Source organism: Trichomycterus rosablanca, chromosome 19 (genome assembly GCF_030014385.1).
Source record: "Trichomycterus rosablanca isolate fTriRos1 chromosome 19, fTriRos1.hap1, whole genome shotgun sequence".
NCBI classification, from domain to species: Eukaryota; Metazoa; Chordata; class Actinopteri; order Siluriformes; family Trichomycteridae; genus Trichomycterus; species Trichomycterus rosablanca.
Window position 1 is genome coordinate 11,565,510 of NC_086006.1, and position 72,089 is coordinate 11,637,598.

General features: G+C 40.7%; 3 protein-coding genes across 3 annotated transcripts in view; 1 reads left to right on the forward strand and 2 right to left on the reverse strand.

The window, feature by feature from the left end:
* Positions 1–8,078: 8,078 nt before the first annotated feature.
* Positions 8,079–19,977, forward strand: LOC134333752 (transmembrane and death domain protein 1-like). Its single transcript, XM_063015893.1, has 5 exons — positions 8,079–8,155; positions 11,159–11,338; positions 13,097–13,216; positions 15,522–15,677; positions 19,622–19,977. Exons 1-5 carry the CDS (start codon positions 8,089–8,091, stop codon positions 19,903–19,905), a joined length of 807 nt encoding a protein of 268 aa, XP_062871963.1. The 5' UTR covers positions 8,079–8,088; the 3' UTR covers positions 19,906–19,977.
* Positions 19,978–29,397: 9,420 nt separating this feature from the next.
* On the reverse strand, positions 29,398–37,385 carry hrct1 (histidine rich carboxyl terminus 1). Its single transcript, XM_063016043.1, has 9 exons — positions 37,322–37,385; positions 36,413–36,602; positions 36,276–36,323; positions 36,021–36,189; positions 34,968–35,092; positions 34,806–34,863; positions 33,762–33,944; positions 33,583–33,663; positions 29,398–30,068 (listed from the first exon to the last, which is right to left on the reverse strand). Exons 1-9 carry the CDS (start codon positions 37,383–37,385, stop codon positions 29,634–29,636), a joined length of 1,353 nt encoding a protein of 450 aa, XP_062872113.1. The 3' UTR covers positions 29,398–29,633.
* A 14,881-nt stretch (positions 37,386–52,266) lies between these two features.
* Positions 52,267–72,089, reverse strand: part of LOC134333875 (solute carrier family 26 member 9-like) — a 25,114-nt gene continuing 5,291 nt past the window's right edge. The window contains exons 6-20 of the mRNA XM_063016044.1: positions 71,228–71,380; positions 70,013–70,095; positions 69,789–69,936; positions 68,266–68,379; positions 65,958–66,035; positions 65,739–65,834; positions 65,501–65,607; positions 65,313–65,382; positions 63,943–64,035; positions 61,466–61,621; positions 61,126–61,371; positions 60,883–60,937; positions 58,081–58,217; positions 52,362–52,424; positions 52,267–52,278 (exon numbers count right to left, since the gene is read on the reverse strand). Of these exons, the coding sequence (XP_062872114.1) occupies positions 52,267–52,278; positions 52,362–52,424; positions 58,081–58,217; positions 60,883–60,937; positions 61,126–61,371; positions 61,466–61,621; positions 63,943–64,035; positions 65,313–65,382; positions 65,501–65,607; positions 65,739–65,834; positions 65,958–66,035; positions 68,266–68,379; positions 69,789–69,936; positions 70,013–70,095; positions 71,228–71,380 (1,611 nt within the window). The remainder of the gene's footprint in view (positions 52,279–52,361; positions 52,425–58,080; positions 58,218–60,882; positions 60,938–61,125; positions 61,372–61,465; positions 61,622–63,942; positions 64,036–65,312; positions 65,383–65,500; positions 65,608–65,738; positions 65,835–65,957; positions 66,036–68,265; positions 68,380–69,788; positions 69,937–70,012; positions 70,096–71,227; positions 71,381–72,089) is intronic.

Consider the following 72,089-nt stretch of genomic DNA (forward strand, 5'->3'; position numbering starts at 1 on the left):
GTCAGCATCCAGTGAGTGAGCATCCAGTGAGTGAGCATCTAGGCAGTCAGCATCCAGTGAGTGAGCATCTAGGCAGTGAGCATCCAGGCAGTGAGCATCCAGGCAGTGAACCAGGAGCCAATCAGCCAGAATTCAGTCAGCAAGATCTGAAAGAGGAACTGAAAACTGAAAGAGCAATGAGAAGAAGAGCAGAGAGCGCACTGAAACAGCAGAAAAAAATAAATGCAGCACTGAGGCAGAAAAACATTATGATTCAGAAGAAATTTGCAGCATTTTTAACAAAAGATCAAATTACAGCAATTGGACTAAAGAACAAAAGAGGGATGCGGTGGGGAAATGAAACTGTAAAAAAAGCAATAAAAATCCGCTTCACTGCAGGTACCACTGGCTACAAAATGCTCCAGGAAATGCAAATTCCACTACCGGACATAAGAACCATACAAAGAAGGATGCAGCACATTAAGCTGGAGCCAGGAGTATTAGGGGAGGTATTTGAGATGCTAAAACTGAAAGCTGATGGCCTCACAAAGTTTGAGAGGGAGTGTGTGCTTACTTTGGACGAGATGGCCATCACTCCGAGTGTGGAGCTGCATATGGGGACAGGCAAGGTGTATGGGGATGTGACGCTACCCAATCACACAGGAGCTGCAACACATGCCTGTGTTTTTATGTTGGCAGGAATCACCACACGATGGAAACAGATAGTGGCATACCACTACAGTGGTAATTCCACTGATGGGGCAGTATACCGGCCAATCATCCTTACCATAACAGAAATGGCAGCCTCTATAGGGCTTCATGTGGTGAATGTCACAACAGACATGGGCAGCCCTAACCGAGCAATGTGGAAGTCCTTTGGAGTTCACCACAATCAAACATCGGTCCCACATCCAGTCCAGTCGCAAAGGAGGCTTTACTTCATGCCAGATGTTCCACATCTGGTAAAGAACCTGAAAAGTGCTCTGGTCCGTGGACAGACGTTTATCATTCCACCAGATGTGGTTGGAAAGGAAAAACTTTCATCTAATGAGGTTTCCATTGGTCCATTACAAGATCTGGTAATATTTCAAGAGGGGATGCCTTTAAAAATTGTTCCAAATCTTTCCAGAAAAACACTTCAACCCAGCCACTTCGAAAAAATGAAGGTGAGCTCTGCGATGCATGTCTTCAGCAAGGCAACAAGTGCTGGCCTCAAGTACCTGGTGGAAGAGGAACAACGGCCCAAATTTTATCTCACAACATCTTGGTTTCTAGAGCAAGTTGACCACTGGTTTGATCTTATGTCCTCACGCCATGTCATCACAGCCTTGAGCCAATTCAAACCAGATGAGTATCAAAAAGCCATTAGCTTCCTACAGGACATGATCCATCTATTTCGTGGTCTGAAGATCGGTTGTAAGGGAACCTGGAAACCAGTACAAACCGGAGTTGTGATGGCTACATCAACAATACTGGAAATCCAGCAAGACATGCTGAGCCAGGGACACAAGTTTGTGTTGACAAGCAGATTCACACAAGACTGCCTGGAAAACACCTTCAGCTGTATTAGACAGAGGAATCCTGTCCCAACTCCAGTGGAGTTTAGTTATGCACTGCGAGCAATTACAGTTGGACAGTTTCTGTCAACAGTGAAAACTGGAAGCTACCAGGAGGATGAAAGTGACCATTTAGCAGACTTCCTGGAGACAACTGACAGCTTCTGTAGTCCTGGTCTGAGGGTGGAGGAGCTACTGGATTCAAGAGCAGCACCTGAACTAACAAAAACAGACACATGTGTTTTATACCATCTTGCAGGCTACATTGTTAAGAAGGTAATCACTAACTCTACAGTTTGTGAGAAATGCAAAGCTGCAATTACAGGCAACAATGAGAGTCCTGATGGAGAATGCAGCATTTTACTACGACTGAAAGAGTTCAAGAGGGGTGCTCTTTACCAGCCATCAGATGAAGCATTTGATCTCATCTGTAGAGCTGAGCAGCTGTTCCGGGTGAGAACAAGTGTTTCCATCATGGAGCTCCATGATGCAGTGACATTGCTGGAAAGAGAGGCCATGCTCCTGGAAAGCAAGCTTCCCTTATGCCATGATCTAAAAAAAAAAATTATCACCAGGTACATCAGGCTGAGGTTACGAATAGAGTCTAGGTGTATCAGAGCTGCAAGGAGGGAAAAGCAAATTGATGATGGGCATCTTGGAAGTAAGAGTCAGAGCCGAAGGGCAAAGAAGACCAAATATTCTTCAGCACCAACAACTATGACAATTACATCACTGTCAAGTACCTTGATCAATGCCATAAACATTAGTTGTGAACCTGCAGCTGCAGTTTCAAGCTGTGGAGGAACTGGAAGCCTGGTTGCTCCAACAGCCTCATCAACACTCATATAACCTCATAAGTCATGCCAGCCTAGTCGTTGTTATGCCGGGTGGCACGGTGGCTAAGTGGTAGCACTGTCGCCTCACAGCAAAAAGGTCCTGGGTTCGATCCCCAGGTGGGGCGGTCCGGGTCCTTTCTGTTTGGAGATCTGAAAAAAAAAAATGTTAAAAATCCTAATAAACAAACAAACATTGTTATGTCAGCTTCTTCATCCCTTTGGTTTCATGTGTGTTTTATTTTTGAGCCTTTATGATAATGTTCTAATATTTTTATTAATTGTTTTATTAATTGTTTTCTATCATTAATCTAATATTGTTCCATCGTCAATCATTAATACTGTTAATACAAAAATATCCCTTGTGAAAAGGAAGTACACTTAAGAGCACTTAAAGTATATTCTTTTGAGGTGAAGAGTACAATTTTCATTTAACATACTTGTGAAAATACACATGGAGCAGCTTCTCTCACTGTGTCCTCACTCGTTTTTCCTAAGAGGTTGTCTAAAACCAGCAAGCTAGCCAGCTAATGTCAGGTTACCCAAATCAATTTTCATTCATTTTAACACAACCATGCACTAAAACGGCAGTAGTGCAGCTAACATTAAGTGTAAACATAAACCAGTTGATAACCAGAACAATTTAAAATGTAACTTTACCCTACGTCAACAACTAAGAGTGATTTGACTGAAACTCAGCAGTGAAACAACCTCGATAGCTAGCTAACTGGCTAAGCTAAATTCGGTTATACCTATTAATTAAGATAAACATGTAACATTTAGTGCTGAGAAAATGCTAAACAATAACAGTATTAAGTATATTAATGACATTAAATTCATAATTTTTTTAAAACAAAGCAACATACAGCTAAAAATGTTTGATAAGTAGTGGAAATGAATGGGGCTCTATGGGTTGTTTGGAACTATACAGAGCTCCACAACCCGGAAGCTGCACAGAAAATATGTCCCGCCCCCTTTCCAACGGTTCCCTATGGGAGTGTCGCCACTCTGTTCTCTCTACCGCTCTGGCAATTATCCAATGACCGGCGAGTTTCGAAGCAATGAAAAAAACCCTTCCTTGCAGTCCCATTGAAGTGAATGCTCGGCTTCTACGGGCAAATGCATTGACGCTACGGGAATGTATGAGAAGTTAACAAAATCGAGTCAGTCGATTTGTGATAAGTAGCTGATTCTTAACGAACTCGTCTTCGAGATGAACGTGTTCTAACGCATTTGTAGTCAATGAAATGTTAACACAACTGTACATATTTCACCATTTAATTTTTGACATTTTAGGGGAAGCTGAGCTTCCCTTGCAGTCTTAGAGAGATCGCCACTGGAATCCAGCCACATGGCTTATGTTTAGCCAAAATGATTATTATTATGAATCCTCAGGAAAGTGAAGGGAGATTAGTTTATGCAAAAAGCAAAACAAAAAAACTCTTTAATCTCTGTACTGTATATTGTCTCTACTACTTAATGATATCGCATTATGTAATGTATGGTAATATAATGTACTGTGTTAACAAGAACGACCTATTAACAAGTCATTATAAACATCAATCTTCCACTTCATATACCAAATTGACATTAAAGCAGATGCAGTAAATGTAAAGGCAGTTGAAAATACCCAGAAATTGTACAAATTTGTATTATTTAGCGTTTAATATTTCATTCACTGCTGCCTGTCCCATATAAGAACATGACAGCGACCAGGGTCGCTCTTTTACTATCTTTCTCTCTATGATATCGCGCTTCCGAGGAGAGAAAGGTCGCACCGAAGTGAAGAATAAGTCTTTCTTTCCCTGACAGTGGAAATTACTAGTGGTGTGCGATACTGCAAAATTTGGTATCGATCCGATACCAAGCAAATACAGGGCCAGTATCACCGATATCGATCCGATACCGATACTTTTTACTTATAAAGCAGCTTATTTATTTTTATGCAGGGAAGAGCAGTGTGTCATGCTTTATGAGGTGAATGTATCATCAATATGCTATATTAAATAATAATAAATGATTTTGTGTTAATTAGTTAATCATGGGCATGTGAAAAAATTTTTAGGCGAATAAAAAGTAATTTTATTAATGTAATAAACTTTAATGAAGTCTGGGTTTTTTTTGTTGAGAAACAATTATATAATAAGAAAACATAATCCCCTCTGGACGGCACGGTGGCTTAGTGGGTAGCACTGTCACCTCACAGCAAGAAGGTCCTGGGTTCGATCCCCAGGTGGGGCAGTCCGGATCCTTTCTGTGCGGAGTTTGCATGTTCTCCCCGTGTCCACGTGGGTTTCCTCCGGATGCTCCGGTTTCCTCCCACAGTCCAAAAACATGCCACCAGGCTAATTGGAAACACTGAATTGTCCTATAGATACCTAGCCGCTGGATGCACAGACCAGTGCATTGCAGTGTTGGTCCCAAGCCCGGATAGAAATAGGGAGGGTTGTGTCAGGAAGGGCATCCGGCGTAAAAATTGTGCCAAATCGATGCGCGGATCGTGATCCGCCGAGAGCCGACCCCGTAACCGAACGCGACAAAGGCAATCAATAATTTTAATTATCATTTTCAACTGCTTTTTGTGTTCACCATGGCTGTTTTTTTTTATTTTGTTCAAATCTCTGAAATAAATAAGTACAGTGTATCACAAAAGTGAGTACACCCCTCACATTTCTGCAGATATTTAAGTATATCTTTTCATGGGACAACACTGACAAAATGACACTTTGACACAATGAAAAGTAGTCTGTGTGCAGCTTATATAACAGTGTAAATTTATTCTTCCCTTAAAATAACTCAATATACAGCCATTAATGTCTAAACCACCGGCAACAAAAGTGAGTACACCCCTAAGAGACTACACCCCTAAATGTCCAAATTGAGCACTGCTTGTCATTTTCCCTCCAAAATGTCATGTGACTTGTTAGTGTTACTAGGTCTCAGGTGTGCATAGGGAGCAGGTGTGTTCAATTTAGTAGTACAGCTCTCACACTCTCTCATACTGGTCACTGAAAGTTCCAACATGGCACCTCATGGCAAAGAACTCTCTGAGGATCCTAAAAGACGAACTGTTGCGCTACATGAAGATGGCCAAGGCTACAAGAAGATTGCCAACACCCTGAAACTGAGCTGCAGCACAGTGGCCAAGATCATCCAGCGTTTTTAAAGAGCAGGGTCCACTCAGAACAGACCTCGCGTTGGTCGTCCAAAGAAGCTGAGTGCACGTGCTCAGCGTCACATCCAACTGCTGTCTTTAAAAGATAGGCGCAGGAGTGCTGTCAGCATTGCTGCAGAGATTGAAAAGGTGGGGGGTCAGCCTGTCAGTGCTCAGACCATACGCCGCACACTACATCAAATTGGTCTGCATGGCTGTCACCCCAGAAGGAAGCCTCTTCTGAAATCTCTACACAAGAAAGCCCGCAAACAGTTTGCTGAAGACATGTCAACAAAGGACATGGATTACTGGAACCATGTCCTATGGTCTGATGAGACCAAGATTAATTTGTTTGGTTCAGATGGTCTCAAGCATGTGTGGCGGCAATCAGGTGAGGAGTACAAAGATAAGTGTGTCATGCCTACAGTCAAGCATGGTGGTGGGAATGCCATGGTCTGGGGCTGCATGAGTGCAGCAGGTGTTGGGGAGTTACATTTCATTGAGGGACACATGAACTCCAATATGTACTGTGAAATACTGAAGCAGAGCATGATCCCCTCCCTCCAGAAACTGGGTCGCAGGGCAGTGTTCCAGCATGATAATGACCCCAAACACACCTCTAAGACGACCACTGCTTTATTGAAGAGGCTGAGGGTAAAGGTGATGGACTGGCCAAGCATGTCTCCAGACCTAAACCCAATAGAACATCTTTGGGGCATCCTCAAGCGGAAGGTGGAGGAGCGCAAAGTCTCGAATATCCGCCAGCTCCGTGATGTCGTCATGGAGGAGTGGAAAAGCATTCCAGTGGCAACCTGTGAAGCTCTGGTAAACTCCATGCCCAGGAGAGTTAAGGCAGTTCTGGGAAATAATGATGGCCACACAAAATATTGACACTTCAGGAACTTTCACTAAGGGGTGTACTCACTTTTGTTGCCGGTGGTTTAGACATTAATGGCTGTATATTGAGTTATTTTGAGGGAAGAATAAATTTACACTGTTATATAAGCTGCACACAGACTACTTTTCATTGTGTCAAAGTGTCATTTTGTCAGTGTTGTCCCATGAAAAGATATACTTAAATATCTGCAGAAATGTGAGGGGTGTACTCACTTTTGTGATACACTGTATGTCATGTTTATATACAAAGTATGCTGACACCTGACTATTAGCTTGTTAGAAGACGAATTAATACACGAATGTATAGAGCAAAGTGTCTGATGAATTTTAAAAGTGAACTACATTTACTTTCCAAGGGGAAAGATGCATATTATAGATGCAAAATATGTAAGCAGATACCACTCCAGCAAAATACTGGTATATTATCCAATTATTAAATATTAATTGTAATTGATATAAAAATCTAAAATATATATAAAAAAGAAATATATAAATATAAAAAAAGAGATTTACCAATAAAAAAAACTTTAATAAAATTATGATCAAATGATTACTTTTAAATTATCTTTAGAAATAGTCTATATATAGTTTTTAACAGTTACCCATCTTTACGCCAATTATTTAAAATGACAAGTCTGTTCACATTATCTGTATTATTTAGTATTATTTATAACCCTGTCACTGGAAACAGGCACTCACAGGGTACTACAGTAAATCATTTTGCAACAAGTATAGCGTCATGTAAACCCACATTGTTAACTATGTTAAAGCATCTACAGTCCATTGCGATCCATTTGACACCAGTGTTTGTAATGTTCCCACGACGTGTACAGTCCATGGGCATTACATCCAAATTCCTCTGAAATAAAGTTGCCTGACCCATGTTATCGCTACAGTATAAACACAATGTTGCCGTGTTAAAGCAGCGCAAATTACCACAGTGACACATATTTCAAGTGGCACAAACAAAGCCCAATAAAAATAGTTTGATTAAACATTTTAATCTCTATTTTTTTTATCACGTTAATTAACGCAATTAACGACAGCCCTAATATATATATATATACAGTATAAGATTATATATATATATATAAAATAAAAATATAAGACATCTAACAGAACAAAAACTAAAAGAAGGAGAGCCTAAAAGGTGCAGTTATAGACACTGTGTGCAATTTAAAGCTGTGCAAATAAAACAGTACCATGTGCAAACTGCAAATCAAGTAGTACCATTTCCAAGGTTTATTGTCTTTCGTGGGTACTATAGGTTCTGCATCCTTCTCTTGCACCAGTGAGAATCATTATAGGTTGCCACAGCTGTGGGCAGAAATGACTTTTCATTCATTACAATGCATATTTTGATACTTAAAGGATGTATGACAAAAAATCTCACCCTAGAATGTTACTATATTTGCAATATGTAGGATAATACAATTGGGGCGTACGCTAGATGTTTTAATAGCCAAGGTTCATCTATGCAAAGAGCAAGAATTTGCTGTAGAAAGAAGGGCTAAGAAACCAATTCTTGAAGACAGGGCTTTGTGCTTATTACATGCAGTACTGTTACATTACAAATTATTCATTTGTATACAAAAAATAATGACCTTTAATAATCATGGAACACAGAGATTCAAATAAAAATACTAATTGAATGACAACAGGTTTTGATATGATGCAAATCTCTGTACTTTTCCTAATTTCTTTCTTCCTCAACCCCAGTCTCAGTGAAGATGCAGGTGAGAAATGACAGCTTGGCTCAGTTTTTGAATATTTGAGGGGTTTTCTGACGTACTTGTTTAATGCTGTAATTAGGTATTACACCTATGGTGAGATATTGATATGAGAAGGTACAGTGGTACCTGACTCAACGTCAGTTGGTTCTGGGAGTGGCGTTGAGTATTTTCTTCCCATAAGGATGTATGGGAAACCTATTAATGTGTTCCATGGTCCCATAGAACTGCATACATTTTATGCTAATGTCAAATAATGGGGTTGTTTTTGACACTTAAACACTGGAAATAACACAAAACCTGCACTTTACTTCACCAAAGCTTAAAATGACATTGTACTAAAACAAAAAGCAAATTTCATTAGTGGAGAGACTTATGAGCAGTAATAATAAGAGAGGTTTAGTGTTTCTACAGTATGTCGTCCTTTTAATACATTGTCAAGTTAAGCTTTTATTTTAACGATAAACGTTTTAGATCCCAAGTTATAACACAAGTTTAAAAGTGAAACAGGAGAAAAATCCAGCTAAACACAGATACATGGGGATGCTTTCAGAGTGGATTTGATGGTTATTCCACACAAGTGCAGATTCATCTCAAATGCGCACTTTAATGACATCTTACTGCACCGCTCAAGCCGAACGCTGAACAAAGCGACAGTTCGTTTTTAATTTGAAATTAAATAAATGCTAGCACACCAGAGCTGGCATTTCGAATACATTGTATCAAATCTCAGCTCTGCCATCCGGCTGGGCTGGGTGGCTATATGAACAACGTTTGGCTGTTGTTCATACACGGTGGGAGCCGGATAGGGACCTCATAACTGATGCAATTACAACCTCTGCTGGCTGGTTGATGGCGTCTGCACAGAGTAGAGGAATAATGCTGATCAGGGTGTGGCTCTCCGTGCACAGGGCTGATTCGCTTATAAACTCGGCTGGTGCAGGTGAAAAAATGCAGTCGGCTACTGCTCACGTATCGGAGGGGACGTGTGTCAGTTCGCTCTCCTCAGTCAGGACCGGGGGTCAGCACCAGTAGAGAGGAAGCATAATGCAATTGGGTAAAAACTGGACACGCTAAAAATAAGGAGAAAAAGGGAGAAAATGCATTTTAAAAAAGCTGAACATGTTGAGTTTAAGGTAAATGTTGAGTTTAAGGGTACAAATTTCTTGACGAAGAGAGTTGAGTTTCAAAGATTTTGAGTTTAGAGGACACTGAGTTACAAGGTACCACTGTATTACATAGTCACATGATTTACATTTCATAGCTGTAATGTGAATCTGTGCTGCCATGTAATAACAAAGGATGTGATTTTTCAGCTGTAAAAGTAGCTACACTATGAATGAACTAGAATGTGTGTGTGGGGGGGGGGGGCTAATACACCTACAGATAACTTATGTGTAGGAGTGTGTAGTAAACGTTTATTTACTGAGTTTCCTAACCTGTTTTATTTGGGGTATTTTAGTCTGTAACACCTAAAACTGCAATTCCCAGTAAATGACTATATAAATAATGCATTTATTGTGGCCATAGAGAACAGATTTAGGCCATTGTGGCTGCCAGTTGTATCCCAAGTGACAAAAAGGTGGATTCTGCTTTGGTGTACTGTTTCTTTTAAACCAAGAAAAGTTCCTTCTTACTATATTAAAATTATAAAATTAAATTAAAATTATAAGTAAAACAATAACAGACTCTGATTCAATAACAAGTTCTTCCTTTAAATGTCCTTTAATTTTTTCTTTAAACCTAATTCGTGTTCATCTTTAAAATAAATTTGTAAAGATGGTTCACATGAAATCACATTATATGAAATGATTTAGTGATGTATAAAATGTAGTTTAAAAAATGTATATAATATTATTCTAACTCTGATATTGGACTTACACAACAGACATCAGCTGTCATTTCTTATCAACTAAATAAGTGATTCTAATTACATTATTTCTGCCAATATTAAGGGCCAGCCACAATATCTCTCTAAAAGCTTATCCAACATAATTAGGCACTGCATAGAGCTTGGAGGAAGGCAAGATTGCAGAAATTATCTAAGGCTAATTTTTGATTTCATATCCCTGATACATTTTGTGCTGCTTTTCTTCTGCTCTTGCATATTAACCAAGAGTCAGAAGGCATTTTACTCAAGGTTGACGTGTGTTGACATACACCTCCACCTCCTTGTTTCTACACTCACTGTCCATTTTATCAGCTCCACTTACCATATAGAAGCACTTTGTAGTTCTACAATTACTGACTGTAGTCCATCTGTTTCTCTGCATGCTTTGTTAGCGCCCTTTCATGCTGTTCTTCAATGGTCAGGACTCTCCCAGGACCACTACAGAGCAGGTATTATTTAAGTGGTGGATCATTCTCAGCACTGCAGTGACACTGACATGGTGGTGGTGTGTTAGTGTGTGTTGTGCTGGTATGAGTGGATAAGACACAGCAGCACTGATAGAGTATTTAAACACCTCACTGTCACTGCTGGACTGAGAATAGTCCACCAACCAAAAGTACCCATCCAACAGCACCCCTGGGCAGCATCCTGTGAAACCTGATGAAGGTCTAGAAGATGACAACTCAAACAGCAGCAATAGATGAGCGATCGTCTCTGACTTTACATCTGCAAGGTGGACCAACTAGGTAGAAGTGTCTTATAGAGTGGACAGTGAGTGGACACATTATTTAAAAACTCCAGCAGCGCTGAAAATGATCCACCACCTAAATAATATCTGCTCTGTGGTGGTCCTGACCATTAAAGAACAGGGTGAAAGCAGGCTAAAAAGGTGTGTAGAAAAATATATGGACTACAGTCAGTAATTGTAGAACTACAAAGTGCTTCTATATGGTAAGTGGAGCTGATAAAATGGACAGTGAATGTAGAAACAAGGAGGTTTTGGATCCCTGAGAATCCCTGCTGTATTATAGTGTATTACAACCACTGCAGTTTAGTTCTAGTCCTTATACGCATGTGTTGAAGTAAAGAAACTGACAATAACTGTTTACTGGTCTCAGTGGACGAGAACATGGGGACACATCAGCTAATGCGACTGGTGGATCTGCTGACAGTGCATGAGTGTGAAGAGCTTCTCTTGACCCTGTCTCACCCAGAGGAGAACATTTTTAACCAGCTTGACCGCCTGTCTGAGGAGAAGAACGTACTGAGACTGCCTTCCCGCAGACAGAGGGATCTAGGTATAGAGCATATCACAGATAAAATCCATGAACCAGTTGTTCAAATTGGTTTTTAGGATGAAATGTTGCTCATATATCACAAGGAGCTTAAACATTTTTTTTTTAAATACCACTAAACATGTTAAAAATAATTCACACCATATTGTTACAAGTATGTGGACACCCCTGTTTTTTAAGCCACAACAGACGAGCTACTGTAGCTTAAATTACTGAAGAAGTTAATGCTGGTTCTGATAGAAAGGTGTCAGAATACACAGTGCATCACAGTTTGTTGTGTATGGGGCTGCACAGCTGCAGACCAGTCAGGGTGGCAAGCCGGCAGAGGCAGTGTGATGCTTTGGGCAATGTTCTGCTGGGAACACTTAGCTGCGTCTGGAATCGCATACTTCCATACTCAATAGTACGCGAATTGAGGACGCGAGAGCGGTTAGTATGTCCGAATACATAGTATAAATAAATAGGTACGCGAGAAGTACCCAGATGACGTACTTATTGGGCAGCCATGTTTGAGTATGCAAACGATGCACACTTGCGGTCCACTAATGTATCCCATAATGCAACTGGAGCTGCGTAGGCGATTGAAGAGGAATAAGAAACAAGAAAGATAGCGGAAAACGGAGTCCTCTGTTCACAAGTGTAAGTAAGATAAATAAGATACAATTTTTTAAAGACAAATAAATAGCAAAAAGACGATAAATATCCTAAATTTTGGCGAGTGGAGTTTGTAATGAGTCTGTAACTATGGTGATGTTACGTCATCACGTCCTCACGTCATCGCTTGACGTTGGTAAAATGGCGGACGTAGTACGTAGCGGTGTTGTGTGCATACTGCATACTTCTGTACTGAAAGTATGTACTTTTTTACCGGCCGAGTAGTGCATACTTCCTCCAATCTAGTACGTACTCTGTAAGTATGCGATTCCGGACGAAGCTCTTGTGTCATGCCATCCATGTGGATGTTACTTTAACATGTACCACCTACCTAAGCATTGTTGCAGACCATGTACACCCTTACATGGAAACGGTATCATCATTCCCTGATGGCTGTGGCCTCTTTCAGCAGGATAATGCGCTCTGCCACAAAGCAAAAATGGTTCAGGAATGGTTTGAGGAGCACAACAACGAGTTTGAGGTGTTGACTTGGCCTCCAAATTCCTCAGATCTCAATCCAATCGTGCATCTGTGGGATGTGCTGGACAAACAAGTCCGATCCATGGAGGCCCCACCTCACAACTTACAGGAGTTAAAGGATCTGCTGCTAACATCTTGGTGCCAGATACCACAGCACACCTTCATGGGTCTAGTGGAGTCCATGCCTCGATGGGTCAGGGCTGTTTTGGCAGTTTTGGGCATATAGTGTATTTATGTCAGTTAATTGGTCTAACCATGTACTATGTATAAGAATATTTGCAATGTAACAAGACTATTTTAGAACTACACAAAGAAAAGATACAGTTGACCACAAACATTTTAATACAATGTTTTTATTTGTTTGTAAGTTTGTTTCTGTATACAACAATCAGCTATAATAATGCCTTCCAATCATCTACTTAGTGTGACATTGTTACTAAAGTTAATTTGTGGTAAAACGTTCAGCATTATGATTCTATCAATGAACCAATAAAACAGCAGAATTTAGCACAGCAGACAGGAGAAAATTGTTTAATTGTATGAGAGAGCACATTATGAAAAATGTAATCACTACCAGCTTTAATGAGTCAACTATGTGAGCACTTTCTATTCATGTTTATCATTCAGATAAAGACTTCCACTGCCGTCCAGCTCTGATAGACTGGCTCCAAAGTTTTGGCAAGCAGACCTACCTCAACAGACTGTCTCGTGCTCTGCAACAGATCAGAAGGACTGACATTGCCATAGGTCATGTGCACACATACACACACAGTTACAGAAACATTTACCTTTGTACCTGAGCTTAGCTTATTCCTTTTCCTGGGGACTTGGTACAAAGTAGTTGTTTTTTTGGTTTCAATGTTGTCGCTTGTTTTGTATATTTTTTCCTAGTTTTTTTTGTTGTATTTCTTTCAGATATGTAGATTAACCTGAAACATCCAAATGCAGTGTTCCTTACATTTACTTGCAGACAGTTTGAACCCAAGATGTGTCATGTTTTATCTGCTCAACTTTATTTCATTTGTTAATATACCTCCATTCCTGCATTTCAGGCCTGCAAAACATTCCAAAAAAAGTTGGAACGGGGGCAATTTAGGGCTAGTAATGAGGTGAAAAAACAAAATAATGATGTGATTCCAAACAGGTAATTGAGGTGAGGTGTTGACAATGAGGTGATGTCAACAGGTGATTGTAATCATGGTTTGGTACAGAAGCAGTATCCAGGAAAGGCTGAGTCTCTGATGAGCAAAGATGATCAGAGGATCTCCAGTTTGTCCACAAATGCGTGAGAAAATTGTTCAAATGTTTAAAAACAATGTACCTCAAAGAAAGATTGGAAGGGATTTGCATATTTCTCCATCTACAGTGCATAACATCACCAAGCGTTTCAAGGAAGCAGGAGGAATTTTAGTGCGTAAAGGCCAAGGACGCAAGCTTAAGCTGAACGCCCAAGATCTTCTTTGTGATCTTTCCAGTACTGTTGCACATCTTAAGACATGTTTGCAGGAAGAATGAGACAAAATAAAAGCTGAAACACTAAATGACTTGGTATCCTCGGTACCAAAACATCTTTTAAGTGTGGTGAAAAGGAATGACAAATGTCCCAACTTTTTTTGGAATGGATCTGAAATGCAGGAATGGATGTTTATTAATAAATGAAATGAAGTTGACCAGAAAAAACATGAAATATCTCAGGTTCATCCTGTCTGCAATCAAATAAAAGTCAATGTAAATGTAAGAAACTCTGTGTTTTTATATTATTTGCATTTTCCATCCTGTCCCAACGTTTTTCTGATTTGGGGTTGTACTTTGATTGGCATTAGGCTGGATACACATACATGTTTTTGGCCATTGCCGCAATGAAAATGGCTCACTGGATCTGACAACAGGTTTTCTGGAAGTGACAAATGTAGTTAAATTTACTACCCACCATCTGTCTCCATCATCAGCTCCTATTACAAGAAGGGAAAGTAACGTAAGAAAATGACAAAAATGACAGCCTGAGGAAATCCTTTTGTCATAGATGTGTGGAGACTAAAATTGTGTTTTTAGAAATGTATCATGCTGCAAGTACCCGAATTTTAATTGGTGGATAAATAGCTTTAAACAAGAAAGCTCTACCGTGTGTCAAGTCTAAATTTACATCTTTATGCTGCCAAGTTTGAGTCTGTTACTTGTGGTATCTTCATTTTTTGGGAGATTTACAGGGTCTGGCAAAAACTGCTAATTCTACAATCCAAATCAGAAAAAGTTAAAAATGCAGTGTTCCTTACATTTACTTTGACTTTTAATTGACTGCAGACAGGATGAACCTGAGATATTTCATGTTTTGTCTGCTCAATTTCATTTAATTTATTAATAAGCATTTATTCCTGCATTTTATTCCTGCAACACATTCCGAAAAAAGTTGGGACAGTAAAGCATTTACGACTTTGTAATGTTGCCATTCTTTTTTACCACACTTAAAAGACGTTTTGGCACCGAGGATACCAAGTGATTTAGTGTTTCAGCTTTTATTTTGTCTCATTCTTCCTGCAAACACGTCATAATATTATATTATGTTTAATGATAGTATGCACTGTAGAGAGAGAAATATGTAAATCCTTTCCAATCTTTCTTTGAGGTACATTGTTTTTAAATATTTCAATCATTTTCTCACACATTTGTTGATAAACTGGAGATCCTCTGATCATCTTTGCTCATCAAAGACTCAGCCTTTCCTGGATGCTGCTTTTGTACCAAACCATGATTACAATCACCTGTTGACATCACCTGTTTGGAATTACATCATTATTTAGTTTGTTCACCTCATTACTAGCCATAAATTGTCCCCGTCTTAACTTTTTTTGGAATGTTTTGCAGGCCTGAAATGCAGGAATGGATTTTTATTAATAAATGAAAAGTAAATGTAAGGAACACTGCATTTTTATTTTATTTGCATTTTCCATACTGTCCCAACTTTTCTGATTTGGGGTTGTAAATTGTATCAACTATAACACAGCAGAGTAGAAGGAATTAAGTATGTTCTATATGTGTGTTGTTCACTTTGTAGAGGTGGGAAAGAACATTAACCAGGACAAGGCTCTGAGCATGCAGCGGTATGTTGAGGAATATCATGAGCGAATAAACAAAATGCAGTCTAATCTCCCACAAACCCAAGCTGAGGCAGAGCATCACGAAGAAATGCCATGTTGTTCTGAAAAACAAGGCAAGGAATACATACAGACTGCATTTTAAATGTATTTAAATGTCAGTGGCAATAAATATTCAGTGGTTTAACAGAATTTTTAAGCAAAATGCCATAACACCAATAGGTCATGTTAGGTAAAAACTATAATAATAATAATAATATATTTTTTTTATATTAAGCAAGTATTCACACTGATCAGCCATAACAATCAAACCACCTCCTTGTTTCTACACTCACTGTCCATTTTATCAGCTCCACTTACCATATAGAAGCACTTTGTAGTTCTACAATTACTGACTGTAGTCCATCTGTTGCTCTGCATGCTTTGTTAACCTGCTTTCATGCTGTTCTTCAAAGGTCAGGACTCTCCCAGGACCACTACAGAGCAGGTATTATTTTGGTGGTGGATCATTCTCAGCACTGCAGTGACACTGACATGGTGGTGTTGTGTTAGGGTGTGTTGTGCTGGTATTAGCCTCACTGTCACTACTGGACTGAGAATAGTCCACCAACCAAAAATATATCCAGCCAATAGCGCCCTGTGGGCAGCATCCTGTGACCACTGATGAAGGTCTAGAAGATGACCAACTCAAACAGCAGCAATAGATGAGCGATTGTCTCTGACTTTACATCTACAAGGTGGACCAGCTAGGTAGGAGTGTCTAATAGAGTGGACAGTGAATGGACACTGTATTTAAAAACTCCAGCAGCGCTGCTGTGTCTGATCCACTCATACCAGCACAACACACACTAACACACCACCACCATGTCAGTGTCACTGTAGTGCTGAGAATGATCCACCACCTAAATAATACCTACTCTGTGGTGGTCCTGTAGGGGACCTGACCATTCAAGAACCCGGTGAAAGCAGGCTAAAAACTATAAAGGGAAACAGATGGACTACAGTCAGTAATTGTAGAACTACAAAGTGCTTCTAGATGATAAGTGGAGCTGATAAAATTGACAGTGAGTGTAGAAACAAGGAGGTGGTTTTAATGTTATGGCTGATCAGTGTATTATGGAGGTCTAGAGCCTAGAAACACTCATCTCAAGGTAGGCATAAACTGGGTATTGGAGTACACAGACGACTGGAGAGCATAACACATCCACTTACTCATTTAAATTCACACCTACATGCAATTTACACTGAACAGTAGATGCACTGGTGTTTCAACTAAAGATAGTTCATGTTTTGTCTGGGCAACCTAATTTTATTTGTTTATATACAGTCTCTGACTAGTCTCCCAGTTCCTGCTGCCGAAAAACATCCCCAAAGCATGATGCTGCCACCATCATGCTTCACTGTATGGGCTGTCATGTGCCTTTTACTGAGGAGTGGCTTCTGTCTGGCCACTCTACCATACAGATCTGATTGGTGGAGTGCTGCAGACTTGGTTGTCCTTTTGGAAGGTTCTCCCATCTCCACAGAGCAATGCTGGAGCTCTGTTAGAGTGACCATCGGGTTCTTGGTCACCTCCCTGACTAAGGCCCTTCTAGGGCACTTGTAGCCTAGTAGTTAAGTTACTGGACTAGTAAGCAGAAGGTCACTGGTTCAAACCCCACCACTGCCAGGTTGCCACTGTTGGGCCCTTGAGCAAGGCCCTTGACCCTCAATTGCTTAGACCGCATACTATCACACTACTGTAAGTAGCTTTAGATAAAAGCGTCTGCTAAATGCCGAGAATGAATGTAAATGTACCCCGAATGCTCAGTTTGGCCAAACGGCCAGCTCTAGGAGGAGTCCTGGTGGTTCCAAACTTCTTCCATTTACGGATGATGGAGGCCACTGTGCTCATTGGGACTTTCAGTGCTGCAGAAATTTTTCTGTACCCTAGATACAATCCTGTCTTGGAGGTGTACACACAATGCCTTGGACTTCATGGCTTGGTTTGTGCTCTGACATGCACTGTCTACTATGGGACCTTATATAAACAGATGTGTGCCTTTCCAAATCATGTCCAGTCAACTGAATTTACCACAGGTGGACTATAATCAAGTTGTAGAAACATCTGAACAATATGTGTTTCAGGTATTATTTTGTATTAAGGTGTGCAGCAGTACTGGATTGTCATTGTTAAATTTTTAGTTTTAAAATTCTTCACACATTTTTCACACAGGTCAGGACTGCAGACTGCAGACAGTCTAAATGTTATCATTCTGAATGTTAACAGTCCTTTTTATCTTTGTTCCGAAGCACAGTGTCCATTTTTTCCTAAAAAAGATTACCAATTCTGATTTGTCTGACCACAATACTCATTTCCACAATGTGTTGGTCCATCCCAGATGCCTCCAAGTCCAGAGAACCCGATGCCACTTTTAGACATAGCTAAAATAAAGCTTGTTTCTTTTTCCACTGACCATCTTTGATCCTTAAAGACGCAGCCTGTCATGGATACTGCTTTTGTAGCAAATCATGATTACAATCATCTGTTGTATACATGTACACAATCACATGTTTGAATTCACATGGTCTCGAATTTTGCTATTTTAGCACTATGTGTGCAATTTTTCCTACCTCGTGCTGTAACAAGTTAATTTCCCCAAGGGGATCAATAAAGTCTTATCTTATCTTATTACTAGCCATGAATTGCCCCGTCCCAATTGTCTTTTGATAAAACATGCAATACATTGGGTTCAAAAGTGAAAATAAATGAAGAAACTGCACTTTTATTTGCATTTTTCTTACTGTCTTAACTTTTTCTGGTCTCAACACAAACTGCCACTTTTAATTACTGCAATGTCTCAGAATTATTTAACACCCTGAAAAGAATCCCTCATAAGAGCACACATTTGCAAACCAGATGTTGTTTCAAGCACACCTGTTGCAATTAATCAACAGCTTCATTAGTTGCATCAGGCATGCTGGAGATTAAAAACACATCAAATACCTGAACTGGCTATGGGTTTGTTGACTGTGACCGTTGACTGAGGTTTCAGTTTGCACACTAAGCTTCATACTAAATGCTGAAGGTCTTCATGCCCAGTCTCCAATATGTACACCTCTACTGACCCTAAAGCACAAGAAAAGTCGGCTTTAATATGCTCAAAACTATATAAATAAGCCACATACGTTTTGGGATTCTGTTCTGTGAAGCAATGAAACAAAAAGTGGAACTTTTTGGACCTCAAAAGCAAACCTCAAAATCCACCAAGGCTTGGTTTCAGAAGATACCCTGGAAGATTCTGAAGTGGCCATCACCATTGTCTGACTAGAGACCCATAGAAAATACACAGATCAGGAATAACATTAAGACCACCTTCCTCATATTGTGTTGGTCCCCCTTTTGCTGCCAAAACAGCCCTGCAACTGTGATGCACTGTGTATTCTGACACCTTTTATCAGAACCAGTGTTAACTTTTCTAGCAATTTGAGCTACAGTAGCTCGTCTGTTGGATCGGATCACACGGGCCAGCCTTTGCTCCCCAAGTGTGTCACTGAGCCTTGGTCGCCGGTTTACCACTGTTCCTTCCTTGGACCACTTTTGATAGATACTGACCACTGCAAATCAGGAACACCCCACAAGAGCTGCAGTTTTGGAGATGCTCTGACCCAGTCGTCTAGCCATCACAATTTGGCCCTTGTCAAACTCACTCAAATCCTTAAGCTTGCCCATTTTTCCTGCTTCTAACTCATCAACTTTGAGGATAAAATGTTGACTTACTGCCTAATATATCCCACCCACTAACAGGTGCCGTGATAAAAAAAATAATCGGTGTCATTTACTTCACTTGTCAGTGGTCACAATGTTATGCCTGGTCAGTGTATCTGGTGGGATTTCAAGAAGGTGGTTGCAGAACGCAAACCCAATAATAATAATAATGAACTGGAGGCCACTGGCATTATACAAATAATTGTGCACATTGATATTTTTTGTGTTGCATGCTTTTAGTTTAGCTGTTTTAAATATGCTTAAGAACTAAACCCAACTAATAATGTATTTTTGTAATGTTGCTGTTTACAGAAAGAAGCCTGACTTTGGAGGATCTGGATTTAGTAGTGAAAAGGAATCCAGTGCCACCCTATCAGCATTGCATGCTGGATGCCGCAAAGCCTTTGATCTATGGGCTAATTCTTGGATTTGGTAGTGCGCTGCTTGTAGGCATGTCTTTACTGGTTATTGTACCACATCTATACCTTTGTGGCTTTTCCCGTAAATTCAACTTTAAATCCCAGCACCAACTGCAAAACATACAATGCTATTCCTCCACCTTATCAGAAAGGATTCTGTTGAAACAGGAGCATTAAAAAGCAGATCTTTTTTTTTTTTTTTTTTTAATGATGAATGCAACCTAATTGTATTAAAATATAGTAATGCTGCCTTTTGTTTTATAGTTGTCATTGTGCTGTACCTATCTTGAATGTTCAGGACATCTCTTTGAGAATATGGCACCTCTAGATGGACACATGGTGCATGTTGCCAAGACAATCCTTTCATTTTTAGTGGTGACAGCAGTGTGCCCGTCTGGTGTGGAGGAAAAACTAATTATCCAGCCTTGCTCTCTGTCCCCTGAGTGTGCTTATAACCTCCAAAGCAATCCACTGGGCTAATAACTATGACAATGCCAGTAGACAATACCGAATGGTGAAAAGGTGGAACAAAGAACAGCATGTTTAGAATAGATGTATGGCTCAAAATTGTGAAATGTGGCTTAGTTGTGTGTAATGTGATGTAAAAAAGGTTAATTGAGTTCCAAAAAATAGTCCACAGAAAGCTTGCATCATTTTAATATCTCTCTCTCTCTCTCTCTCTCTCTCTCTCTCTCTCTCTCTGCTATTTCTTCTTATAATTGAACTAATTACAATACAAAATTAGTCTATTGTGCTCATGTATCAGGCAGAACAGATTACTAGTAGTGCTAATCAGCAATCAGTGGCAATTAGTTCATAAATAAACATTTAAACAAATTATAGCGTGGTGGAGGGTTAAAATGAGCATTCACAACCCTAGCAAGGCAAGACCAAGTGGGCACAGACTGGGACACATCTGACCTGTCAAATTACTGCTGGTAAGACCTGCTGCTTAAAGTCTGGCTAAATATTTGCAAGCAGAGAATACAAACAGGTACAAATGAAAATGATTTTCAGGCATTACTAGGAAATCCACAGTGCTTGGTGACAAGGCATGTCTAGCAACCCAAAAGGAATAATACATCATGATCACATAACATTCCCACTTCTGAATTTTCTTCTAGGGTTCAAAATAATGCAACTAGTAAAGTGAGTGCTGTACATCCCTGTAGGTTGTGGAAACCTGGGTCTGATCAAAATGTGCCAAAATGTGAGTTAGTAAATGCGCAAGTGTGTTTCCTTGTGGTTAATTGACACCCGGCACAAGGTATGTACCAGGGTGGGTGAGTAATATTAGTGTGGCGCCCCCTTATCTCGATAAGTACCCAACAATGTCACCCCTTGGTTTAAACCTAGAGCAAAGGGAAGCTCTGATTTGAAGAAACTTATAAACACAGGTTTAAAGAATAGACAATGTTTTTTTATATATTAAACAAGACTGGAAAGTTACATGTCGCTGTCAGTTTACTTGCTTAAAAAGCATAAAAAAAGCCCCAAAAAAGAATAAGAATTTTTTTTTTTACCAATTTAGCACTCCAAACCAAATAACTTATATGCGTTACACTGCAATATTTATCACTCCAGTGAACATGGCACAAACACCCCAATAACTTGGTCCCCAGTTTCTTAGTAATTAACTAATACTTTGCATTTTGTTTTCACTGATACTGCTTGAGATGTTTCTACAATTTAATTGGAGTCTACCTGTGGTAAATTCAATTGATTGGACATGATTGAGAATTGCCAACACCTGCCTATATAAGGTCCTACAGCTGACAGTGCATATCAGAGCAAACTCCAAGCCATGGGGGTCAAAGGAATTATCTGCAGACCTCAGAAACAGGATTGTGTCAAGGCATAGATCTGGAGAAGGGTACAGAAAAATTGATGCAGCTTTACAAGTCCCAAAGAGCACAGTGGCCACCATCATTCATAAATGGAAGTAAATGGAATTAATGTTTGGAACCACCAAAAATCTTCCTGGACCTGGCCACCCAGCCAAACTGAGCGATCGGGGAAGATGGACCTTGGCCATGGAGGTGAGCAGGAACCTGAGGGTCACTCTGACAGAGCTCCAGCATATCCTTGTGGAGGTGGGAGAACGAGAAGATCAACTATCCAGGCAGCACTCCACAAATCACACCGTTATGGTAGAGTGGCCAAACGGCTTGTTAGCCCAGTTGGAGTTTGCCAAAAGGCACCTAGAGGACTCTCCAACCATGAGAAACAAGATTCTCTGGTCTGGTGAAACCAAAATTGGACTTTTTGACCTGAACACGTCAGGAGGAAAACAGACACCGCTCATCACCTGGCTGATGCCATCCCCACAGTGAAGCATGGCGGTGGCAGCATCATGATGTGGAGATGTTTTTCAGCAGCAGGACCAGGGCAACTAGTCCTGATAGAGGGAAAGATGAATGCAGCTAAGTACACCGAGATCCTTGAAGAAAATCTGCTCCAGAGTGCTCTGGACCTCAGACTGGGGTGAAGATTTACCTTCCAACATGACAACGACCCGAAGCACACAGCCAATAGAACAAAGGAGTGGCTTTAGAGAAAGTGTGTGAATGTCCTTGAGTGGCCCAGCCAGAGCCCAGACCTGAATCCAATCAAACATCTGTGGAAGGAGCTAAAAATGACTGTGTACCGACGCTCCCCATCCAAACTGATAGTGCTTGCAAGGATATGTCTAGAGGAATGGGCAAAAATGTCCAGAAACAAGTGTGCCAAGCTCGTAGCTTCTTTTCCAAGATGCCTTGAAGCTGTAATTGCTGCCAAAGGTGCATCAACCAAGTATTAGGCTAAGGGTGTGTACAGATATGTAACCCCTAAATAAATAATTTTTGTTGGTAAAATAAAATTGCATATTTTCTAAACCCTGTTTTCACTTTGTAATTATTGGTGATTGTGTGTAGATGTTTAAGGCAAAAAAAGAACGAACTCAATCTATTATAGAATGAGTCTGTAACGTAATAAAACGTGGAGAAGGTGAAAGGGGTGTGCAGACTTTCCGACTTGACTGTAATGTATTAGGTGTATGGATAGTTTTGATAATATTTATTAATTAATTTATTTTTAATTAATTGATTAATCAATCGATTATTGATTAGGAAGATTGATTGATTGATGTATAAGAGAGGCACAGATACATGGATCAATTTCTGTTTTGCTTAATAAAACTGACAGTGTATTCCAAATGGACAGCTGGTATATGTCTAAATAAGACAAAAGTGAAGGAGGCACAGTTAGACAAAAAGAAGAGTTGTCTGCAATTAGAATCGTATTGCTAATGCATACATTAGAATAAAATACAAATGAATTAACAGCAGTTATTTTAGCTGGGTTATTACAGATAATAAGACACATAAACACGCCTCACAATGCTAATGCAATTCAGGTCCTAGTATAGAAAGAATTTTAATCAATGCAAAAATAAAAACGATACTGCTAGACTATCTGTCTTGCAGGGAATATTGAACATACAAGTGTGTTATATCATTAAAATGCAGTCATGTGGTGCATTGTGCATTGACTTGTTCATATTGTTTGTAATGAGATCTCATGGGACCCATTGTGCAGTTTCGTGTTGTCCACCTCAATTTCTGCTCGGTCATTAACAAAAGGAACGGTTATCTGTAACAATTAAATGATCTTTACTAGATCTTCTTAAGCCATGTCAATCATTTTAATTGAAAGTAAGTAATTTTTTATTATTCATAGAATTATATTAGTCTTGTTTTCTCCTTTTTGTTTAACTAAAACTTTTCACTGTGACTAAAAAGATGCTACTGAAAACTTTGCATTTAATAGTACCTAATTAATCTTTTTTTATTTACATTTAGTAATTTAGCTCTTATCCAGAGTGACTTCCAAAAATTCATAATAGCTGGGGTTATACACCGATCAGCCATGACATTAAAACCACCTCCTTGTTTCTACACTCACTGTCCATTTTAGCAGCTCCACTTACCATATAGAAGCACTTTGTAGTTCTACAATTACTGACTGTAGTCCACCTGTTTCACTGCATGCTTTGTTAGCCCTCTTTCATGCTGTTCTTCAATGGTCAGGACTCTCCCATAACCACCACAGAGCAGGTATTATTTAGGTGATGGATAATTCTCAGCACTGCAGTGACAATGACATGGTGGTGGTGTGTTAGTGTGTTGTGCTGGTATTAGTGGATCAGACACAGCTGCGCTGCTATTGCTGTTGGTCATCTTCTCGACCTTCATCAGTGGTCACAAAACGCTGCCCACGGGGTGCTGTTGGCTGGATATTTTTGGTTGGTGGACTATTTTCAGTCCAGCAGTGACAGTGAGGTGTTTAAAAACTCCAGCAGCGCTGCTGTGTCTGATCCACTCATACCAGCACAACACACACTAACACACCACCACCATGTCAGTGTCACTGCAATGCTGAGAATGATCCACCACCTGCTCTGTAGTGGTCTTGGGAGAGTCCTGACCATTGAAGAACAGCATGAAAAGGGGCTAACAAAGCATGCAGAGAAACAGATGGACTACAGTCAGTAATTGTAGAACTACAAAGTGCTTCTATATGATAAGTGGAGCTGATAAAATGGACAATGTGTGTAGAAACAAGGAGGTGGTTTTAATGTTATGGCTGATCGGTGTAATTCTGCAAAATACCCCCAAATTAATAATAGGCATGCATTACAACATAAACGTCACCAGACAGACTCAGACCAGGTAGTGGAGTCAAGTGCAGGTTTATTGAATCACAAGAGTAGTCAAAAACGAACAGGGTCGGTACCAGGTAATCAATCCAATACAAACAAAACTAAAACCGTAAAACAGAAAGCAAGAGAAATCAGAAAACGCTCAGAAATGCACCGCATAGCAAATACAAGACTTTGCAATGCGGCAAACAAAAAACAGGGTTTTTATAGATTCCAAGATGGCCACTGATTAGGATCAGGTGAGCCACCAGCCAGCTAGGACTCAGGTGAGAGAGCCCTCTGCTGGCGAACCAGGAGGGGAACCAGCAGCCTCAGATTAAAGCAATAAGCCACGAGAGGCCGTGCATTACTGTGATTTTAGCACGGGGATGAAGTTTTTTAAAACTTCTTTCCCCGTGCTAAAATCATAACAGTAATGCACGGTCTCGAGTGGCTTATTGCTTTTATAAAACGGCGGTCAACATAAAATATAATAAATACAACAATGTTTAATTCATAAATGTATTTATTGTGTATAAACTTACAATAAAGCATTCTTCCGCGACGCAAAATAGTTCGATTAACAGTGCTGCTAAGCAACATGAGGGTGAAAATAACATAATTTTTTTCTATTCAGTGGCGTATTAATATGGAATGATGTGAGGTGGTCATAGGTGTGCGTTTATCGGGGATTTTACAACGGCTTCGAACGCGGCTCAACCAATCAGATTTTAGGACCGGAACTATCCGTTTTATAAGTGACATTAGACACTTACTGTTTATGGCCTAGTGTTATACTGGGGACTTAATAATTGCATATAAAAAAATAAAAGGGACACTATTATTAGTCTTAAGATGAATAAGTGAATATATTCAGGACTTGATTTATTTGTTTGTGAATTACATGAAAATGGTCATATGGAGGAGGTAGTACAGTAGATGTCATAAATGTCATGGCATGATTGATGTTACGAATGGACTATTCATTTTAAGGCTAAAAGATCAAGCCCTACCATGGCCAGGTGCCGTTGTTGAGCTCTTGAGCAGGTGAGATTTTGCCAAATGCTAAAATGTAAATAAATAGATTTTATGAAAATGTTTAAAAAAAGGACCTGGGTTCAATTCCCTGGCTGGGTTGCAGGGTCCTTTCTGTGTGGAGTTTGCATGTTCACCCTGTGTCCACACAGCTTTCCTCCGGGCACTTTGGTTTCCTTTCACAAGTACAAACACATGCAGTTAGGCTAATTAGAGCTACTAAAATTGCTCTAGGTGTGAATGTCTGTGTGAATATGTATCTGTATGTGCCCTTGGTGGACTTGCGATTTGTCCAGGGTGTTTCCTACGCATCGCCCAATGAATCAGACCCACTACAACCTCTATACTCTGTATCGGTATCGGTCCGATATTGGCCCAAATCACTGGATCGAATATCGGAAGGAAAAAAACATGTAATCCGATCCGATACTGTTGCTTAATGAAAATAAGGCCATTGTTTGTGTGTAAAGCAAATAACACACAAAGATACGTTCCAACAGAGTGCTGTTTATTGTCAGCTCACTCGGCTCACTGCCGTAACAAGGTGCATCTTGATGACATCATTAACATGTGCCACTGATCTACAATTCATCCGCAACAGCCATTCAGAAATCAAAACACACTGATCTACTTAAACTTTTAGCATTTTTAAAAAATCATCTACTACTGCCACAACTAAAATATTTGTTTCACAGTCTGAGCATTGTTATTTAGGTAGCTAGTTTACCCATGGTGCATTGAGACATCTATTTTTACTGCTTAGTTGTTTGAGAGGAGAAATGCGGTATCGGATTGGTATCGATATCGGCAGATACTCAATTTGCAATATCAGTATTGGACATAAAAAAGTGGTATCGAGCCAGTCCTAGTACAGAGGTAAGAGGTTAAAAATAATCATCACAGACAACTGTAAAATAAAGAAGGATTAGGTTTTATCTTTGTCAAAAAACTGCAGGTATTACATCTATATTTTGCCAGAATTTCTTGGTCCTAAAGATGCCCTCCTGAAGTGTCTTCCTCAGTCCTTTTGTTGTAAATGGAAAATGGAAAACAAATTTAATTGTACACTGCATGAAGCATGGCCCAATAGTTTAATTGGACACTACCTAATTAACCATCCCTACCAGAAGGATCCTATGCAGTTCTATGCTTTAATTAATTATCAGGACAGAGCTTGAAATGTTTAATTGCCTCTGGACCAGGACACTGAGACAATTGACAACATTAATTAATATAAGGCATCAGTGACCAGCTGTGCCTTAGGCTGTACGTAATGTGATACACTCTGGTGAGGCAGCTGGCCTGAGATTTATTGCTTCTCTTTCACGTTAACTTGTACACTAAGTAAAACAAAGTAGATTGCGTAAGCAGTGAATCCCTAAGATTAATTGTGCTGGTTAATCATTGTCAAACACTCATTTTATACATTTTTGGGATGTAAGCTTTTTGGTTCATGAAAATAAATGGGAATAAAGTTTTCCCTAAAATATTAAGCTTTTTCCTACTGTAAATCTAATTTCATTAAAGCTAATGTGGCATTTTTCTGTGCTGCAAATTAGAATTTACATTTTAATAAGAGATGTAGAGCTTTTCATTACCATAGGTTTACACTCAATAAAGAGCAGAAGCAGCAAAACAATAGTTAGTGCTCAAGAATACAGCTTTGTAAAAGTGGAATTTAGTAATTAATTAATCATTACCCATCACAATATTATTACATTACATTACTGTGGTACTGTGGCTAAACTGTATAGTATTTACAAGTCTTATCTGTTAAGGTAAAGACTATTAGCATTATAAAAACAGGTCCCAAGCAACTTTAAGTTTTCCTGAATCCTATAATAACCAAATCAGAGAACAAATTCTAATCTAGTTAAAAGTGGGATTGAGGTTCAGTTGGAGGGAAAGTAGTGTGTTGTTATTTACATCGATCAGCCATAACATTAAAACCACGTCCTTGTTTCTGCACACATTGTCTATTTTATCAGCTCCACTTACCATATAGAAGCACTTTGTAGTTCTACAGTTACTGACTAGGGTCCATCTGTTTCTCTGCATGCTTTGTTATCCCCCTTTCATGCTGTTCTTCAATGGTCAGGACCCCCACAGGACCACTACAGAGCAGAAATTACTTTTGGGGTGGATCATTATTAGCACCGCAGTTTTTATTAGTTTTTAAACACCTCACTGTCACTGCTGGACTGAGAATAGTCCACCAACCAAAAATATATTTAGCCAACAGCGCCCCGTAGGCAGCGTCCTGTGACCACTGATGAAGGTCTAGAAGATGACCAACTCAAACAGCAGCAATAGATGAGCGATTGTCTCTGACTTTACATCTACAAGGTGGACCAACTAGGTAGGAGTGTCTAATAGAGTGAACAGTGAGTGGACATGGTATTTAAAAACTCTAGCAGCGCTGCTGTGTCTGATCCACTCATACCAGCACAACACACACTAACACACCACCACCATGTCAGTGTCACTGCAGTGCTGAGAATTATCCACCACCTAAATAATACCTGCTGTGTGGTGGTTCCATGGGGGTCCTGACCATTGAAGAACAGGGTAAAAGCAGGCTAAAAAGGTATGTAGAGAAATAGATGGACTACAGTCAGTAATTGTAGAACTACAAAGTGCTTCTATATGGTAGGTGGAGCTGATAAAATGGACAGTGAGTGTAGAAACAAGGAGGTGGTTTTAATGTTATGGCTGATCAGTGTATCTACCATCTAATAAAGATAATTTTGTGCATTGATCAAAATTTTATATATTTCATACCCCTGTGCATACTCTCTTTAAACTGTCAAAATATGCATTCCTGTACTAAATGGAAAATACAGAAATGTAAATAAACAACCAATTTATTATACTGTACAGTACATCAATGTGTGTTGTAAAAATGAGAACAAGATTAATCATTGCAGAACCGTTAATATTATGGCATCTTCTCGCTACAATCTTTGCCCACTGTTCCCTGCAGAAGTGCTCCAAAATTGCTGTCAGATGTTTTATTTTATTTTATTTTTAAGTGTTATGCTGATTATATGATATGTAAAAATAGACACATACGTACATCAATACAATAAAATAAAACATTCACTTTTAGCCCCTACTGTCAGAAAAAAAACAATAATAATAATAATAAGCAATGCCGCTCAGGTGGCGCAATGGTAAAGTACGCTAGCACACCAGAGTTGGGGTTTTGAATACATCGTATCGAATCTCAGCTCTGCCTTCCGACTGCGCTGGGCAGCTGCATGAACAACGATTGGCTGTTGTTCATAGGGTTAGGGGTAAAAAGTCGGATCATAGGTCCTCATAACTGGTGCGACTGCGGCCCCTGCTGGCTGACTGTTGGCGCCTGCACAGGGCTGAGGAGTAATGCTGATGGGGGTGTGGCCCTCCGTAAACAGTGCCTGTTTCTGTATGAACTCGACTTGTGCAGGTGAAAAATGCAGTCTGTACTGACTGTACGTGCCGGAGGGGGTGTATGTCAGTTGAGAGGCGTCCTCAGTCAGCGGTGAAGGGTCGAATCAGTATAGAGGACGCAGTCAGGGTAATTGGACACGACTAGACTGGGGAGAAAAATTGGGGGGAAAAAGTGGTAAAGAATAGAAAATTTAAAAAAAAATTATAATAATAATAAAAACAAAATAAGTATTAACAAAATATTAGGATTCTTCACCTGTTTTTATGATAGCAAAAAGACATAAAGCTATAGGGAAATGCTATTTTGACCAGGGTGTATTTCAGGTGATTCTTATATTGCTGTAGAGGCTCCCGGCCTAATGTGATACTAAACAGAATGAAGTGGTTATAGAACATTGAAGAATAAATTAAGCAGAGAAGAATGGCACTAAAATATTTTCAAATTGCACATTTTTAAATATTCATAGATCTGGTATTTTTAGTCCATGAGAACAAGAAGAGAAAAAATATATGTATAATAACTCATAGTTTTTATTAATGGTTTAAAACGTTCAGGGGTATTTACAATTTACTCGAACATCCCAAACAGTATACACAGCAATATAACGAATTTACCATAAAAGCATTAAACAAAAGCAATATTTCTGATGTCTTAGACAGTGGTAAAATGATTATTTCACAGCACAATACAAATTCTCTAAGCACAAGCTTAATGCTACACTACAACAATATTCAGCTTTCTGAGCTCTTAAGCAGATTAATTATGACTGTGATGAAAATGCCCTTTACGACCATGGTGACGATGCTTATGAGGGCCATGCCCACCACCACGCCCATGGTAAGAATGCCCATGGTGATGATGATGCCTGTAGTGACGATGACCATCGCTTAACTCCCCATGACGACGTCCATGATGACGACGCCCATGGTAATAATGACCTTTGTCATTCATAATTAATGATTTTCTATTATTAATAGACTTCTGACCACCATTACTATCCCGAGAATGATGGTGGTGATGATGATGGCCACATCTTAAGTAGGGATGATATGACACATTGATCACTCTCGATTCAAGAATAGTCATTTCATTTTGGGTGCACCCTGGACAGAGGTTGTTGCTTATGAAGTTGTCAATGTCTAAAAAGACAACCCCAACACCACCAAACCCCTTCTGCAGCAGCCATGCCACCTGAAAATATGTAGAATAGCAAAACTTAAGAAACTTAAGAAAATTATTTTGGATTAATATTTTTTTAATTGTTTTATCTTCTGCACAGTTGTCAAAAAGTTATACCAAGAACGTGCCACATTAAAAGCTGTTTAGCACTTTTTAGAATTTTCCAGATGCACCTGTATACACCGATCAGGCATAACATTATGACCAACTTCCTAATATTGTGTTGGTCCCCTTTTTGCCAAAATAGCCCTGACCTGTCTAAGCATGGACTCGACTAGACCCCTGAAGGTGTGCTGTTGTATCTGGCACCAAGATGTTAGCAGCAGATCCTTTAACTCCTGTAAGTTTTTGAAGAATTTGCAGGCCAAGTCAACACCTCAAACGTGTTGTTGTGCTCCAAACCATTCCTGAACCATTTTTGCTTTGTGGCAGAATCAGAATCAGACTTTATTGGCCAAGTATGCTCACACATACAAGGACTTTGGTTGTACAGATGCTAGCAGTGCACGATAAATACAATAAGGACAGTCTTAAACACACACACACACACGCACACGCACACACACACATATACTCTCTCTCTCTCTAACACACACTTCACACATTCATACCTGTAAACAATTAGCATATGTAATTCACATTATGGGTTAAAGGTGCAGTTCTGTGCAGTATAAAAATTATATATATACTATATATAAATAAGAAATGAAATGAATGTGAAAGACCAGTGTAAGCAGGGTTGTGAGTCATTATATAAGTTAAATAGGTAATTTGTAGATGAGCAAGTGTCCCAAAGATTAACAGTTCTGTAGTGTTTAATTGTTCATGAGCACAATGGAGTGTGGAAAAAAGCTTCTTTGTAGCCTGGTTGTTCTGGTCTTTATGTGGCTGAAGCGTCGGCCTGATGGAAGGCGCCGAAACAGGTTATGGCCAAGGTGAGACGGGTCAGTGATGATTTTCCCTGCGTGCTTCCTCGTACTGGAGGCATGCAGGTCCAGCAGTGTGGGCAGCTTTACACCGATGGTCCTCTCTGCAGACATGATGATGCGCTGCAGTCTCTTGGTGTCATGTTCGGTGGCTGAGCTGCCCCAAACTGTGATGGATGTGGTGATGACAGACTCTATGATGGCTGTGTAGAACTGCACCATCAGCTTTTGGGGTAGGTTGAACTTCCTCAGTTGGTACAGGAAGTACATCCTCTGCTGGGCCCTCTTGATGATGGAGTTGATGTTGCTGTCCCACTTCAGGTCCTTGGAGATCGTTGTGCCCAGGAACTTGTAGGACATCACAGTTCTGTCTGGCAGGGTTGGGGGGTCATCTCCACTGTTTTTTGCTGTGTTCAGCTCCAGATTGTTCTGACTGCTCCAGAGGATGACATGATCAACCACCCGTCTATAAGCAGACTCATCACTGTCACTGATGAGACCAATGATTGTAGTACCATCTGCAAACTTCAGGATTGTAACAGAGTCCGTGGAGGTACAGTCATTTGTGTACAGCAAGAAGAGCAGCGGGGAGAGTACACAACCCTGTGGGGCACCCATGCTGATGGTTCGGGTCCCTGAAGTAAACTTTCCCAGCCTCACCTGCTGTTTTCTGCCAGTAAGGAAGTCAGTTATCCACTGGCAGGTGGAGGCTGGTACGCTGAGTTCAGTCAGTTTGCTGTGTAATTGTCCTGGAATAATTGTGTTGAAGGCTGAGCTGAAGTCCAGGAACAGAATTCTTGGAGACCCATGTTCACTGCATTATCCATCGACCTGTTGGCCCGATATGCAAATCGCAGGGGTCTTTCAAAGGATTTCATGACCACAGAGGTCAAGGCAACAGGTATGTAGTCATTTAGTCCTGTGGTGGTTGCCTTTTTAGGAATGGGTATTATTGTGGAGCATTTAAAACAAAACGGAACAACACACAGCTCCAGTGATCTGTTGAAGATCTTTGTGAAGACAGGTGCAAGCTGGTCTGCACAGGTCCTCAGGCAGGAGGGAGAGATTCCATCAGGGCCCGGGGCCTTCTTGACTTTCTGTTTTTTAAAAAGTCTAAGCACGTCTTCCTCGCAGATCTTCAGGGCAGGCTGGATGAGTGGCTGATAGTCAGATGGGTGTGAAGTGGTGTTGGATGGGTCCTTGTTGCTGGGCTTTTCAAACCTGCAGTAGAACCTGTTAAGGTCGTCGGCCAGCTGACGATCTCTCATTGTCTGTGTAGGTGGCCTTTTGTAGCTGGTGATGTTCTGCAGACACTTCCAGGCGGTTGATGGCTCATTTGTGGACATCATGCTGCTTAACTTGTTGGAGTAGTTCTTCTTTGCAGCCTTGACTTCTTTGGTTAGGGTGTTCCTTGCCTGGTTGTACAGTGCCCAATCCCCACTTCTATATGCTACCTCCTTGGACTAGTGCAGCTGTTTCAATTTGGCAATAAACCAGGGCTTGTCATTATTATATTTAATGCGAGTCCTGGTGGGAACACAGATGTCTTCACAAAAGCTGATGTAAGAGGTCACCGTATCTGTGTATTCATCCAGGCTGCTTGGGCATTATCGAACACACCAGTCTGTTAATTCCATGCAGTCCTGAAGCCTTTCTTTAGCCTCATTAGTCCATTTCTTCACCGTGCTGACCACAGGTTTGGCACACTTGAGCTTCTGTGTCTAGGATGGGGGAAGATGGACTAAACAGTGGTCAGATAGTCCCAGTGCTGCATGGGGGACAGAGCGATAAGCACCTTTAAAAACAGTGTAGCAGTGATCTAAAATGTTGCTCTCCCTGATGGGACATGTAACATGTCTGTACTTAGGTAGTTCGTTGTTAAGTTTTTCTCTGTTAAAGTCCAGGACAGGGCGCATTATCCTGCTGAAAGAGGCCACAGGGAATACTGTTTCCATAAAAGGGTGTACATGGTCTGCAACAATGCTGAGGTAGGTGGTACGTGTCAAAGTAACATCCACATGGACGGCAGGACCCAAGGTTTCCCAGCAGAACATTGCCCAAAGCATCATACTGCCTCCGCCGGCTTGCCTTCTTCCCATAGTGCATCCTGGTGCCATGTGTTCCCAGTAGCTCATCTGTTGAATCGGACCACACGGGCCAGCCTTCACTCCCCACACATCAATGACCCTGTCGCCGGTTTACCACTGTTCCTTCCTTGGGCCACTTTTGATAGATACTGACCACTGCAGACTGGGAACACCCCAAGAGCTGCAGTTTTGGAGATGCTCTGACCCAGTCGTCTAGCCATCACAATTTGACCCTTGTCAAACTTGCTCAAATCCTTACGCTTGCCCATTTTTTCCTGCTTCTAACACATTAGCTCTGAGGATAAAATGTTCACTTGCTTGCCTAATATATCCCACCCACTAACAGGTGCCGTGATGAAAAGAGTGTTATAAACTTCACCTGTTAAAGGTCATAATGTTATGCCTGGTCGGTGTATGTACTGTATATATGTGACTTCAAAAAGGGAATATCATAACTGATATAACCACTATATACTCAAAACTTTATACTAGAGTAATAAAATGTCTATTCACCTCTTCCTCATGACTCTGATGACTCTCAAATTGTGTTAAGGACTTTAACTCCTTTTGTTCACTCTGAATAGTCTTGCAGACCTAATGGGAAAAAACATCATGAGTAAGCAAATAGACCAAATATTTTATTAACCTTGCTTTATTTATGACAATGCAAGACATTTAATGCATGGACTTACCTGATTCCCAATAATCAGCCCTGGACTGTAGGTTTTCTTTACTTCCATCTCTAAATTTAAGTCTTCAGTCTTGGATTGGGTCCCATATTGTCTTTTCTCAGGCCATCGTACAAAAGCAGGCAGGGCCAGAATAAGCTTTTTGGTTTCAACTCCACGTGTCTGCCAGAGGTTGAGAGTGTTGCCCTAGACAATCAAAGTGGGTTATGTATAGCATTAATAAATGTATTTATTTTATTATTCATATATCAATTCATTAATCATTTATCCATATATTTTTGTAACCAATTTAATCTGCTCAGAACTCAGTAAAGTGGAAACACACCCTGGATAAAGCACTGTTATTAATGATAACTATGGTAAAAAGGAATACATTTATTTTGCTTGACATGAATTCACTGCAGCCAGTCCACCCACTGGCACATTTTGTACAACCCCAAATCAGAAAAAGTTGGGACAGTATGGAAAATGCAAATAAAATAAAAATGCACTGTTCCTTACATTTACTTTGACTTTTATTTTATTGCAGACAGGATGAACCTGAGATATTACATGTTTTATCTGCTCAACTTAATTTCATTTATTAATAAACCTTCATTCCTGCATTTCAGGCCTGCAACACATTCCAAAAAAAGTTGGGATGGGGGCAATTTAGGGCTAGTAATGAGGTGAAAAAACTAATTATTGATGCGATTTTAAACAGGTGATTGTAATCATGGTTTGGTACAAAAGCAGCATCCAGGAAAGGCTGAGTTTTAATGAGCAAAGATGATCAGATGATCTCCAGTTTCTCAACAAATGTGTGAGAAAATTGTTGAAATGTTTAAAAACAATGTACCTCAAAGAAAGATTGGAAGGGATTTGCATATTTCTCCCTCTACAGTGCATAATATCATTAAACCATTCAAGGAATCTGGAGGAATTTCAGTGTGTAAAGACCAAACTGAATGAATGAGTGAGTAAGTAAGAGACCTAGTAGCTGAGTAAGAAACTAAATAAGCAACTGAAAGTAAGTGAGATTAAGTAAGTAACAAAGTGATCACTTACAATGTGTGCTTCTTGATAGTTCAGGTTTTGTGGCAGAAGGCAAATGATGTCAGCATACCTAAAATGAATCTGTGATTAGCTAGATACACACAATATATTGCTTAGGCCATATGGAGGTACCACTTATAATTAATATATAAAACATTTGTGCATTACACTTACAGCACCAATGCTGGCATATCATTATAGATGTTGGTGTGGTCAATATAGTCCAAAAAAGACACAGAGACCAGCAAAGACTTGTTACCAGCATGGACAGTGTCTGTTTCAGTCCTGTTTCTCAATTCCTGGAAAATAAAAATGACAGATTTAAGAGGTATAACATTTAAAGTTCATACTGTATTGTTAAGTGTTACACCAATCAGCCATAACATTAAAACCACCTCCTTGTTTCTGCACACATTCTCCATTTTATTGGCTTCACTGACCATATAGAAGCACTTTGTAGTTCTACAATTACTGACTGTAATCCATCCGTTTCTCTGCATGCTTTGTTAGCCCCCTTTCATGCTGTCCTTCAATGGTTGGGACCCCCCACAGGACCACTACAGAGTAGGTATTATTTGGGTGGTGGATCATTCTCAGCACTGCAGTGACACTGACATGGTGGTGGTGTGTTAGTGTGTGTTGGGCAGGTATGAGTGGATCAGACACAGAAATGCTGATGGAGTTTTTAAACACTTCACTGTCACTGCTGGACTGAGAATAGTCCACCAACCAAAAATATCCAGCCAACGGCACCTCATGTGCAGCATCCTGTGACCACTGATGAAGGTCTAGAAGATGACCAACTCAAACAGCAGCAATAGATGAGCGATCGTCTCTGACTTTACATCTACAAGGTGGACCAACTAGGTAGGAGTGTCTAATAAAGTGGAAAGTGAGTGGACTGATTCACTTATACCAGCACAACACACACTAACACACCACCACCATGTCAGTGTCACTGCAGTGCTGAAAATGATCCACCACCCAAATAATACCTGCTCTGTAGTGGTCCTGTGAAGGTCCTGACCATTAAAGAACAGCATGAAAGGGCGCTAACAAAGCATGCAGAGAAACAGATGGACTACAGTCAGTAATTGTAGAACTACAAAGTGCTTCTATATAGAGCTAATAAAATGGACAGTGAGTGTAGAAACAAGGAGGTGGTTTTAATGGTATAGCTGATCAATGTATAACACATGACATAATAGCATCCAGAAAAATTCCAACTGCCTTAAGAAGACTTGTGAGAGTTTCTGTGTTCCTGAGCGATTCATCAGTGACAGTTTGTTCAACCCATGTCAAATGCAGTCCCTCGAAGTTCCTCTCCTTTACATATTGCACTGCAGAGGAAATAAAGCTATCCAGAGTGGTCTGATGTTCAGACAACAGCCCAAGCCTGCACAGAAATATCTCATTTTATAAAATAAGAAAAACAGGGCACAGCGTTTTTTTTAAATGTTGCACTATATTGCACTACAGTACCTTGACTGGTTGACCACCACACCGAGTAGGATCTTCAGAGCTGGGTTCCTGAGAAAAGGTTTGCAAAATTACATTCAATTACGTTCAATTTCCTTTAGTAATTAAAAACAGTTTTAAAACTGTTTGTCAGTACAAACCTGTTTTTTAGATTTTCCAACAAAGCACTACCAGTGTCAGCATCCTGGGACATGATTTTAAAACTGGAGTCATAATCCATATAAGCATTTGAGTAGATAACATGAGTGCACATGGAGGGATCAACGGGAAAGTGGTGCATGGACCAGTCCACATAACAGGCCACTGTGTGGTTATTCTGAGCAGCCGAGTCTTAATAGGAAAAAGAGAAACATACCATGAGTGTTGAGTTTTGTAAAATCCAATAAAAATAAGAATTTGTGATTTGTAATTCCTATTGACCTTCATTAAACTTACAGAACTAAAAAGATTTGTAATGCTTTCATCGACCATCAGGTCACGGTGAGTCAGATATAACATTAAAACCACCTCCTTGTTTCTACACACATTGTCCATTTTATCAGCTCCACTTACCATATAGAAGCACTTTGTAGTTTTGACTGTCTTACTGACTGTAGTCCATCTATTTCTCTATGCGGGTTCTGACCATTGAAGAACAGCATGAAGGGGGGCTAACAAAGCATGCAGTGAAACAGATGGACTACAGTCAGTAGTTGTAGAACTACAAAGTGCTTCTATATGGTAAGTGGAGCTGATAAGATGTGGTAAAAAGGAATGGCAACATTACAAAGTGGTAAATGCTTTACTGTGTGTTACAGGCCTGAAATGCAGGAATGGAGGTTTATTAACAAATGAAATGAAGTTGCGCAGATAAAACATGAAATATCTCAGGTTCATCCTGTCTGCAATCAAATAAAAGGCAAAGTAAATGTAAGGAACACTGTGTTTTTATTTTATTAGCATTTTCCATACTGTCCCAACTTTTTCTGATTTGGGGTTGTAAATGGTTGACACTCTAAGAGTGAATATTTATTAGAATTTTAGAAGTGCTATTTGGTGCTAATACTCACTTGCTGTTACCACCAGGCTCAGAAAGGCAAACACTGAGGAGTTGAAAAACACTTGATTATTCATTTGAAATATGAACAGTTAATTAACTATCATTTGAATTAAACTACACTAAAGACAGAGTTGAAGCTTGTACACAGTAAGCAGCACCATACACAATTAATATAATATATACTTTTATTAATACAAAATGTGCTTAGTTCTATATGTTCTAAGTTAAACACAGGTGTTTTAATAAAAAAAAACACAGTTTCCTAATAATACAAAAGATACATTTACAAAACACAATACTTACAGTATATTTGGAATTCAATAACAAAGGACCAAGTCCATTTTTTGTTAGAAGAAGATATACTTACCAATACAGAGCTTCATAGCTTTGCTTTGAAGTTTGTGTTTTGAAGTGGATACTGTGCAGAGAATGTGTGATGAATAAGAAGCGATACACACACCACATCCTGTGCAAGCTCACATATTTATGTATCCGATACACCACAACATACTTCCTGAGTGTAGCTGTCTGCACTATGATCAGGGTAACTGTTTAGTCTGTCAGTATGATTGGAACGCACACATGATTGAAATGAATTTCCCTAAATTTGAGCCCTTTTATGAAATAATTGTTTTCTAAAATAATACCAAAACCTTTGAGGTCAAAAAGTAAGACCATTTTAAATAAATCATTTAGGAGTGTAAAGAGTTATATAATCTCATAAAGCTTTGCAAGGCCTCTTAATTTCTTTGCTAGTGATAGCTGGTAATTCTTTTGTGTCCACCAAATTCTGGCTAGTTTGACTGCACCAATTAGACTGAATATTTTTAACACACCAGCACCATGTCAGTGTCAATCACTGCAGTGCTGAGAATGATCCACCACCCAAGTAATATCTAAAACCATTGAAAAACAGGGTAAAGTACTAAAAAGTATGTAGAGAAATACAGGGGTTGGACAAAATAACTGAAACACCTGGTTTTAGACCACAATAATTTATTAGTATGGTGTAGGGCCTCCTTTTGCGGCCAATACAGCGTCAATTCGTCTTGGAAATGACATATACAAGTCCTGCACAGTGGTCAGAGGGATTTTAAGCCATTCTTCTTGCAGGATAGTGGCCAGGTCACTACGTGATGCTGGTGGAGGAAAACGTTTCCTGACTCGCTTCTCCAAAACACCCCAAAGTGGCTCAATAATATTTAGATCTGGTGACTGTGCAGGCCATGGGAGATGTTCAACTTCACTTTCATGTTCATCAAACCAATCTTTCACCAGTCTTGCTGTGTGTATTGGTGCATTGTCATCCTGATACACGGCACCGCCATTGGATGCACATGGTCCTCCAGAATGGTTCGGTAGTCCTTGGCAGTGACGCGCCCATCTAGCACAAGTATTGGGCCAAGGGAATGCCATGATATGGCAGCCCAAACCATCACTGATCCACCCCCATGCTTCACTCTGGGCATGCAACAGTCTGGGTGGTACGCTTCTTTGGGGCTTCTCCACACCGTAACTCTCCCGGATGTGGGGAAAACAGTAAAGGTGGACTCATCAGAGAACAATACATGTTTCACATTGTCCACAGCCCAAGATTTGCGCTCCTTGCACCATTGAAACCGACGTTTGGCATTGGCACGAGTCACCAAAGGTTTGGCTATAGCAGCCCGGCCGTGTATATTGACCCTGTGGAGCTCCTGACGGACAGTTCTGGTGGAAACAGGAGAGTTGAGGTGCACATTTAATTCTGCCGTGATTTGGGCAGCCGTGGTTTTATGTTTTTTGGATACAATCCGGGTTAGCACCCGAACATCCCTTTCAGACAGCTTCCTCTTGCGTCCACAGTTAATCCTGTTGGATGTGGTTTGTCCTTCTTGGTGGTATGCTGACATTACCCTGGATACCGTGGCTCTTGATACATCACAAAGACTTGCTGTCTTGGTCACAGATGCGCCAGCAAGACGTGCACCAACAATTTGTCCTCTTTTGAACTCTGGTATGTCACCCATAATGTTGTGTGCATTGCAATATTTTGAGCAAAACTGTGCTCTTACCCTGCTAATTGAACCTTCACACTCTGCTCTTACTGGTGCAATGTGCAATTAATGAAGATTGGCCACCAGACTGGTCCAATTTAGCCATGAAACCTCCCACACTAAAATGACAGGTGTTTCAGTTATTTTGTCCAACCCCTGTAGATGGACTACAGTCAGAAAAGTGCTTTCATATGGTAAGTGGAGCTGATAAAATGGACATTGAGTGTAGAAACAAGGAGGTGCTTTTAATGTTATGCCTGATAGGTGTATATACTGTATATATACTGTATATATATATATATATATATACAGTGTATCACAAAAGTATATATATATATACTGTATATACAGTGTATCACAAAAGTGAGTACACCCCTCACATTTCTGCAGATATTTAAGTATATCTTTTCATGGGACAACACTGACAAAATGACACTTTGACACAATGAAAAGTAGTCTGTGTGCAGCTTATATAACAGTGTAAATTTATTCTTCCCTCAAAATAACTCAATATACAGCCATTAATGTCTAAACCATCGGCAACAAAAGTGAGTACACCCCTAAGAGACTACACCCCTAAATGTCCAAATTGAGCACTGCTTGTCATTTTCCCTCCAAAATGTCATGTGATTTGTTAGTGTTACTAGGTCTCAGGTGTGCATAGGGAGCAGGTGTGTTCAATTTAGTAGTACAGCTCTCACACTCTCTCATACTGGTCACTGAAAGTTCCAACATGGCACCTCATGGCAAAGAACTCTCTGAGGATCTTAAAAGACGAATTGTTAGGCTACATGAAGATGGCCAAGGCTACAAGAAGATGCCAACACCCTGAAACTGAGCTGCAGCACAGTGGCCAAGATCATCCAGCGTTTTAAAAGAGCAGGGTCCACTCAGAACAGACCTCGCGTTTGTCGTCCAAAGAAGCTGAGTGCACGTGCTCAGCGTCACATCCAACTGCTGTCTTTGAAAGATAGGCGCAGGAGTGCTGTCAGCATTGCTGCAGAGATTGAAAAGGTGGGGGGTCAGCCTGTCAGTGCTCAGACCATACGCCGCACACTACATCAAATTGGTCTGCATGGCTGTCACCCCAGAAGGAAGCCTCTTCTGAAGTCTCTACACAAGAAAGCCCACAAACAGTTTGCTGAAGACATGTCAACAAAGGACATGGATTACTGGAACCATGTCCTATGGTCTGATGAGACCAAGATTAATTTGTTTGGTTCAGATGGTCTCAAGCATGTGTGGCGGCAATCAGGTGAGGAGTACAAAGATAAGTGTGTCATGCCTACAGTCAAGCATGGTGGTGGGAATGCCATGGTCTGGGGCTGCATGAGTGCAGCAGGTGTTGGGGAGTTACATTTCATTGAGGGACACACGAACTCCAATATGTACTGTGAAATACTGAAGCAGAGCATGATCCCCTCCCTCCTGAAACTGGGTCGCAGGGCAGTGTTCCAGCATGATAATGACCCCAAACACACTTCTAAGACAACCACTGCTTTATTGAAGAGGCTGAGGGTAAAGGTGATGGACTGGCCAAGCATGTCTCCAGACCTAAACCCAATAGAACATCTTTGGGGCATCCTCAAGCGGAAGGTGGAGGAGCGCAAAGTCTTGAATGTCCGCCAGCTCCGTGATGTCGTCATGGAGGAGTGGAAAAGCATTCCAGTGGCAACCTGTGAAGCTCTGGTAAACTCCATGCCCAGGAGAGTTAAGGCAGTTCTAAGAAATAATGGTGGCCACACAAAATATTGACACTTCAGGAACTTTCACTAAGGGGTGTACTCACTTTTGTTGCCGGTGGTTTACACATTAATGGCTGTATATTGAGTTATTTTGAGGGAAGAATAAATTTACACTGTTATGTAAGCTGCACACAGACTACTTTTCATTGTGTCAAGGTGTCATTTTGTCAAGGTTGTCCCATGAAAAGATATACTTAAATATCTGCAGAAATGTGAGGGGTGTACTCACTTTTGTGATACACTGTATATACACTGCCTGGCCAAAAAAAAGGTCACCACCTGGATTTAATTAAGCAAGTAGGTAAGAGCCTCCCATTGGCTAATTACTGCATGGGTGATTATGTTTCAGCTGGCAACAAGTTATTTAACCCTAACTGATGCAGTAAGTAGCTTCTCATTTGTTAAACAACCATGTCGAAAGACACATCATCTGGTCGTGGAAAAGATTTATTCTGTTTCAGAAGGGTCAAATTATTGGCATGCATCAAGCAGAGAAAACATCTAAGGAGAAGCTGAAACTACTAAAATCGGGTTAAGAACTGTCCAACGCATTATTAAAAAGTGGAAGGACAGTGGGGAAACATAATCTCAGAGAAAGGAATGTGGTCGGAAGAAAATCTTGAATGATCGTGATCGGCGATCACTTAAACGTTTGGTGAAATCAAATGGTAGAAAAACTACAGTAGAACTCAGGGATATGTTTAATAGTGAAAGTAAGAGCATTTCCACATGCACAATGCGAAGGGAACTCAAGGGATTGGGACTAAACAGCTGTGTAGCCTTAAGAAAACCACTTGTCAGTGAGGCTAACCGGCAAAAACAGCTCCAATTTGCTAGGGAGCATAAAGATTGGACTCTGGAGCAATGGAAGAAGGTCATGTGGTCTGATGAGTCCAGATTTACCCTGTTCCAGAGTGATGGGCGCATCAGGGTAAGAAGAGAGGCGGCTGAAGTGATGCACCCATCATGCCTAGTGCCTACAGTACAAGCCTGTGGGGGCAGTGCTATGATCTGGGGTTGCTGCAGTTGGTCAGGTCTAGGTTCAGCAACGTTATGTGCCCAAAGAATGAGGTCAGCTGACTACCTAAATATACTGAACGACCAGGTTATTTCATCGATGGATTTTTTCTTCCCTGATGGCACGGGCATATTCCAAGATGACAATGCCAGGATTCATCGGGCTCAAATTGTGAAAGAGTGCTTCAGGGAGCATGAGACATCATTTTCACAAATGGATTGGCCACCACAGAGTCCAGACCTGAACCCCATTGAGAATCTTTGGGATGTGCTGGAGAAGACTTTGCGCAGTGGTCCAAATCTCCCATCATCAATACAAGATCTTGGGGGAAAAATTCATGCAACTCTGGACAGAAATAAATGTTGTGACATTGCAGAAGCTTGTGGAAACTATGCCACAGCGAATGCGTGCCGTAATCAAAGCTAAAGGCGGTCCAGCCAAATATTAGAGTGTGTGACCTTTTTTTTTGGCCAGGCAGTGTATATATATATACAGTGTATCACAAAAGTGAGTACACCCCTCACATTTCTGCAAATATTTCATTATATCTTTTCATGGGACAACACTATAGACATGAAACTTGGATATAACTTAGAGTAGTCAGTGTACAGCTTGTATAGCAGTGTAGATTTACTGTCTTCTGAAAATAACTCAACACACAGCCATTATTGTCTAAATAGCTGGCAACATAAGTGAGTACACCCCACAGTGAACATGTCCAAATTGTGCCCAAATGTGTCGTTGTCCCTCCCTGGTGTCATGTGTCAAGGTCCCAGGTGTAAATGGGGAGCAGGGCTGTTAAATTTGGTGTTTTGGGTACAATTCTCTCATACTGGCCACTGGATATTCAACATGGCACCTCATGGCAAAGAACTCTCTGAGGATGTGAGAAATAGAATTGTTGCTCTCCACAAAGATGGCCTGGGCTATAAGAAGATTGCTAACACCCTGAAACTGAGCTACAGCATGGTGGCCAAGGTCATACAGCGGTTTTCCAGGACAGGTTCCACTCGGAACAGGCTTCGCCAGGGTCGACCAAAGAAGTTGAGTCCACGTGTTCGGCGTCATATCCAGAGGTTGGCTTTAAAAAATAGACACATGAGTGCTGCCAGCATTGCTGCAGAGGTTGAAGACATGGGAGGTCAGCCTGTCAGTGCTCAGACCATACGCCGCACACTGCATCAACTCGGTCTGCATGGTCGTCATCCCAGAAGGAAGCTGACGCACAAGAAAGCCAGCAAACAGTTTGCTGAAGACAAGCAGTCCAAGAACATGGATTACTGGAATGCCCTGTGGTCTGACGAGACCAAGATAAACTTGTTTGGCTCAGATGGTGTCCAGCATGTGTGGCGGCGCCCTGGTGAGAAGTACCAAGACAACTGTATCTTGCCTACAGTCAAGCATGGTGGTGGTAGCATCATGGTCTTGGGCTGCATGAGTGTTGCTGGCACTGGGGAGCTGCAGTTCATTGAGGGAAACATGAATTCCAACATGTACTGTGACATTCTGAAACAGAGCATGATCCCCTCCCTTCGAAAACTGGGCCTCATGGCAGTTTTCCAACACGATAACAACCCCAAACACAACCTCCAAGATGACAACTGCCTTGCTGAGGAAGCTGAAGGTAAAGGTGATGGACTAAACCCAATTGAGCACCTGTGGCACATCCTCAAGTGGAAGGTGGAGGAGTTCAAGGTGTCTAACATCCACCAGCTCCGTGATGTCATCATGGAGGAGTGGAAGAGGATTCCAGTAGCAACCTGTGCAGCTCTGGTGAATTCCATGCCCAGGAGGGTTAAGGCAGTGCTGGATAATAATGGTGGTCACACAAAATATTGACACTTTGGGCACAATTTGGACATGTTCACTGTGGGGTGTACTCACTTATGTTGCAGCTATTTAGACATTAATGGCTGTGTGTTGAGTTATTTTCAGAAGACAGTAAATCTACACTGCTATACAAGTTGTACACTGACTACTCTAACTTATATCCAAGTTTCATGTCTATAGTGTTGTCCCATGAAAAGATATAATAAAATATTTGCAGAAATGTGAGGGGTGTACTCACTTTTGTGATACACTGTATATATACAGTGTATCACAAAAGTGAGTACACCTCTCACATTTCTGCAGATATTTAAGTATATCTTTTCATGGGACAACACTGACAAAATGACACTTTGACACAATGAAAAGTAGTCTGTGTGCAGCTTATATAACAGTGTAAATTTATTCTTCCCTCAAAATAACTCAATATACAGCCATTAATGTCTAAACCACCGGCAACAAAAGTGAGTACACCCCTTAGTGAAAGTTCCTGAAGTGTCAATATTTTGTGTGGCCACCATTATTTCCCAGAACTGCCTTAACTCTCCTGGGCATGGAGTTTACCAGAGCTTCACAGGTTGCCACTGGAATGCTTTTCCACTCCTCCATGACGACATCACGGAGCTGGCGGATATTCGAGACTTTGCGCTCCTCCACCTTCCGCTTGAGGATGCCCCAAAGATGTTCTATTGGGTTTAGGTCTGGAGACATGCTTGGCCAGTCCATCACCTTTACCCTCAGCCTCTTCAATAAAGCAGTGGTCGTCTTAGAGGTGTGTTTGGGGTCATTATCATGCTGGAACACTGCCCTGCGACCCAGTTTCCGGAGGGAGGGGATCATGCTCTGCTCAGTATTTCACAGTACATATTGGAGTTCATGTGTCCCTCAATGAAATGTAACTCCCCAACACCTGCTGCACTCATGCAGCCCCAGACCATGGCATTCCCACCACCATGCTTGACTGTAGGCATGACACACTTATCTTTGTACTCCTCACCTGATTGCCGCCACACATGCTTGAGACCATCTGAACCAAACAAATTAATCTTGGTCTCATCAGACCATAGGACATGGTTCCAGTTATCCATGTCCTTTGTTGACATGTCTTCAGCAAACTGTTTGCGGGCTTTCTTGTGTAGAGACTTCAGAAGAGGCTTCCTTCTGGGGTGACAGCCATGCAGACCAATTTGATGTAGTGTGCGGCGTATGGTCTGAGCACTGACAGGCTGACCCACCACCTTTTCAATCTCTGCAGCAATGCTGACAGCACTTCTGCGCCTATCTTTCAAAAACAGCAGTTGGATGTGACGCTGAGCACGTGCACTCAGCTTCTTTGGATGACCAACGCAAGGTCTGTTCTGAGTGGACCCTGCTCTTTTAAAATGCTGGATGATCTTGGCCACTGTGCTGCAGCTCAGTTTCAGGGTGTTGGCAATCTTCTTGTAGCCTTGGCCATCTTCATGTAGCGCAACAATTCGTCTTTTAAGATCCTCAGAGAGTTCTTTGCCATGAGGTGCCATGTTGGAACTTTCAGTGACCAGTATGAGAGAGTGTGAGAGCTGTACTACTAAATTGAACACACCTGCTCCCTATGCACACCTGAGACCTAGTAACACTAACAAATCACATGACACTTTGGAGGGAAAATGACAAGCAGTGCTCAATTTGGACATTTAGGGGTGTAGTCTCTTAGGGGTGTACTCACTTTTGTTGCCGGTGGTTTAGACATTAATGGCTGTATATTGAGTTATTTTGAGGGAAGAATAAATTTACACTGTTATATAAGCTGCACACAGACTACTTTTCATTGTGTCAAAGTGTCATTTTGTCAGTGTTGTCCCATGAAAAGATATACTTAAATATCTGCAGAAATGTGAGGGGTGTACTCACTTTTGTGATACACTGTATATATATATAGATATAGTTTGACTGCACCAGTAAGACTAAACAACAACAATAACTATATAAAAGTGTAGATGCTGTACAGAGCTAAATAGACATAACCTAGATTTTAAAGTAAATGCCAGTGAATCTCAGTTGGAGCCAATTCAGGCCGCAAATATATTTGTACCAACAACAATCAGGTATGATCCATAAAATACTAAACAACAGATCTGCTATAAATTACAACTTTCTTGAGCATAGCTGTCACTGTCCACAATGGGTTTAGAAGCTATTGTGCAATGAAATAAGTACCTGCTCTAAAATCAACAAAAACAGTTCTGTCTGAACAAACCTTTGGCATATCCTTGCAACCTCCGTCAGGTTGATTGGGGAGTGTGAGTACACAGCCATTTTCAGCTCCTTCCACAGGTGTTCGATTGGATTCAGTTCTTGGCTCTGGCTGGGCCACTCAAGGACATTCACAGACTTTCTCTGAAGCCACGGTGCCTGGTTTCCTCCAGACTTGAGGCTTGGTAATTAGGACAAAAAAGTTCAATCAGACCAGAGATTCTTGTTTCTCATGGTCCTCTAGGTGCCTTTTGGCGAACTCCAAGTGCGCTGTCATGTGCTTTTTACTAAGGTCTGGCCACTCTACCATAAAGGCGTGATTTGTGGAGTGCTGCCTGGATGGTTGATCTTCTAAAAGGTTCGCTGGATCTCTGTCAGAGTGACCCTCGGGTTCCTGCTCACCTCCCTGGCCAAGGCCCGTCTTCCCCGATCGCTCAGTTTGGCCGGGCGGCCAGGTCGAGGAAGATTTTTGGTGGTTCCAAACTTCTTCCATTTAGGAATGATGGTGGCCATCTTTGGGACCTGTAAAGCTGCATCAATTTTTCTGTACCCTTCTCCAGATCTATGCCTTGACACAATCCTGTTTCTGAGGTCTGCAGATAATTCCTTTGACCCCCACGGCTTGGAGTTTGCTCTGATATGCACTGTCAACAGTGGGACCTTATATAGACAGGTGTTGGCAATCCTCAATCATGTCCAATCAATTGAATTTAACACAGATGGACTCCAATTAAATTGTAGAAACATCTCGAGCAGTATCAGTGAAAACAAAATGCACCTCAGCTCACTTTTGGGTGTCATATCAAAGGTTGTGCACACTTGTGTACATATGATATTTTATATTTTGATTTTTAATAAATTAGCACAAATGTGTAAAAACCTGCTTTCACTTTGTCATTGTGGGCTATTTTGTGTAGAATTTTGTGACATAAAAATATCTCAATTTATTATAGAATGAGTGTAATGTAATAAAACGTGGCGAAGGTGAAAGGGGTGTGCAGACTTTCCAGCTTGACAGTATATATGTCAGTTGTAAACAAATGCTCTGTTCACTAAATGGACACACATTTAAATATATTCACTGTTTTAATGTCTTAGGTTTGTAGTGAGGCTACAACTGTGCATCCTAAACAGCATACATTGTCCTGATGGATTTTCTGCAAATCCTGGCCCAAGGAACACACTGCCACCTTTTGGAAGTGTGTGCCCTCTACAGGTGAGCAAATGTCTAATCGTCTTGCCAAAACCATAAAATTGAGGCTATTTTCTATAATATAAAATTATAAAATATAAATACCCCTGTACAACTATAAAAAGGACACCCCATGAGAACCTTTGTCTTTTTAAACATATTTAAACATATGAACATTTGATCTTCATTTAAACAGTACTAAGAGATGGAGCTTATATAACTAAACAAATAAAATGTTTTAAAAAATACTTTAAAACACAAAATGTAAAATGTAATGAACGAAAATGGAAATTTATTGTGAGGATAAAGTTAGGACACCCCCACATTTATTACGACTTAAAATGTCTAAAATTAGAATCAGGTAGACCACATCAGCTGCAATGATTAGACCATCGTTAGAGGACATTGGAGTTTTATTTAAACCTCAGACATTAGTTTGGTTTGCTCTTGATTGTTGAAGTGAGTGGTATCACCATGGTGAGATCTAAAGAGCTCTCTGAGGCCTTCAGAAAGAAGGTTGTAGATGCATATGAGTCTGGGAAGGGATTTAAAACGATCTCAAAACAGTTAGAAATCAGCCATTCCACTGTCCGGAAAATAATTTACAAGTGGAGAACATTTAAAACAACTGCCAACATGGCCAGGTCAGGCCGTCCTAGCAAGTTCAGCCCAAGAGCAGACCACAAGATGCGTAAAGAAATCTCCAATAATCCTACAATGTCATCACAGGACCTACAGGTAGCTCTTGCCACAGTTGATAACAAGGTACATGCATCTACCATCAGAAAGAGACTGCACAAGTTTGATTTTCATGGGAGGTGTGCAAGGAGGAAACCCTTGCTGTCAGAAAAAAAACCAGGGCAAGACTAAAGTTTCCCTTAGAACACCTAGACAAAGACCAGGACTTTTGGAACAATGTGCTTTGGACAGATGAATCCAAAGTTGAATTATTTGGGCACAGTAACAGAAGACATGTTTGGCGCAAACCAAACTGTGAAGCATGGAGGTGGAAATGTCATGGTTTGGGGCTTTTTTGCAGCAGCAGGGCCTGGCAAGCTCTCCATTATAGAATCCACGATGAATTCTTCACAGCATCAGAGGGTGCTTGAGGAAAATGTAAGACCATCTGTCCAAAAACTGAAGCTGAAGCGGAGGTGGATCATGCAACATGACACCGACCCAAAACATTCCAGTAAATCCACCAAGGAATGGCTCAAAAGAAAGAAATGGAGAAATCTGGAATGGTGAAGTCAAAGCCCCAATCTTAATCCTATTGAGATGCTGTGGGGTGATTTGAAACGGGCTGTGCATGCAAGAAACCCCTCAAACCTCACACAGCTGAAGAAATTCTGCATGGATGAGTGGGAAAAACTTTCTCCTAGTAGATGTCAAAGACTGGTAGATGGTTATAGGAAACGTCTAATTGAGGTTGTTTCAGCCAATGGGGGAAATACCAGCTATTAGGGCATAGGGTGTCCTAATCTTCTCCTCACAATAAATTTCCATTTTTGTTCATTACATTTTACAACTCGAGTTTAAAAGTAATTTTTTCAGTTTTATTTGTTTAGTTATATAAGCTCCATCTCTCATTCATTCATTCCCGTAACCGCAGTGCGGTCGTAGGGAGGCATGAGAGATGCTGACATACTGTAGCTGTCTTTCTCCACTTCAGCCTGTTCCTCACCTCACACAGCAGGCTGTTCATGTCGTGACCGGTCCAAGCTTTGACATCGTCTATCCAGCGTTTTTGTGGCCGGCCTCATCGTCTTCCTCCCTCAACTGTTCCCTGGATGATTGTTTTTGACAAGGAATGCTGTCTTGTAACGTGTCCGAACCACTGAAGCTTCCGTCTTTTCACCGCTGACAGCAGGGGTTCTTGAGGTCCTGCTAAGGCGGTGACTTGTCCTTTGACATGCTCATTGGTCTTATGTTCCATCCACGAGATACCAAGGAGCCTGCGGTAGCACTTTTTCGAAAGTTTGTATGCGCTTCTCCATTTCGGCTGTCAGAGTCCAGCTTTCGCATCCATATAGGAAGATGGACAGGACCAGAGACTTGAAGAGCTTGAGTTTGGTGGTGAACCTGAGTTCTTTGCTTCGCCATGTTTTCCTGAGGCCTGCCATGGCTGACGTGATCCTGATTTTCACCTCCGCAGTGCATCTGCCATCTTGGAGCCCAAGTACTTGAATGCATCCACTTTTTCTAGCTGTTGGCCATTCATTGTGATGTTGGCACTGCTGTTTCTAATGCTGTTTACCATTACTTTGCTCTTGTCTGTGCTCACCTCCATGCCATATGCTTTTGCTCTGTCTGCTAGCTTGTCTGTTAGCATCTGGAGTTCTTGGTTGCTGCCCCCCATTAAATCGATGTCGTCTGCGAAGCAGAGATTGCTGAGTAGACGGCCTCCGATGGAGATGGATGTATGGTGCCCCTCGATTGCCTCTCTCATGATGTTCTCAAGGTACAGATTGAAGAGGGATAGCAAGCAGCCTTGTCTGATGCCTACTGTGGTCTTGAAGAATTCCCCAACTTGGCTGTTGAGTAGTACAGCACTGCTTGCATTGTGGTAGAGTGTCTGGATCACCTGGACTAATCCTTCCTCAATGGAGAAGTCATGGAGGACTTGCCAGAGGCCTTCATGCCAGACTCAATTGAATGCCTTCTTGAAATCTATGAAGTTGTGGTAGAGATCCTTTTGGTGTTCAAGGTGTTTCTCGATGAGTAGTCTGCAGTTGAAGATCTGTTCCACTGTGCTCCGTCCAGCCTGAAAGCCAGCTTGTTCTTCAGCCAGGATGTGTGGTTCGCAAGTCTCTGCAGGATGACCTTGAGCATGACCTTGCTAGGATGGCTAATGAGGCTTATCGTCCGATAGTTCTGGCATTGACGAAGGTTGCCTTTCTTTGGCAGTGGAATGATAAGTGATTGGGTCCATTCTTCTGGCCATTCCTTGCACTCCCAAATCCTCTGGCACATAATGGTAAGGATCCTGATTGCCTCCTCCCCACCATACTTCAGAAGTTCACCTGGAATGTTGTCTGGCCCTGGTGACTTCCCTGGCTTTAGACTGCGTACTGCGTGCTGCATCTCCATCTCTCAGTACTGTTCAAATGAAGCTCAAATGTCCATATGTTTAAATATGTTCAAAAAGACAAAGGTTCTCATGGGGTGCCCTAACCTTTTCACACACACACACACACACACACACATATATACAGGGGTTGGACAAAATAACTGAAACACCTGTCATTTTAGTGTGGGAGGTTTCATGGCTAAATTGGACCAGTCTGGTGGCCAATCTTCATTAATTGCACATTGCACCAGTAAGAGCAGAGTGTGAAGGTTCAATTAGCAGGGTAAGAGCACAGTTTTGCTCAAAATATTGCAATGCACACAACATTATGGGTGACATACCAGAGTTCAAAAGAGGACAAATTGTTGGTGCACGTCTTGCTGGCGCATCTGTGACCAAGACAGCAAGTCTTTGTGATGTATCAAGAGCCACGGTATCCAGGGTAATGTCAGCATACCACCAAGAAGGACAAACCACATCCAACAGGATTAACTGTGGACGCAAGAGGAAGCTGTCTGAAAGGGATGTTCGGGTGCTAACCCGGATTGTATCCAAAAAACATAAAACCACGGCTGCCCAAATCACAGCAGAATTAAATGTGCACCTCAACTCTCCTGTTTCCACCAGAACTGTCCGTCGGGAGCTCCACAGGGTCAATATACACGGCCGGGCTGCTATAGCCAAACCTTTGGTCACTCGTGCCAATGCCAAACGTCGGTTTCAATGGTGCAAGGAGCGCAAATCTTGGGCTGTGGACAATGTGAAACATGTATTGTTCTCTGATGAGTCCACCTTTACTGTTTTCCCCACATCCGGGAGAGTTACGGTGTGGAGAAGCCCCAAAGAAGCGTACCACCCAGACTGTTGCATGCCCAGAGTGAAGCATGGGGGTGGATCAGTGATGGTTTGGGCTGCCATATCATGGCATTCCCTTGGCCCAATACTTGTGCTAGATGGGCGCGTCACTGCCAAGGACTACCGAACCATTCTGGAGGACCATGTGCATCCAATGGCGGTGCCGTGTATCAGGATGACAATGCACCAATACACACAGCAAGACTGGTGAAAGATTGGTTTGATGAACATGAAAGTGAAGTTGAACATCTCCCATGGCCTGCACAGTCACCAATCTAAATATTATTGAGCCACTTTGGGGTGTTTTGGAGAAGCGAGTCAGGAAACGTTTTCCTCCACCAGCATCACGTAGTGACCTGGCCACTATCCTGCAAGAAGAATGGCTTAAAATTCCTCTGACCACTGTGCAGGACTTGTATATGTCATTTCCAAGACGAATTGACGCTGTATTGGCCGCAAAAGGAGGCCCTACACCATACTAATAAAGTATTGTGGTCTAAAACCAGGTGTTTCAGTTATTTTGTCCAACCCCTGTATATATATATATATATATATATATGACAGATATCTTATGGAATCGGTGGCTTATGTTGAAATGTTTACAATAATACACAAGGTTGGTTTATGTTAACATATTTTGGTTTATGTTACTTTATGATTGCATCACATTTACATTTACATGCATCACATAAAATTGCACATTTAGGCTGCCAGTATCCTATTCTACCACATTTTAAACATGCTCAACTGTATTCAGATCTGGTTAATGGGAACTCATTGTCATGTTCATAGAACCAATTTGAGATGACTTGGCCTTTGTGACGATACAGTATTAAACTGGACGTAGCCATCCATACTTCCACCGGGGTGTTCATCAGACGAGGATCTTACAAAGCATGAACCAGTGCACTAGCCTAAATAACATAAAAATTTAAGAATGCTTTTATAACCAGCTGGTTTCACATTCTTCATTTGAGCTCTTAGAACAATTCCTATTAAAGACAAAGAAAAACATGTTAAGCATCAGAAGTAGAAAAAATAGCAACATAAACCTATCTAAGAGATCTTTCCATACCTGCTCCAGGTCTCTTTCTGTCTCCTCTATATCAAAGGACACCATTACCCTCTCTCTGTCTGTCTGTAGTAACACACATTACAGTTGCAAAATTATGTAATTAGACGGTGCATTATGTGCATTATTTACTCATAAAATGTGGTATCTTCATTTGTTTGTTGTTGAATTGCCCATCTCTGATCATAAAGCTGTGTTATTCAATGCCCATCTTCAGCATGGTAAATCAAAGGTGCATTGTGTCATCTCTTACCGGAATATTTAACATGTTAAGCCAGAGGATTTGGTCAGTTTAATTAATAATAATCCCACTTCTTCTTGAATTACAACAGCTTAAGGTGCTATGTCGTCGCTTAGAGAGATTTTTCATCAAGACTGTTGTAAACATATTTCAAAACCTTTTTCAGTTTAAAACCTGGAGTAGGTATTTTTGATGATGTAAGTCTTACAGTACGAAGGCATGAGGCCCCTATGGCCCTGGATGCTGGGTGGTATGCAAAGAACGCACCTAGTAATGTGTTTTGCTCTCGGTTACGGCCCCGACTAAGCATTCCTCTTACGGGGCAGTACGCAAAGAATGCAGCCTTATTGAGATCTGGAACGGATAAAACTTGATATGGTGTGTTTTGGTCTTGGTTGGGGCCCTGACTCACTTACGGGATAAGAGGAACAGTTATTTAGAAACTGGAAAGCTGAAATGCACAAACCCTTACCTCACCCAACCTTGATGAAACTTGGTGCAACGCTCAAAAAGGGGGGGAGACTGGCAACCTCACCCCCGTTCTTATGCAAAGGTTCAAGTTAACCGCGCCTGAATTGCTATATAAAGGGGAAAAGTTGCTGCCACTGACAGCAGCTCAGCCGTGGGACAGCGTGCATCGCCCGGCATTTCTGGGTTAAGTTGATCTCCTGCCAGAGCTGAAGGGGCTTCCCAGCTGATGAGAGGTGGGTGATGATAGCTTAATCCAGGGTGTATATACACTTTGCAGGTAGTTTTAGGTTGGGAATTATTATGTATTGTATGTGTAACTATTGTGCATTATGAAAAAGCTATTATAATCACGAACCAAGCGTGCCTGCTCTCTGACTCCTGAAAGTGAAAGTGTGAATCATCCATACTAAAACAACTGGACTTTGATCACATAATGCATTATAAAAATGTACTCTCAATTGCTAAAACCTCCTATTACACGAACATCATTAATGCCGATGAAGGGAATTAAGGGTCTCTCTTCAGTCTCGCAACAGTAAAAAGGTTACTCCAGCCACCCTGAGCAGTAAATCCTCTAATGATCAATGCAGTGCTTTTTCAACTCCAAAATAAGTACAATCTATCGACAGCTGGATCATGATAATACTGTAAAGGATGGCTTATTATCTGCAGGTGTTACAAAATTGTATACCCGCACTGTTTTTGGTGATTTCAGTCTGGCAACTGAAAATCTAATATCTGGGTCATTCCTGGGATTGGGTGCCTTTTGGACCTTAAAACTTTTTGAAAATGAAACAGTTTTTATTTGTTTTTTATGTTTTATTATAAAAAGGACATGTTATACTTTTCCAAACCAATACTGGTCAAGCTAAATTAGACATGCACCTCATATACATTGTGACGTCCACCCTGTTATGTATTAGGTTGTAACAGGGTGGACCATAACAGGGTGGACATTCTGACATAAAATTAGCCATTGGCTAGCGAGTGAGCAAAACCATGCTAGCATAAAAGTGAATTCAGACAAAGAATTTTCTGCTTTTTAGTATGATTATTTTTAAAATGGTCAAATCGTATTGCTTTTTCTCATATATCCCATAACAGGGTTGACCATATAAGACTTTTAGGATAAAATGTGGAAAAAACAACATTAAAATGAGGAGTTAGCCACTCATCTTCCACAGTTGTTTTCCCTCCAAAAAGGTCATGTGAGCTCCAGGAAATGATGTCAGTATGTAAAACTGTTCTCCATTTTAAGAGACAGTAGTAAGGAATAACAGGGTGGACAGCAACTTGAGGGACGTGTGATAAACCCTTATAATCAGCAATAACATGAAACTCATAAAGAAAAAAAATCCAAGGTTTAGAGGGACTTAAGCAAACCTTTTAAACAGTATTGAAAGACTGAGATATTTTCATGTTTAAACCTCATATATCTATCACTAAATCAGAATGTACAGCACTGGGGACATGGGAAAATTGCTGGTATCTAAGAGATAAAAACAGTATGAATACAGTCATTTTATTTTGGTCGGGCGGGGGGGTAGAAAACATTGTGTTTAGTATTTGAAAGTGTTAATTATTTCAGTAAGATGTTTAGAAATTGTATTGTTTAAAATTTACTTAATAAATACAATGATCAGTACTGGGGACACAAAAGGCACCGAATTGTAGGAATGACCCATCTAATCTTATTACAAAGTCTAACTCTTCCACATGCAGTTTGGATCCAAAACCCACTACTTTAGTTAAAGCATGTATACCATTTCTCGCTTCATTAATATTTTTCTCTCTGACTTTTGGTATAGTTGCACTATCACTGAAAGTTGCTATAGTTAAACCAACTTTGATTTAAACAGCTCCCGTCCAATTTCAAATCTGCCGTTTGTTTCGAAAATCCTAGAGAAGGTAGTTGCTGCACAGCTACAAACTCACCTGGATAATAATAATTTATACGACCAATTTCGATCTGGTTTTTGTTCAAAGCACAGTACAGAAACTGCCTTAGTAAAGATTACAAATGATCTACTCCAGGCAGCCGACTCACTCTACTTTCTATTCTATTCTATACTCCTCAACCTCAGTGCAGCATTTGATACAATATCACATCAGCTCCTATTGCAGCGTTTGGCTAATATTGGGGCCTGTGGCACTGTGTATCAGTGGTTTGCCTCATAGCTCGCAGATAGAACACAATACATGCAGATTCAGAATTATCGGTCGGAGAGTTTCGCAGTCTGTTGTGGAGTCCCACAGGGTTCAGTGTTAGGACCTTTCTTTTAAAATTATCCTTTTCTTGTTAACTGTATTTGATTTGGTGTTGGTGACTGTGCTTGTGACCGTGAATATGTTGATTGATTACTTTATTATTTTTTTTATTTTAATGTTGATTGTTTATTATGTGTTTATTGCTGATTGTGTAATGTAAGGTGACCTTAAGTGTCATGAATAAGCTGGGATGTTTTGTAAAACTCAATAAAACATTTTGCATATTTTTTTTAATTCTCTTGACCCTTTATTTACCTGATAAAACTAGAGTTAGTTGGGACAGAGGGGACAGAGGCATTACCCCTTGTGTTTCTTCACCTTTCCCATTAATATAACTTCTTAATAGTTTGGGAACTGAGGACACTAATTGTAGTTTTGCAAGTGTAATTTTTTGGATATGAGACTTGATGGCAGCATGTATGTCTATTTAAATCCCAATATACACCTCCACGTCAATGGTAACTTCACAAATATGCAAGTCACCCATGCCATGGCACTGTATCTGAAATTGATGTTGGCCTCTGCATTCCTTTTTATCTTTGGTCCAGAGAACTCAACAAACCAAAGAATTGTTTTGTATTTTCAAAAACAAGTTGAACTATAGACTCATCTGGCCACAGTTAGTGAGGAGTAGAACCTCACTTTAGAATATGAAACACTTCAACACACAATTAGTCAAATGAGGGACAGTGGTAGCCTAGTGTGTAGTGCTTTGGGCTATCAATCAGAAGATTGGCGGTTCAAATCCAGGCTCAGCTATGCAGCCACTGTTGAGTCCTTGAGCAAGGCCCTTAACCCTCTCTGCTCCAGGGGCACTGTATAATGGCTGACCCTGCGCTCTGACCCCAGCTTACAAACAAGCTGGGATATGCGAAGAGAGAAAATTCATTGTACTGTACACCTGTATATGTATATATGAAAAATGAAGGATCTCTCTCTCTCTAGTGTAGTTAAAAGTACAGTCGCAATAAACCTGATTCAATAAATCTTTTGGCTTTTAGCTTTTGGAGTGGGTGCTAAACAGCATCATAGAACCTAAGGACCTGAGTCTAATTCTCCTCTCCAGTCACAGTCTGTAAATATTTAAAAGGTAGAAAGATAAATCGACTGCTTTTAATTGCCCTACCTGTGAGTGAGTGAGTGAGTGAGTGAGTGAGTGAGTGAGTGAGTGAGTGAGTGTGACATTTATTTCTGCCTTTCTGGAAGGTGTCAGGCCCACTGCAATCCTTACTTGAGTAAAGTGGCTCAAGTAAGGATTGCAAAGATGCCTATTTGCTCAAATGATTATATGAAGACATGCACTGATGTTGGATAAAGCTTGGCTTGCCAGTATGTACCACTTTGTCCTAAAAGTGATTAGTAGGGTTGAGGTCAAGGCTCCGTCCATCCAACTGGAGCTTCCCCCACACCAAACATGTCAAACTATGTCCTAATGAATCTTATTTTTTGCACAGTTGCACAGTCATCCTGGAAGAAGGAATGGTCTTCCACAAACAGATGCCACAAATGGGTAGCACTGTCACCTCACAGCAAGAAGATCCTGGGTTCAATCCCTAGGCAGGGCAGTCCGGGTCCTTTCTGTGAGGACTTTGCATGTGCTTCCCGTGTCTGCGTGGGTTTCCTCCGGGAGCTCCGGTTTCCTCCCACAAATTGGAGACATTGAATTGCCCTATAGGTGAATGGGTGTGTGTCTGTGTGTCTGCCAAGCGATTGACTGGTGCCCCGTCCAGGGTGTTTCTGTGTATTGAAAAGCTAGGATAGGCTCCAGCACCCCCACCCCCCCGTGACTCAAATTGGATAAGCGATTAAGAAAGTGAGTGATTTTTCTACACCTGTTTGGTGTTGCTTAAACAGATAAAATCAAACAATCAGGAGGGGTGTCCACATACGTTTGCATATAGTGTACTTAATGAAATCTCTAAAACTCGCTGAAACATGATGCATGATACATGAGTCACCTGGCCGAAAGAACACCGGGCTGTTGTAGGACAAACAACAGATAAGACCACATTTACTTTTTGGTTTAAATACACAACACTCTGAGCCGCTCAGGTAAAGTACGCTAGCACACAAGAGTTGGGGTTTCGAATACATCGTATCGAATCTCAGCTCTGCCTTTCCGACTGGGCTGGGCGGCTGCATGAACAACGATTGGCTGTTGTTCAGTGTTAGAGGGTAAGAAAGTCAGATCATAGGTCCTCATAACTGGTGCAACTGCGACCCTCGCTGGCTGACTGATGGCACCTGCACAGGGCTGAGGAATAATGCTGATGGGGGTGTGGCCCTCCATACACAGTGCCCGTCAAGTGTATGAACTCGACTTGTGCAGGTGAAAAATGCAGTCTGTACTGACTGTACGTGCCGGAGTTGTCAGTTGAGAGGCGTCCTCAGTCAGCGGTGAAGGGTCGAATCAGTATATAGGATGCAATCAGGGTAATTGGGCACGACTAGATTACGGGACAAAAAATTGGGAAAAAAAAATACACAACACTGTATAAAGTAGAAGGCAGTACAGAACATCATAAATACCTCAGCCTAACTTTTAAGTTTGTTGGAAGGTACTTTAAGGATGCTATCTGGGGGTCTTGACAGCTCAAAATTATTGATTTAAAATGATGAACAAACTTTATAAAACTTACTTTGTAAAAGTATATAAATGTCAGAGAAGGCCAAGTTGGACAAATTGAAACAAATTTAAAACAAAAACTCTAGGCTGTCTTTGCATTTGCTATTGTAGCTCACCTCTTGTGCTGTGCCATGACTCACTGACTTGTGCTGGGCAAACAAAACTGCGTCATGAACTGATAGGAATATGTGGGTGGGAGTAATGCAGCTTTCTTCAAATAGTCCTCCAGTTTCCAGTTCCTCAAACACCTGAGCTACAGCAACACATGCAAAAAGAGCCAATAGATCAATATTAATTACACTGTTGGCACACATGCTATTTTGACCGAATGGGCCCAGATCATGGGCACACTCCAAAATGATCTGGAAAAGCTGCAGAGTTAAATGCAGATCCACTGATCACTGCTTTGTATGGAAAAACACAGTGAGTTTATTTTGATATAAGGGTCTCACTAGCAGCAAATGCAGATAGCATAACATATTCCTCTATACATGTGATTGGCTAGTGTATAGCAGACAAATGACACAAAATAATTTGTAATTACTAAAAATGGGAATAAAAAATATTTAGACCCCTGTCACTCCCATCTTCAGACTTCACTACAGAATTCTAATGGGGTATAAGTATAGACTTTGGCTAGACCACTTGTTGTTTTGTCTGTATGCTTTAGGTCACTGTTGTGTTTAAAGGTGAACTATGGTGCCAGTATGAGTTTATGTGCATTCTAATGTGCACTTCCTACCAATTCCTGTGTACAGTATGATGCTGCCATCTTGTTTCAATGTAGAGATGGTATTAACCAAGTAATGTGCTGATCAAAGAGTTTAATTTGATCTTATTATATGAAATATTTTATTCTCATGTTGACAATGTCTTCTATATACTGTTTATTAAACATAGCTTTTGTCTTGCCAGGCCTGGTTTATGGCGTGCCATCCAACATGCTTTCCCATCTTTGTAAATGGCATTTGGAGCTCTTTTAGAGAGACTGTTGGACTCCTGAGCAAAGCATCTCTTGTCTGAATGTCCAATTTGGCTAGATGGTTTTAGGACTTTAGGTAAGATTCAAGGTTGTGCCAAGCTTCCTACATTTAAAAAAATTTAATCACTGTGATCTGGAAAATACAAAATCCTCAGATATTTTTTTTTTTTCCTTGCCCTGATTTACATATATGCTCTACCACAATCTGATCACTAAAATTCACAGACAGTTCACTGGGCTTCATGGCTTGCTTTCATGGCTAAACAATTCAGTGTAAACTGTGGACTCATATAGACCCAGGTGTGTGCCATTCCAAACTATGTCTAATCAGTTGACATTCCAATAGGTTGACTCAAATTAAATTCTAGACACATCTCAGGTATAATTAAAGCAAATTGGGGGCACCTGACAACAATTTAGAGAGCCACAGCAAAGTGACTGAAAACCCTTACAAATAAGATGTTTCAGATGATTCATTATTAATGAATAATATATGAAAAACTAAAAACATGTTTTCACTTAGTTTTTATAGGTGATTTAAGTCTAGATTAATGAATACAAAAAATTATATCAATTCAAAATGAAATCCACAGCACAAAAAGTAAATATCTGAATCCACTGTACATGTACGGAACTATCCCACATGCCATGGAAATATCATAGAATCATGTCCATAGAAGCGCAGTGATTGATGTGACCTACATCTCATTAAGCGTTATTTCCCTCCAAGTGGATGTGTTTCTATTTATCATGTTCACTCTATCACAGACGTGCCAGCTCTTCTTCTGGGAAACCGGCCTTTCTCATGAAACAATGATGCCCGGTTTGCTCTTGTACAGTTTTCTGCTGGTTCATGAGGCCAGCACTTTTTGTTTATCCTTGAGCATTGTGAGGGAACTACCCTGGATAAATGAGCTGCCCTAGAGGCAATGAGGTGGCCCTATTATGATATACACCAATCAGCCATAACATTAAAACCACCTCCTTTTTTTTTTACACTCACTGTCCATTTTATCAGCACTTACCATATAGTAGCACTTTGTAGATCTACAATTACTGACTGTAGTCCATCTGTTTCTCTGCATGCTTTGTTAGCCCCCTTTCACCTTGTTCTTCAATGGTCAGGACCTCCACAGGACCTCCTCAGAGCAGGTATTATTTAGGTGGTGGATCACTCTCAGCACTGCAGTGACGATGACATGGTGGTGGTGTGTTAGTGTGTATTGTGCTGGTATGAGTAAGACAGCAGTGCTGCTGGATGTTTTAAATACCTCACTGTCACTGCTGGACTGAGAATAGTCCACCAACCAAAAATATCCAGCCAACAGCACCCCGTGGGCAGCAAAGATGACCAACTCAAACAGCAGCAATAGATGAGCGATCGTCTCTGACTTTACATCTACAAGGTGGACCAACTAGGTAGGAGTGTCGAATAGAGTGGACAGTGAGTGGACACGGTATTTAAAAGCTCCAGCAGCGCTGCTGTGTCTGATCCACTCATACCAGCACAACACACACTAACACACCACCACCATGTCAGTATCACTGCAGTGCTGAGAGTGACCCACCACCTAAATAATACCTGGTCCTGGGAGAGTCCTGACCATTAAAGAACAGCATGAAAGCAACAGTGACTGTAAGAGTTCAGATTTAGAATTCCAAAAAAATGATATGATATTACATGAACTAAAGAGTCAAAGTGATAAGAAGGCAAAATAACTGTTTTGTCTTTAAGCATATGAAAACATTGGTGTTTTGAATACAGGTGTTCAACAGATGCTGAACCTAAGAAAAGACAATAATAAACTTGTTACAGACATGCTGAGAATGCTATAAATATTTGACTACATTTTGTAATACTGTTTGCCATAAACATTCTGTTTATAAACCCATTATACAGAGAATACTAAAATCTTTAATATAAAAAACTTCTCACCTTGAACATTTGCCAAGTAGAGGTCAATTCCCACCATATTATACGTGTTGCTCATCTAAAACAAATCATACATAGCTTTGATTACAAATTATATGTGAAAACAATTTCATACTATAACACTAGTATAATAACACTGTATATGCATATGTTGTTAAACAGATTTGTTTACAGTTGCAGTTACATCTTTTGGTGCATTATTACAGTATTTACATTATATAATGTTAATAACTGACAGTTACTGACCTTGCTGAGGGCTTTAATGCCCATCAGGTCAATAAAGCAGACTCCACCCAGGTCCAAGATGAGTGTATGGAAGGGCATGGGCTGCATCTCCATTATAACAGGAGGAGGGCTGGCAGGCATGGGCTCTGGAAATGACTCAGTGTAACTGGTGATTTCACAATATGGGTTGGCATAACTTGTGGGCATATCTGTACTACCTGTGCCATTGGTGTAAAAGTCACTCTGCAGATCAATTTGAGAAATGGTCTGAAAGTGAAATAACAGAAGTTGATCATTTATTTCGTTACCTGATAATTCATATTAAAACTTAGTATTTGTTATATATTTTTGGAACCTGAACGCGAGACTTCATGGTAACTAGTGAGCTCATTTTCCTCTTTTTGGACATCCTTTTCTCTTCATTCTGTTTGGCTTTAATCTCTTGCTTTTCTTTCTCTTGTTGTTTTTTCAAAAACTTCCTTCTAGCCAGAAGCACCTTTCCTGGATCAAAACCAGTCTGCCATTCACAAACACAAGAAGATAAAAAAGGAACTAAAAAAATGCATATACACTGGTCATTTATAACCTTGTTTCTAAACTCACTGTCCATTTTATCAGCTCCACTTACCATTACCATATATATACTTTGTAGTCCTACTATTACTGACTGTAGTCCATCTATTTCTCTGCATGCTTTGTTAGCCCCATTTCATGCTGTTCTTCAATGGTCATGACTCTCCCAGGACCACCACAGAACAGGTATTATGTAGGTGGTGGATCATTCTCAGCACTGCAGTGACAATGACATGGTGGTGGTGCGTAGTGTGTGTTGTGCTGGTATGAGTGGATCAGACACAGCAGCGCTGCTGGAGTTTTTAAATACCGTGTCCACTCACTGTCCACTCTATTAGACACCCCTATGCAGTTGGTCCACCTTGTAGATGTAAAGTCAGAGACGATCGCTCATCTATTGCTGCTGTTTGAGTTGGTCATCTTCTAGACCTTCATCAGTGGTCACAGGACGCTTCCCATGGGGCGCTGTTGGTTGGATATTTTTGGTTGGTGGACTATTCTCAGTCCAGCAGGGACAGTAAGGTGCTTAAAAACTTAATCAGCGCTGCTGTGTCTCATTCACTCATACCAGCACAACACACACTACGCACCACCACCATGTCATTGTCACTGCAGTGCTGAGAATGATCCACCACCCAAATAATACCTGCTCTGTAGTGATCCTGGGAGAGTCCTGACCATTGAAGTATGCAGAGAAACAGATGGACTAGTAATTGTAGAACTACAAAGTGCTTCTATATGGTAAGTGAAGCAGATGAAATGGACAGCGTTATGGTTTATCGGTGTATGAACTCTGTTGTACATGACTAAACACATTTACGTAGTCATTTTTGATTAGCCAATCTCTCTTCTGTATGTTTTGGACATTTAATAAACAGAATGCCCACAAAAGCCCACATGGACATGGAAGAACATGCAAAACTCTAAAGAAGCCATCTTAGGCAATGGTCTCTGGAGATAATAGGTGAGGAATAATGCAATCCATAATGTTTTAGGATTTAAATGCAATATTAAAAAACATCTTTCATACATAAGCTGGAAATGATCTTAGGGATTAACAAAAGGACTGCATTCATGAAGTGCTAGATGTGGGTTATACTGCTTTTCAGAATCAACAAAAGACTTAATTCTTCTGCTTCAGTGCCTTCTTCTAATTAGAATTGCAATTGGTCTAGCACCACCCTGAAACACTGGGTGCAGGCCAGGAAAACCCTCAAAACAGAGTGTGCATCCAGCACAGGGCAACTCAAGCTCACACATTTATGCAGAATTTAATCCACCTTCTGATGTTTTAGGAGATGGAAGTAAAAAAACCGATCAGACATAACATTATGACCACCTTCCTAATATTGTGTTGGTCCCCCTTTTGCTGCCAAAACAGCCCTGACCCGTCGAGGCATGGAGTCTGACACCTTTCTATCAGAACCAGCGTTAACTTCTTCAGCAATTTGAGCTACAGTAGCTCGTCTGTTGGATCGGACCACACGTGCATCAATGAGCCATGGCCGCCCATGATCCTGTCGCCGGTTTACCACTGTTCCTTCCTTGGACCACTTTTAATAGATACTGACCACTGCAGACCGGGAACACCCCACAAGAGCTGCAGTTTTGGAGATGCTCTGACCCAGTCGTCTAGACATCACTTTTTGGCCCTTGTCAAACTCAAATCCTTACGCTTGCCCATTTTTCCTGCTTCTAACACATCAACTATGAGGATAAAATGTTCACTTGCTGCGTAATATATCCCACCCACTAACAGGTGCCATGCTTAAGAGATAATCAGTATTATTCACTTCACCTGTTAGTGGTCGTAATGTTATGCCTAGTCGGTGTATAATACATGGACATAAGACTGTAGGCCTCCCCAGCACCCTGGTACAGATCTCACCCTGGTCTATTACTGTACAGACCCAATTGGCCATGTTTGATCGGATCAAACAACTAGTAACTGGTGTCAATGATTTAATCCAGAGGTTCTCATACAGGGATAGGTTATGTGTAATTTTGGCTACTATGCTTATCAGATGATCTAATGACTAGCGACTTAAATGATTAACGATTATCAAATGTCCTTCCCAATGTCCTTTCTGTGCAAACTGGTTTCACGGAACATTCATCAAGCTCTAGGGTAAAATCAGCAGCCCTATCTTAGGCAAGCTAAGTGCTTGATCTAAGAGTTACTGTGGGTATATACATTTGTAATTTTGCATAAACAGAGTGAGTGTATGAAATGTAATAGAAAATTAACATTTTAATTTACTATACCTTTTTAATGACCTTTTGACGAAATATTTCTGCATTGGCAAAGTAAAGAGGTGAGCAGTAGCTTACTATTCTTACACCTTCAACGGCTTTTCCCTGAAAGATTAAAAGATTTACATGCACCAGTTATCCAAAACATTGGTACCACTGCCAAATATGCTGTCAAAACAGCTCTGACCCACCACGACATGGTCTCCACAAGACAAAGTGAATAAGTGAATTCTGTGATATCTGGTAAGAGGATATACCAGCAGATCTTTCAAGTTATCTACACTGATCAGTCATAACATTAAAACCACCTTGTTTCTACACTCACTGTTCATGTTATCAGCTCCACTTACCATATAGAAGCACTTTGTAGTTCTACAATTACTGACTGTAGTCCATCTGTTTCTTTACATAGTTTTTTAGCCTGCTTTCATCCTGTTATTCAATGGTCAGGACTCCACAGGACCACCACAGACCAGGTATTATTTAGGTGGTGGATGATTCTCAGCACTGCAGTGACACTGACATGGTGGTGGTGTGTGTTGTGCTGGTATGAGTGGATCAGACACAGCAGCACTGCTGAAGCAGTGACTGTCTAGCAGTGACAATGAAGTGTTTAAAAACTCCATCAGCATTGCTGTGTCTGATCCACTCATACCAACACAACACACCAACACACCACCACCATGTCATTGTCACTGTAGTGCTGAGAATGATCCACCACCCAAATAATACCTGCTCTGTAGTGGTCCTTACCATTAAAGAACAGGGTGAAAGCAGCTAAAAAAGTATGTAGAGAAACAGATGGACTTGCAGTCAGTAATAGTAGAAACACTTTTATATGGTAAGTGGAGCTGATAAAATGGACATTGAGTGTAGAAACAAGGAGGTGGTCATAATGTTATGCCTAATAGGTGTATGTTGCGAGGTAAATCTTTCCACAGTGCACCATCTTTTTAACTGGTAAATGATGCACATGTGCCCAGCTGTCCACATTATCTTGTAGAAAACCAGTCAACCTTCTTCAATTGCTTCAGTGTCCAGTTCTTATGTCTGAGTGCCTACTATAGGTACTTTTGACCATGAATGCGAGTTAGCATGGGCACTTGGACTGTATATGGGCACTGTGGCTACAAGCCCCATAAACAGAAGGGTTTAATGCCCTGTGTGTTGTGACACATTCACCTTGGCTATCCAACAACCTCTCAGCAATTCGTGACACATTAAATACATCTTTGACTGTGACTTGCAAATGTGTAATGAAACAGGCTTTGCAAGCACATTTTTGGAGGGGGGGTCCTTTATGGCTCATAAGCATGCATACGAAGTATAATTTTTAAAATATATATTATAAACACAAATCAATCAGCTCTATTAGTATTTACCTCATTGTAGACCTTTGGATTCTTATACAGATCTGTATCCAAAACTTGAACCACTTCTGAACCATTACGACTACAGGTCACACACAAAGTCAACAAATATCAACGACAGTGATGAAGAAACACAACGATCACATGTGTTATAGCATGTAAGGAATGGAGTTAAGTAATATATTGTGACTTGTACTTACAACTGAGTCTGGAAAATAACTACAAGAATGGAGAAGCTCACACCAGTAGCAACACCAAGTGGTAAACTCAGGAAGAAGGTTGACAAAAAAGACACGACCCATACACACTATAAAAAAGCAAGAAAAGTTTGAATCTCTACAGTTAAGGAAAGAAACTAAATAAAATGTGCATGGCACTGTATTCTCCTGGGTTGTATAAATGACCAAATTGAATTTATATTAATGTACCATAACTCACACAGTCTAGTTTGTTCTTTTTCCAGAGGTAATATGGGTCTGAGATCTGCAGCAGTGTGTTTTTCAGGTTAACAGCTATAAGTGCTCCCAACACTGACTACAGACATAAGGAATTATTAAGTCACTCAATTTTTTTTTTTTTCAAAAAATGAAAATACACAATTAAGACAAAAATATATTTACACTGATGCTGCAATATTTTGCAAATGATAACTCTTACCTTGGGAAGTGGTTTTAGATAGACTCCCAAAGCCAGCATTGTGACCATAACAACCAGCATGACACAAAAACTGGCAAACTAATATAAAAAATAAAATATATGTTATCACTTGGCAATAATAATAATGAGAAGAAGAAAAAAAGAATACATGTTAACATAGTGTTATTTATTTTATTATTTATAGAAACTAAAACCTGGCTGCCTTATTAATAAAGATATTATTTAACATATTAAAAGTAGGGCTGTCATTAATCACGTTAATTAACACGTACAATTTTTAGGCACAATTTTTATTGGGCTATGTTTGTCCACTTTAAGCATATGTCACTGTGGTCAACATGACGTTTTTTTATTGTTAAACATGTTCTTGCAATAAAAATCTGCATAACTGTTCAAATTGTTTTCTCCCCCTTTTAGCGCATCCAATTGTTCAATTTGCATCGTGCTTCCTCTCTGTCTATGCCGAACCCTGCCCTGACCCAGGAGATAGAAGCTAACCCATATCCCCTCCGAAACATGAGCAGCAGCCGGATGCATTTTTGCCACCCGCACATTGATGAGTTTGGCGCCACCTAGCGTTGCATGCGGAGAGACACACCCTAAGGGCACTTTTTCCTAATCTCTGTGCAGGCGCCTCTAATCAGCCGGCAGAGGTCGTAATCGCATTCTGACAGAGAGAGACCCACATCCGGTTCTTTGTCAGACCCCCCAACTGAGCAACCGGCCAATCGTTGCCCATACAGCCAACTCAGCCTCGAACCGGGAGGCAGAGCTGGATTCGATACAAGGTACCCAGAATCCAGCCCTGGTCGCAGCGTGTCTCTTTACTGCTGCGCCACCTGAGCGGCAACTGTTCAAATTTTGCATAGTTATTTTTGCAGTCGATTCATCGCGATTAAAAATTTTAATCGTGTGACAGCCCTAATTAAAAGTTATTTAAGTTATTTTCAGAAGCACTATGTGCCAAACTTTCACTGTGTACCAAAAATTCTCAATGCAAGCTTGCAAATAATCTAGATCTTTTAGTATCTACTTTACAAAATATTGTGAATACAATTAAAACAGTTGTGAGTCTGCTCAGGAGAGTGGAAGTAGGAGACTCAATTCGCTCTGCCATGGTGGTTCCCTATAGTGAGACCTGCAAAACGTCATGACACCGGATGAGTTCCTTTTTGCTGGTTGTTGTAACAGCTAAAACAGCTTTAAAACTAAGTGGCAGTTTTATTAATTTGTGGTTTTTGGTTATTTTTCCCCTAAAAATGTAAATATTTGAGTATGCTTATAAATACAATATTTGTGTATGCTTATGAATACAACCAGTTGTAGCGATCAGACATATTCAACCACCCTCACTTTACCAGGTATTATGCTCATGTGTGTAATGGGCCCATCTGCCAGAGGGGTGAGGGTTACAGAAACATGCCCACCTCCCATGCCATCATGGCCAGCAGGGAGCATGGACGCACAGATGACTAATTGTGCTTGAAATTGTCTCTGTGCCTCATTGAGTGTTAATTCCCTCCAGGTGGATGTCCCTCTATTTAATTACAATTTCCTTTCCACAGAGTTGCTAGATTCCAGCCTGCTCTTTTTTCTGTGAATCTGGGATGCCAGGTTTGATTAGTCAAAACTGGAACTGAAGATTGGCATGCGTTGTGGAATGCCTTGAAGTCCTCGATTTTTAACTGATCTTCTAATGGTTACCACTAATCCCCAATTTCCACTGCATGGTACCTTGTCTGTGATCCTACACTAAGTGAACCATACTATATCTAGGTACCTGAGCTAAATTTGGATTCCCTTGTACAGGAGGGATCAAGTGTATTAAGGCAGGCCGAATGGGTGGAGTGAGAAACAATGCATACTGTTGATTGGTCAAAGAGAATCACCACTACAGTAAGACAAAAAGTGGCATATTAAAAACTTAATTTAATTAAAGCAGGTCAGTGACATATAAAAATGAAAAATTAAACTACAGCTGTCACAGCCTCACTCCAATACTCCAGAAACCAACAATAGTATAATCAGGTACAGTACAGATCGTTCTGGATTTAGATGTGTACCATATCTAACATGCAATGTAGAGGTGCATGATAGATCCCATCCTTCACAGAATCATCCTGTAGATCTTTTGCAGTAACAAAGAGAACACCTAATGAGACTGATAATATCTCTGGATGAGGCACTAACAATAATACTTATTGATTTGGTCCTATAGGGGCTGGTCTTGTTTTAAAAACTGTGTACATCAAAAGTCATCAACACCACACACAAAAGCATATTATTATATAGTTTATTATGGTCTTACCTGTGAAGACCCTCCTGCACTGTCCACAGCTAGTGTAACAGACAAAGCACAGCAGATCACATGGATCTTAAAAAAACTACCTAGGAAGTTACTAAAGCCCAAAGCTAGCATCTCCTGCAACAACAAAACAACTCTTATCAAGTGATGTACAGTGCATCCGGAAAGTATTCACAGCACTTCCCTTTTTCCATTTTGTTTGTTTGTTTATGTTAAAGCCTTATTCCAAAATGGATTAAATTCATTTTTTCCCACAAAATTCTACACACACACACACACCCAATACCCCATGATGACAAAGTGAAAAAGTTTGTTTGAAATTTTTGCAAATTTATTAAAAATAAAACACAAAAATATAACATGTACATCAGTATTCACAGCCTTTGCCATGACACTAAGAATTGAGCTCAGGTGCATCCTGTTTTCACTGCTTGATTATAGTCCACCTGTGGTAAATTCAGTTGATTGGACATGATTTGGAAAGGCACACACCTGTTTATATAAGGTCCCATAATAGACAGTGCATGTCTGAGCACAAACCAAGCCATGAAGTTCAAGGAATTGTCTGTAGACCTCAGAGACAGGATTGTATTGAGGCACAGATCTGGGGAAGGGTACAAAAAAATTTCTGCAGCATTGAAGGTCCCAATGAGCACAGTGGCCTTCATCATCCATAAATGAAAGAAGTTTGGAACCACCAGGACTCTTCATAGAGCCGGCTGCCTGGCCAATCTGAGCGATCGGGAGGGAAGTTAGGCAGCTGACCAAGAACCTGATGGTCACTCTGTCAGAGCTTGAGCGTTGCACTGTGGAGAGAGGAGAACCCTCCAGAAGGACAACCATTTCTGCAGCACTCCACCAATCAGGCTTGTATGATAGAGTGGCCAGACAGAAGCCACTCCTCAGTAAAAGGCACATGACGGCCCATCTGAAGCTTGCCAAAAGGCACCTGAAGGACTCTCAAACCATGAGAAACAAGATTCTCTGGTCTGATGCCAAGCGCAATGTCTGGGGGAAACCAGGCACCGCTCATCACCTAGCTAATACCATTCCTACAGTGAAGCATGATGGTGGCAGCATCATGCTGTGGGGATGTTTTTCGGCAGCAGGAGCTGGGGGACTAGTCAGGATCTAGGGAACGATGACTGCAGCAATGTACAGAGACATCCCTGATGGTAACCTGCTCCAGAGTGTTCTGGACTTCAGACTGGGGAGAAGGTTGATCTTCCAGCAGGACAACAACCCTAAGCACACAGCCAAGATAACAAAGGAGTGGCTCTGGGACAACTCTGTGAATGTCCTTGAGTGGCCCAGCCAGAGCCCAGACTTGAACCGGATTGCGCTGTGAATACTTTCTGAATGCTCTGTATTTTAGTTTAAATAGTGGTAGAGGAAATTGCAATGATGATTTGCCATTCAAATAAGTGTGCTAATGACAAACATCCTTCAGATTATACCCATACTCTATGGTCATGGAGTCTACACTTTACTTCTTTTTATATTTTACAATATCCTCACAGGTGTACCTGATTGGGATCCACATCAAAACCATGTTTGGAGGCCAGTGTCCTTCCCATGGCTAGATTGATTACATATCCCACAATGGCGAGTGAAAAAGCAATACTCAACATATCCGTCCAGTCTGTCACAATGGGTACGATGGGGGCTGGAAATCTGAAAAAAAGCAATTTGGGCTTAGTACAATGTTGTATATAAGGCTAACTGTAGTACATCTAATATAATGTCTTACCCCAACTGAATTTCTCCTACTATGTCCATGTGGAAATGCTCAGGCAGATGCAGTGGCCCAGAGATGGCACAAGCAACAACTACCTGCAGAATTATAGAAATAATATTCAATGTTTCACTGTTTTCACTAGAGAAACTTTTCAAGTGTTTTAGTTATAGAACAAAAATAACAATTTCTGGTAAGGTGTTTTCAAATACACTGATCAGCCATAACATTAAAACCACCTCCTTGTTTCTACACTCACTGTCCATTTTATCAGCTTCACTTACCATATAGAAGCACTTTGTAGTTCCACAATTACTGACTGTAGTCCATCTATTTTTCTGCATGCTTTTTTAGCCTGCTATCACCCTGTTCTTCAATGGTCAGGACCACCACAGAGCAGGTATTATTTAGGTGGTGGATGATTCTAAGCACTGCAGTGACACTGACATGGTGGTGGTGTGTTAGTGTGTGTTGTGCTGGTATGAGTGGATCAGACACAGAGTTTTTAAATACTGTGTCCACTATTAGACACTCCTACCTAGTTGGTTCACCTTGTAGATGTAAAGTTAGAGATGATCGGTTATCTATTGCTGCTGTTTGAGTTGGTCATCTTCTAGACCTTCAGAAGTGGTCACAAAACGCTGCCCACGGGGCGCTGTTGGCTGGATATTTTTGGTTGGTGGACTATTCTCAGTCCAGCAGTGACAGTGAGGTGTCTCATCCACTCATACCAGCACAACACACACTAACACACCACCACCATGTCAGTGTCACTGCAGTGCTGAGAATCATCCACCACCTAAATAATACCTACTCTGTAGTAGTCCTGGGAGAGTCCTAACCATTGAAGAACAGCATGAAAGGGGGCTAACAAAGCATGCAGAGAAACAGATGGACTACAGTCAGTAATTGTAGAACTACAAATCAGAATCAGAATCAGAATACTTTATTGATCCCCGAGGGGAAATTTCAGATGTTACAGTTGCTCAGATTGTATATATGTATTAAGAATATATTAAAAGGTAAGAATATATTAAAAAGTAAAGTAAAGTAAAAACGCTCTTAAAATGTGTTAAAAAGTGCTCCATATAGGAGCACTTAAAAAGTGCTCCTATATGGTAAGTGGAGCTGATAAAATGGACAGTGAGTGTAGAAACAAGGAGGTGGTTTTAATGTTATGGCTGATCGGCTTATTTAGCATCATTTGCTTTATTGTCTTTGTTTACTCACAACAATGATCTCAATAGGAATGGGATAGGGGATTTTATGGCGGTAACGAGTGTTCAGTTCCTTTACTATGATCAGTATCACAGAGCTGACAAGGGCGAACACGAGAGATGCCACATTGGTTTTGGGTAGCCCCTTGCATATGTCTATAAGGGTCTGCAATTCAGAAAACACATTAAAACCATTAAGAACCAAGAAACACACATTTGCATAATTCTACTTCAAAAATTGTACAAGAGCCATTCTTTCCGTGAGCTTTGAACTACCAGCCTCCTGATTCTCAAGTTTACACACACGTGAGGGAAACAGTCATAGAATTGTATTGATCTTTAAAGAGTTTTTGCAGGGTCCCGCTGGGGGTAAGAATGTTAAGAAGGTTATGTCTAAGGTTATGTCTGTGATAACTTTCTCAGCCCAGTTCCTGGTTCTTGATGTGTTCAAGACCTGGATGGTGGGCAAAGTAATACCAGTGATTGTTGCAGTCTACTTAAGTCCTGTTTTGCAGTGTAGAATTGCTTCAACAGCAATTGGTCTGCTTGTGGCAGACCATGCTTCATTAGTTGCCACAGAAAGTACATCCTTTGCTGGGCCCTTTTGAGGATGGAGTTTTGTTGTACTCTTACTTCTGATCTTTGGAGATGGTAATTCACAAAAACCTGAAGTTCTCCACATTATACATAGTGCTTTTGGATATTGTAATATGAAGCGGCTTTAAGGGTTGTATTCCTACACTCACTATCATCTCCACAATCCTGAGTGTGTTCAGCTCCAGATTGTTCTGACTTCAGCAGAACACCAACTGTTGAATCTCATGCCAATATGTAGATTAATCTCTGTCTTGAATTAGTTCAGTGACCGTAGTGTC

Bases quoted from the DNA above. Each gene is read 5' to 3' on its own strand.
- LOC134333752 (XM_063015893.1), top strand. From the start codon at position 8,089: ATGATGCAAATCTCTGTACTTTTCCTAATTTCTTTCTTCCTCAACCCC. The intron at 11,339-13,096 runs GTATAGAGCATA...TTTATCATTCAG, and splicing joins CCGCAGACAGAGGGATCTAG to ATAAAGACTTCCACTGCCGT. The intron at 13,217-15,521 runs GTCATGTGCACA...TTCACTTTGTAG, and splicing joins AAGGACTGACATTGCCATAG to AGGTGGGAAAGAACATTAAC.
- hrct1 (XM_063016043.1), bottom strand. From the start codon at position 37,385: ATGAATAATCAAGTGTTTTTCAACTCCTCAGTGTTTGCCTTTCTGAGC. The intron at 35,093-36,020 runs GTTGGAATTTTT...TTTATTTTCCAG, and splicing joins TCACAAGTCTTCTTAAGGCA to GAATTGAGAAACAGGACTGA. The intron at 33,664-33,761 runs GTAAGTCCATGC...TTTTCCCATTAG, and splicing joins GGCTGATTATTGGGAATCAG to GTCTGCAAGACTATTCAGAG.